Raw genomic sequence first — 72,089 nt, 5'->3', positions numbered from 1 at the left:
TTTACGGTCGTTCTGATTACCTAAGCATGGTTAGGTTATATTACGCAAAGTGTGCGTAAAAAGTGAAGATAGATTAAGTATGTCGTGTCACAAGTCTCTCTAACGCGTCGTTTCAATTACCATGCTTATGTCGCGTCACAAGTCTCTCTAACGCGTCGTTCCGATTATCTAAGCAAAGTTAGGTTATATTACGCAAAGTGTGCGTGATAAGTGACGCTAGATTAATTTGTCTCGCGCAAGTCTCTCTAACGCGTCGTTCCGATTACCTAAGCATGGTTAGCTTATATTACGCAGACTGTGCGTGAAAAGTGACGCTTGATTAGTATGTCGCATCACAAGTTTCTCTAACGCTTCGTTCCGATTACCTAAGCATGGTTAGGTTATATTACGCAAAATGTGCCTGAAAAGTGACGCTAGATTAGTATGTCACGTCACAAGTCTCTCTAACGCGTCGTTCCAATTAAACATGCATGGTTAGGTTATATTACACAAAGTGTGCATGAAAAGTGACGCTAAATTAGTATGTCGCGTCTCAAGTCTCTTTAATGTGTCGTTTCAATTTCCATACTTATGTTCCATCGCAAGTCTCTCTAGCACGTCACGCCGATTACCTGAGCATGGTTAGGTTTTAATATGCAAAGTGTGCATCAAAAGTGAAAATAGATTAGTATGTCGCATCCCAAGTCTCTTTAACGCGTCGTTCCGATTACCTAAGCGTGGTTAATTTCTATTATGCAAAGAGTGCTTGAATAGTGACGCTAGATTAGTATGTCGCATCTCAAGTTTCTTTAACGCGTCGTTCCGATTGCCAAAGCATGGTTAGGTTATATTACGCCAAGTGCGCGTTAAAAATATCGCAAGATTAGTATGCCGCATCACAAATCTCTTTAACGCGTCGTTTCGATTACCTAAGCATGGTTCGGTTATATTACACAAAGTGTGGATAAAAAGTGACGCTTGATTAGTATGGCGCGTCTCAAGTCTCTTTAACGAGTTGTTTTGATTACCATGCTTATGTCACGTTATAAGTCTCTCTAATGCGTCGTTCTAATTACCTAAGCATGGTTAGGTTATATTACGCAAAGTGTGCGTGAAAAGTGACTTTAGATTAGTATGTCGTGTCTCGAGTCCTTTTAACGCGTCGTTCTGATTACGTAAGCATGGTTAGCTTATATTACACAAAATGTGCGTGAAAAGTTGCGTTAAATTTGTATGTCGCGTCTTAAGTCTCTTTAACACGTCATTTTGATTACCTAAGCATGGTTATGTTATCTTACGGAAAGTGTGCATGAATAGTAACGCTAGATTAGTGTGTTGCGTCTTAAGTAAGATCAACGCGTCGTTCTGATCACCTAAGCTTAGGTTATATTACGGAAAGTGTGCGTGAAAAGTGACGCTAGATTTTTATGTCGTGTCACAAGTCTCTTCAACGCGCCGTTCCGATAACCTAAGCATGATTAGGTTATATTACCCAAAGTATGCGTGAAAAGTGACCCTAGATTTGTAATGATATTAATATGTCGTTGGAAATCATATAAAGGCAATTCCTATTTAATATAGCTATTTGTGCCCCTTGTTGTGTTGCATTTCGTGATCCTCCGCTTCAGTCTACGTTTTTCGGAAAGCCGGGATCCGACGTTGATTTCCGATTTAAATGTTAGCTCCAGGGTTTGGTCGGCCCATCTGGTTAGTCTGGTTAGTTCAGCTATCACTGCTGGAAGCCCCTGCGGTTGTAAGGCGCTAGACGGACTATAAGGGCAAGCGAGAACAGTCCCTTCTCGACCAGACGGAGGAGATATAAATTCCATTCAGGCTTGACTTGACCGGCACAAAGTTCATCATTCAGTGTGGTGGGGGCCTTGCCTGGCAGATTTTGATGACTTGGATGCTGGGGAGATCTGGATAGAGTCTTGCTCATAGATAGAAGAAGAGTATTCGAACAGGAAAAATCCATTAGATAATGAACTATTGGTTCTAAGCCATCTTTGGCGATGAATCAACAATTCGAAGTGCTTTTCTTGCGCAGGTCAGATCCTCAAATCGAGAAATTCTACGTTTATCACACTTATTCCGAAGCGGGAAGTTAGCGATTCCTTCGATCTTTATCGGCCTCGCTATGCAATTATTTGTACAAGAAAAATGAAAAAATTCTTGCGAATAGGCTATGCAACCGAAAGTCATAAGTTTTATTGAACCAGATGGCGTTCGTTAAAAGAGGAGGGAGCTGTGGCTAATACCAGAGTCATAAAAGAAGCATTTTCTACGGGATCCCGAAACCACCAGCCACCCCGACCTAATTCATGATGAGCCCACTATTGGATCGTTCTTCATTCCAATTAGATGGATCAATCTAGGAACGATGGACTTTATATTCTGTTTACAGAATCACATAAAATTTTATCTAACTCCATAGATATGAAATCTATGAAATACGTATGAACGGAGGAATAGAATAAAGAGACTTTTATACTCAAATTCGAATTTGCAACAGATAAAACCGGAAAGAAATTGAGAAATTCCATCAACAACCCCCCTAACAGCCTATGAATGTGCAGTCGAATCCCGTTCGTCTTCTTCCTTAAATATCTTACTTTTCCTTTATCTGATTGCATGCTATTGATCAGATTTACTGTGCGCGGATATCTTTACTAATGATTCAACCTCCCCCCGGAACACATTCTTTAAGAGTGAAGGCCCTAAAGTCGGAAATCACTCTCTGTCCAAAGATAGGAGCTTTTTTTACCTCTAAAGGTGCAAAGCGCCCTCCTTCTTAGAACCCCGAGAGGGGGGGGGGCGTCGGCCCATAGGAAAACGTTTGCAGATGCGACCATGAATCGAACCAGATCGAAAGATCCACCTGTCGACGGACAAACTTTGCCGAAACATCGACCGAAAATGAAGGATGTCCAAGCCCTGGTTCCCAGGGTTAGAGTATTCCCTATTATGAGCCTAGCAGCTTGCTTCTATGGCTCATGTATGAACAGCAAAACTCACGCAAATTGACCTGGATGATCCCTGGGGGAATCAAACTCATGATAGAAGGACACCTTACCTTTCGCTGAACGGAATCAATAGAGTTTTTTGGTTCGAGCTCCATTCCGTCGACCCTTTCGTTCGAGCAACTACATACCTTTTAGTCGAGCATTTTCGAACCTCAAAATTTCTATGAGATAGCAAAATATATAAATTATCCCTCCTCTTTTACCGAACGCCATCTGGTTCAATAAAACATATGACTTTCGGTTGCATAACCTATTCGCAAGAAGTTTTTCATTTTTCTTGTACACATAATTGCATAGCAAGGCCGTCGCGTCACAAGTCTCTTTAATGCGCTCTTCCGATAACATAAGCATGGTTAGGTTATATTACGCAAAGTGTGTGTGAAAAGTGATGCTAGATTAGTATGCCGCGTCACAAGTCTATATAACACGTCGTTCCGATTAACTAAGCATGGTTAGATTATATTAAGCAAAGTGTGCGTTAAAATTGACTCTAGATGTCGCGTCTTAAGTCTCTTTAACGCGTAGTTCCGATTACCTAAGCATGGTTAGCTTATACTATGCTAAGTGTTCGTGAAAAGTGACGCTAGATTAGTATATCGCTTCTAAAGTCTCTTTAATGTGTCGTTCTGATTAGCTAACCATGGTTAGGTTATATTACGCAAAGTGTGCTTGAAAAGTGACAATATATTTGTATGTCGCATCTCAAGTCTCTTTAACGCGCCGTTTCTATTACAATGCTTATGTCGCATCACAAGTCTCTCTAAAGCGTCGTTCTGATTACCTAAGCATGGTTAGGTTATATTACGTAAAGTGTGCGTGAAAAGTGACAATAGATTTGCACGTCACGTCTCAAGTCTCTTTAACGCGTCATTCTGATTACCTAAGCATGGTTAGGTTATATTACGCCAAGTGCGCGTTAAAAGTGTTGCTAGATTAGTATATCGTATCACAAGTCTCTTTAACGCGTCGTTCCAAATACCTAAGCATGGTTAAGTTATTTTACGAAATGTGTGCGTAAGAAGTGATGCTAGATTAGTATGTCACGTCTCAAGTCTCTTTAATGCGCTATTTCAATTACCATGCTTATGTCACGTTACAAGTCTCTCTAACGCGACGTTTCGATAACCAAAGCATGGTTAGGTTATATTACGGAAAGTGTGCGTGAGAAGTGACAATGGATTATTATGTCGTATCTCAAGTCACTTTAACGCGTCGATCCGATTACCTAAGCATGGTTAGGTTATATTACAAAAAGTGTGCGTGAAAAGTGACGCTAGATTAGTATGTCGCGTCTCAAGTCTCTTTAACGCGTCGTTCGGATTACGTAAGCATGGTAAGGCTATATTACGCAATATGTGCGTGAAAAGTGACGCTAGATTAGTGTGGCACGTCTCAAGTCTCTTTATCGCGTCATTCCGATTACATAAGCGTGGTTAGGTTATACTACATAAAGTGTGCATAAAAAGTTACGCTAGATTAGTATGTCGCATCTCAAATCTCTTTAACGCGTCTTTCCGATTACCTAAGCATGGTTAGGTTATCTCACGCAATATGTGCGTGAAAAGTGAGGCTAGATTAGTATGTCGCGTCTCAAGTCTATTTAACGCGTCGTTCTAATCATCTAAGCATGGTTAGGTTATATTACGCCAAGTGTGCGTATAAAGTGACGCTAGATTAGTATGGCGCGTCTCAAGTCTTTATAACGCGTCGTTTCGATTACCATGTTTATGTCACGTCACAAGTCTCTCTAATGTGTCGTTCCGATTAACTAAGCATGGTTAGGTTATATTACGCAAAGTGTGCGTGAAAAGTGACGCTAGATATGTATGTCGCGTCAGAAATCTCTGTAACGCATCGTTTCGATTACCTAAGTATGGTTAGGTTATATCACGCAACGTGTGTGTAAAAAGTGACGCTAGATTAGTATGTCGCGTCACAAGTCTCTCGAACATGTTATACCTATTACCTAAGCATAGTTAGGTTATATTACGCAAAGTGTGCGTGAAAAGTGATGCTAGATTAGTATGTCGCGTCACAAGTCCCTCTAACGCGTCGTTCCGATTACCTAATTATAATTATGTTATATTGCGCAAAGTGTGCGTGAAAAGTGACTCTAGATTAGTATGTCGCATCTCAAGTCTCTTTAACTCATCGTTCCGATTACCTAAGCATGGTTACGTTATATTACGCCAAGTGCGCGTTAAAAGTGTCGCTAGATTAGTATGTCGCGTCACTAGTCTCTTTAACGCGTCCTTCCGGTTTCCTAAGCATGGTGGTTATATTAAGAATAGTGTGCGTAAGAAGTGACGCTAGATTAAGATGGCGCGTCTCAAGTCTCTTTAATGCGTCGTTTCGATTACCATGCTTAGGTCACGTTACAAGTCTCTCAAACGCGTAGTTCCGATTACCTAAGCATGGTTAGGTAATATTACGCGAAGTGTGCGTGAAAATTGACAATTGATTAGTATGACGTGTCTCAAGTCAATTTAACGCGTTGTTCCGATTACCTAAGCATAATTAGGTTAATTTACACAATTGTGCGTGAAAAGTGATGCTAGATTAGTATGTCGCGTATCAAGTCTGTTTAACGCGTCTTTCCTATTACCTAAGCATGGTTAGGTTATACTGCGTAAAGTGTGTGTGAAAAGTGACGCTTGATTTGTATGTCGCGTCACAAGTCTCTTTAACGCGTCGTTCCGATTACCTAAGCATGGTTAGGTTATATTACGCAAAGTGTGTGTGAAAAATGACGCTAAATTAATATGTCGCATCTCAAGTCTCTTTAACGCGTCGTTTTGATTACCATGCTTATCTTACGTCAGAAGTCTCTCTAACTCGTCGTTCCGATTACCTATCCATGGTTAGGGTATATCACGAAAAGTGTGGGTGAAAAGTGACGCTAGAATAGTAAGTTTCGTCAGAAGTCTCTCTAACGCGTCGTTTTGATTACATAAGCATGGTTAGGTTATATTTCACAAAATGTGCGTGAAAAGGGACACCAGATTAGTATCTCGCGTCTCAGGTCTTTTTAACTCGTCATTTCTATTACCATGCTTATTTCGCGTCACAAGTCTCTCTGCCGCGTAGTTCCCAGGCAAAGTGTGCGTCAAAAGTGACACTAGATTAGTATGTCACGTCACAAGTCTCTCTAACGTGTCGTTTTGATTACCTAAGCATGGTTAGGTTATATTATCCAAAGTGTGCCTGGAAAGTGACAATAGATTAGTATGTCGCATCTCAAGTCTCCTTAACGCGTCGTTCCGATTACCTAAGCATGGTTAGGTTATGTTACGCCAAGTGCGCTTTAAAAGTGCTGCTAGATTAGTATGTCGCGTCAAAAGTCTCTTTAACTCTTCGTTTTGATTACCTAGGCATGGTTAGGTTATATTACGCAAAGTATGCGTGAAAACCGACGCTAGATTAGTATGTCGCACCTCAAGTGTCTTTAATGCATCGTTCTGATTAACTAAGCATGGTTAGGTTATATTACACAAAGTGTGCGTGAAAAGTGACGATAGATTAGTATGTCGCGTCTCAAGTCACTTTAAAGCATCATTCCGACTACCTAAGCATGGTTAGGTTATATTACGCAAAGAATGCGTCAATAGTGACACTAGATTAGTATGTCCCGTCTTACGTGTCTTTAACGCGTCGTTTCGATTACTTAAGCACAATTCGGTTATATTATGCCAAGTGCGTATTAATAGTGCCGCTAGATTAGTATGTCGTGTCACAAGTCTTTTTAACGCGTCGTTCCAATTATCTAAGCATGGTTACATTATATTACGCAAAGTGTTCATGAAGACTAACGCTAGATTAGTATGTCGTGTCTCAAGTGTCTTTAACGCGTCGTTCAGATTACCTAAGCATGGTTAGGTTATATTACGCAAAGTGTGCGTGAAAAGTGACGCTAGATTAGTATGGCGCGTCTTAAGTCTCTTAAAGGCGTCATTTTGATTACCATGCTTATGTCGCGTCACAATTCTCTCTTACGCGTCGTTACAATTACCTGTGCATGGTTTGGTTATATTACGCTAAGTGTGCATAAAATGTTTTCCTAGATTAGTATGTCGTGTCAGAAGTCTCTCTAACGCGTCGTTCCGATTACCTTAGCATGGTTAGGTTATATCCCGCAAAGTGTTCGTGAAAAGTCACAATAGATTAGAAAGTGGTGTCTCAAGTCTCTTTTACGCGTCGTTCCAACTACCTAGCTTGTTAGGTTATATTACGCAAAGAGTGCGTGAATAGTGACGCTAGAATAGTATGACGAGTCTCAAGTCTCTTTAACGCGTCGTTATGATTACCTAATCATGGTTCGGTTATATTACGCCAAGTGCGCGTTAAAAGTGCCACTAGATTAGTATGTCGCGTCACAAGTCTCTTTAACGAGTCGTTTTGATTACCTAAGCACGGTTAGGTTATATTACGCAAAGTGTGCAAGAAAGGTGACGCTAGAATAGTATGTTTAACGTGTCTCTTTAACGAGTCGTTTTGATTACCTCACAAGTCTCTTTAACGCGTTGTTCCAATTACCTAAGCACGGTTAGGTTATATTACGCCAAGTGCGCCTTAAAAGTGCCGCTAGATTAGTATGTCGCATCACAAGTCTCTATAACGCGTCGTTCCGATTACCTAAGCATGGTTAGGTAATATTACGCAAAGTGTGCGTGAAAAGTGACATTATATTAGTATGTCGTATCACATGTCTCTCTAACGCGTCGTTTCGATTACCTAAGCATTGTTAGGTTGTATTATGCAAAGTGTGCATTAAAAGTGATGCTAGATTAGTATGTCGCATCACAAGTCTCTCTCTAATGCGTCGTTCCGATTACCTAAGCATGGTTAGGTTAAAGTGCGCCTTAAAAGTTCCGCCAGTGTTGGCGCAGCGGAACGCGAGGGTCCGGATCGTATATTTCAATTCAAAATTGAAATTCCTATAATCCAGATCCAGAAATTGATCATATCAATAACAAATTGTTCCTCGTATCATTTAGTAATGCAAGCACGCATTTAGTAATCGTAAGAAGACTACCTATGTCGATTCTTCAACGATTCATGTAGTATCGATAGTATACAAAGTCTGCGAGAAAAAGGGCGCTAGACAAGTATGTCGCGTCTCTAGTCTCCTTATCGCGTCTTTTAAATTACCATGCTTATGTCGCGTCACAAGTCTTTAACGCGTCGTTCCGATTTGTTTAAGCATGGTTAGGTTATATTACGCAAAGTGTGCGTAATAAGTGACGCTAGATTAGTATGTTGCGCACAAGTCTCTCTAACGCGTCGTTCCGATTACGTAAGCATGGTTAGCTTATATTACGCAGAGTGTGCGTGAAAAGTGACGCTAGATTAGTATGTCGCATCACAAGTTTCTCTAACACTTCGTTCCGATTAACTAAGCATGGTTAGGTTATATTACACAAAGTGTGCGTGAAAAGGGACAATAGATTAGTATGTCGCATCTCAAGTCTCTTGAATGCGTCGTTCCGATTACCCAAGCATGGTTAGATTATATTACGTCAATTGCGCGTTAAAAGTGCCACTAGATTTAGTATGTCGCTTCTCAAGACTCTTAAACTCGTTGTTCTAATTACCTAAGCATGATTAAGTTATATTACACAAAGTGTGTGTGAAAAGTGCGACGCTAGATTAGTATGTCGCGTCACAAGTCTCTCTAACGCGTCGTTCTGATTACCTAAGCATGGTTAGGTTATATTACGTAAAGTGTGCGTGAAAAGTCACAATGGATTAGTATGTCGCGTTACAAGTCTCTTTAACGCATCGTTCCGATTACCTAAGCATGGTTAGGTCATATTACGCAAAGTGTGCGTGAAAAGTGACGCAAGATTAGTATGTCCCGTCACAAGTCTCTCTAACGCGTCGTTCCGATTACCTAAGCTTGGTTAGGTTATATTACACAGAGTGTGCGTGAAAAGTGGCAGTAGATTAGTATGCCACGTCTTAAGTCCCTTTAACGTGTCGTTCCAATTACCTAAGCATGGTTAGGTTATGTTACACCAAGTGCGCATTAACAGTGCCGCTAGATTAGTATGTCGCGGCACAAGTCTCTTTAACTCGTCGTTCCGATTACCTAAGCATGGTTTGGTTATTATTACGCCATGTGCGCGTTAAAATGCCGCTAGATTAGCATGTCGCGTCACAAGTCTCTTTAACGTGTCGTTTCGATTACCTAAGCATGGTTATGTTATATTACGCAAATTATGCGTGAAGAGTGATGCAAGATTAGTATGTTGCGGCACAAGTCTCTCTAACGCGTCGTTCCGATTACCTAAGCATGGTTAGGTTATATTACTCAAAGTGTGCATGAAAAGTGACAATAGATTTGTATGTCACATCTCAAGTCTCTTTAACCCGTCGTTCCAATTTTACGTGTAATGACGACGCTAGATTAGTATGCCGTGTCTTAAGTCTCTTTAACGTGTCGTTTCGATTACCTAAGCTTGGTTAGGTTATAATACGCCTAGTGCACGTTAAAAGTGCCGCTAGATTAGTATGTCGCATCACAAGTCTCTTTATAGCGTCGTTCCGATTACCTAAGCATGCATAGGTTACATTACGCAAAGTGTGCTTAAAAACTGACGCTAAATTAGTATGCCGTGTCTCATGTCTCTTTAACGCGTCTTTTTCGATTACCATGCTTATGTCGCGTCAAAAGTCTCTATAACGCATCGTTCCGAATACCAAAGCATGGTTAGGAAATATACCGCAAATAGTGCGTGAAAAGTGACGCTAAATTAAAATGTTGCGTCTCAAGTCTCTTTAATGCGTCGTTCCGATTATACAAATATGGTTAGATTATATTAATCTATGTGTGCGTGAAAAGTGACGCTAGATTAGTATGTCGCATCTCAAGTCTCTTTAACGCGTCGTTCCGATTACTTAGGCATTATATTATGCAACGTGTGCATGAAAAGTGATGCTAGATTAGTATGTCACGTCTCAAGTCTCTTTAACGCGTCGTTTCGATAACCATGTTTGTAAACGTTTGGCTTAAATTGCTAATAAGGGGAAATGTTTAGTTTTGTTTCGTAACGTTTGTAAACGTTCGGCTTAAATCGCTAAAACGGGGAAACGTCTGGATTTGTTTGGTAACGTTTGGCATAAATTGCTAAAAATGGGAAACGTTTGGATTTGTTGCGTAACGTTTGTAAACGTTTGGCTTAAATCGCTAAAAATGTGAAACATTTGAATTTGTTTTGTAAAGTTTGTAAACGTTTGCCTTAAATTGCTAAAAAGATGAAACGTTTGGATTTGTTCCCTAGCGTTTGTAAAACGTTCGTCATAAATTGCTAAAAATGTGAAACGTTTGGTTTTGTTCCGTAACGTTTGTAAACGTTTGGCATAAATCGCAAAAAAGTGGAAACGTTTGGATTTGTTTCGTTACCTAAAAGGGAAACGTTTGGTTTTATATCGTAATGTTTGTAAACGTTTGGCTTAAATCGCTAAAATGGGGAAACTTTTGGATTTGTTTCGTAACGTTAGGAAACGTTTGGCTTAAATTGCTAAAAATGGGTAATGTTTTGATTTGTTTCGTAATGTTTGTAATCGCTTGTCTTAAATTGCAAAAAAGGTGAAACGCTTGGATTTGTTTTGTAACGTTTATAAACGTTTGGCTTAAATTGCTAAAAAGGTAAAATGTTTGGATTCGTTTCATAACATTTATAAACATTTGGCTTATATCGCTAAAAAGGTGAAACGTTTGGATTTGTTTCGTAACGTTTGTAAACGTTTGGCTTAAATCGCTAAAAAGGGGAAACGTTTGGATTTGTTTCGTAAAGTTTGTAAACGTTTGGCTTATATCACTGAAAAGGTGAAACGTTTGGATTTGTTTCATAACGTTTGTAAACCTTTGGCTTAAATCGCTAAAATGGGGAAAAGTATGGATTGGAATTGTTTCGTATTTGGCTTAAATCGCTAAAAATGTGAAACGGTTGGATTTGTTTCGTAACGTTTGTAAACGTTCTGCTTAAATCGCTAAAAATGTGAAACGTTTGGTTTTGTTCCGTATTGTTTGTAAACGTTTGGCTTAAATTGCTAAAAAGGTGAAACGTTTGGATTTTTTTTCGTAACGTTTGTAAACGTTTGGCTTAAATCGCAAAAAAGGTGAGACGTTTGGATTTGTTTCTTAACGTTTGTAAACGTTTGGCTTTGTTTCATAACGCTGGTAAACGTTTGGCTTAAATCGCTAAAATGGGGAAACATATGGTTTTACGTAACCATGCTTAGGTAATCGGAACGACGCGTTAGAGAGACTTGTGACGCGACATACTAATCTAGCGTCACTTCTTACGCAAACTTTGTGTAATATTACCTAACCATGCTTAGGTAATCGGAATGACGCGTTAGAGAGACTTGTGACGCGACATAAGAATGGTAATCGAACAACGTTAAAGAGACTTGAGACGCGCCATACTAATCTAGCGTCACTTTTTACGCACACTTTGCGTAATATAACCTAACAATTCTTAGGTAATCGGAACGACGCGTTTAAGAGACTTAAGACGCGACATTCTAATCTAGCGTCACTTTTCACGCAAACTTTGCGTAATATAACCTAAGCATGCTTAAGTAATCGAAACAACGTGTGAAAGATAATTGAGACGCGACATACTAATCTAGCATCATGTTTTACGCACACTTTGCGTAAAATAACCTAACCATGCTTAGGTAATCGGAACGACGCGTTAAATAGACTTCATATGCGACATACTAATCTATTGTCACTTTTCACGCACACTTTTTGTAATATACCCGAAACATGCTTAGGTAATCGAAAAGAGGCGTTAAAGAGACTTGAGACGCGACATACTAATCAATTGTTACTTTTCACGCACATTTTGCGTACTATAACTTAACCATGCTTAGGTAATTGGAACGACGCGTTAGAGAGACTTGTGACGCGACATAAGCATGGTAATCAAAACAACGCGTTTAAGAGACTTTAGACGCGACATACTAATCTAGCATCACTTTTCACGCAAACTTTTCATAATATAACGTAACATCGCTTAGGTAATCGGAACGACGCATTAAAGAGCCTTGAGATGCAACATGCTAATCTAGCGTCACTTTTGACCCACACCTTGCATAATATAAGACTTGAGACGCGACATACCAATCTATTATCATTTTTCACGCACACTTTGCGTAATATAACATAACCATGCTTAGGTAATTGGAACAACGCGTTAAAAAGACTTGTGACTTGACATAAACATGGTAATCGAAATGACGCATTAAAGAGACTTGAGACACGCAATTTTAATCTAGCGTTACTATTTTTACGCACATTTCGCGTAATATAACATAATCATTCTTAGGAAATCAGAACGACGCGTTAGAGAGACTTAAGACGCGACATAATAATCTAGTGTCAGTTTTTATGCACACTTTGCGTAATACAACCTAACCATGCTTAGGAAATCGGAACGACGCATTAGAGGGACTTGTGTCGCGACATACTAATCTAACGTCACTTTTCACGCACACTTTGCGTAATATAACCTAACCAAGCTAAGGTAATCGGAACGACGCGTTAAGGGAATTATGACGCGAGATAAGCATGGTAATCGAAACGACGCGTTAAAGAGACTTAAGACGAAACATATTATTCTAGCGTCACTTTTTACGCACACTTTGCGTAATATAACCTAACCATACTTAGGTAATCGGAACGACGCATTAAAGAGACTTGAGATGCGACATACTAATCTAGCGTCACCTGTTACACACACTTTGCATAATATAACCTAATAATGCTTAGGTAATCGGAAAGACGTATTAAAGAGACTTGAGACGCGACATAATAATCTAGCGTCACTTTTCACGCCAACTTTGCATAATGTAACCTAACCATGCTTAGGTAATTGGAACGACGCATTAAAGAGCCTTGAGACGCGACATACTAGCGTGACTTTTTACGCACACTTTGCGTAATATAACCTAACCATGCTTAGGTAATCGGAACGACACGTTAAAGAGACTTGAAACTGGACATACTAATCTAGCGTCACTTTTCACGCACACTTTGCGTAATATAACCTAACCATGCTTAGGCAATCGGAACGACGCGTTAAAGAGACTTGAGACGCGACATACTAATCTATTGATCCTTTTCACGCACACTTTGCGTATTATAACCTAACAATTCTTAGGTAATCGCAACGACGCGTTAGACAGACTTTTGATGCGAAATAAACATGGTAATCAAAACGACGCGTTACAGAGACTTGAGACGCGACATACTAGTCTAGCGTCACTTTTCACGCAGACTATGCGTATTTTGAGATACGACGATAAACCTTAACATATACATGTATGACTAGCCAAGATCACAACCTCACCATGGGCATTTTATCAACCGGCATGTCCTCTTAGTATTTGTTAAGATTTATTCCGTTATCATTTTTATGACACAAGGTTTTGATTCACAGGATCCTCAGGAGATGCAAGTGAAGAGCATACCCTTATGCCTTTTTTGGCTGAATATGAAGAGAAACAAACATATATAACTATCCTTTACTTATAGAAAATTGGAGAAGAGAGATGTTTAGAAACAAGGCATTTTTATGGAAGCGTAAAATATTACAAAGTATGTCGCGTCTCAAGTCTCTTTAACACGTCGTTCCGATTACCTAAGCATGGTTAGGTTATATTACGCAAAGTTTGCGTGAAAAGTGACGCTAGATTATTATGTCGCCTCTCAAGTCTCTTTAACACGTTGTTCCGATTACCTAAGCATGGTTAGGTTATATTACGCAAATTGTGCGTTAAAAGTGACGCTAGATTAGTATGGCGAGTCTCGAGTCTATTTAGCACGTCGTTTCGATTACCATGCTTATGTCGTGTCACAATTCTCTTTATTGCTTTGTTCTGATTACCTAAGCATGGTTAGATTATAATACGCAAAGCCTGCGTGAAAAGGATCGCTAGATTAGTATGTCGCATCTCAAGTCTCTTTAACGCGTCGTTCCGATTGTCTAAGCATGGTTAGGTTATATTATGCAAAGTGTGCGTGAAAAGTGACACTAGATTAGTATGTCACGTCTAACGTCTCTTAAGGCATCGTTCTGATTACCTAATCGTGGTTAGGTTATATCACAAAAAGTGTGCATAAAAGGTGACGCTATATTAGTATGGCGTGTCTCGAGTCACTTTAACGCGTCGTTTCGATTACCATGCTTATGTCGAGTCAGAATTCTTCTAACGTGTCGTTCCGATTACCTAAAGCATTGTTAAGTTATATTACGCAAAGTTTGCGTGAAAAATGACTATAGATTAGTATGTCATGTCTCAAGTCTATTTAACGCGTCGTTCTGATGACCTAAGCATGATTATGTTATATTATGCAAAGTGTGCGTAAAAAGTGACGCTAGATTAATAGGTAGCATCTCGAGTCTCTTTAAGGTGTCGTTCCGATTATCTAAGCATGGATAGGTTATATTACGCAAAGTGTGCGTAAAAAGTGACTCTAGATTAGTATGTTTTGTCTCAAGTCTCTTTAACACGTCGTTCTGATTACCTAAGCATTGTATGGTTATATTACGTAAATTCTGCGTGAAAAGTGACGGTAGATTAGTACGGCGCGTCTCAAGTATCTTTAACTCGCCGTTCTGATTTCCTAAGCATGGTTAGGTTATATTACGCAAAGTGTGCGTGAAAAAGTGACACTAGATTAGTATATTGCGTCTCAAGTCTCTTTAACGCGTCGTTCTGATTTCCTAAGCATGGTTATGTTATATTACGCAAAGTGTGCGTAAAAAGTGACCTTAGATTAAAATTGCGCGTCTCAAGTATCTTTAACGCGTCTTTTCGATTACCTTGCTTATGTCGCGTCACATGTCTCTCTAACGCATCGTTCCGATTACCTAAGCGTGGTTAGGTTATGTTATGAAAAGTGTCATTGAAAAGTGACGCTAGATTAGTATGTCGCGTCTCAAGACTCTTTAAGCATGGTTAGGTTATGTTACGCAAAGTGTGTGTGAAAAATCACAATAGATTAGTTAGTCGCGTCTTAAGTGACGCTCGATTAGTATGTCGCGTATGATTAGTATGTCGCGTCTCAAGTCTCTTTAACGCGTCGTTTCGATTACCAAAGTATGGTTAGGTTATAGTACACAAAGAGTGCGTGAAAAGGATCAATAGATTAGTACGTCGCGTGTCAAGCCTCTTTCATGCGTCATTCCGATTACCTAAGAATGGTTTGGTTATAATATGCAAAGTGTGCGTGAAAAGTGATGCTATATTGGTATGTTAAGTCTTAAATTTCTTTAACTGCGTCGTTTCGATTACCTAAGCATGGTTAGGTTATATTACTCAGAGTGTGCGTAAAAAGTGACGCTAGATTAGGCTGTTTCGTCTCAAATCTCTTTAACGCGTCGTTTTAATTACCATGCTTATCTCGCAGCACAAGTCTCTAACTCGTCGTTCAAATTACCAAAGCATGGTTAGGTTATATTACGCAAAGTGTGCGTGAAAGTGACGTTAGATTTGTATGTCGCACGTCTCAAGACTCTCTAACGCGACGTTCCGATTTCTTAAGCAGGGATTACTTATATTACGCGAAGTGTGCGTGAAAACTTACGCTAGATTAGTATGTCACCTCTCAAGTCTCTCTAACGCGTCATTCCAATTTCCTAAGCATGGTTAGGTTATATTACGTAAAGTGTGCGTAAAAAGTGACGACGCATTGTTTCGATTACCTTGCTTATATCGCGTCACAATTCTATCTAACGCGTCATTCTGGTTACCTAAGCATGGTTAGGTTGTATTATGCAAAGTGTGCATGAAAAATGACAATCGATTAGAATGTCGCGTCTTAAGTCTATCTAACGCGTTGTTCCGATTACTTAAGCATGGTTAGGTTTTATTAGGCAAAGTGTGTATGAAAAGTGATGCTAGATTTGTATGTCGCGTCTCAGGTGTCTTTAACGCGTCGTTTCGATTACGTAAGAATGGTTAGATTATATTATGCGAGGTGAGCGTGAAAAGTGACTCTAGACTATGTCGCGTCTTAAGGCTCTTTAACGCCTAGTCCCGATTACATAAGCATGGTTTGGTTAGATTTTGCAAAGTTTGCGTGAAATGTGACGCTAGATTTGTATGTCGCATCTCAAGTCTCTTTAACGCGTCGTTTCGATTACCATGCCGCGTCACAAGTCTCTCTAATGCGTGTTCCGATTACCTAAGCATGGTTAGGTTATATTACGCAATGTGTGCGTGAAAAGTTACGCTAGATTAGTATGTCGCATCTCAAGTCTCTTTAATGCGTCGTTCCGATTGCCTAAGCATGATTAGGTTATATTACTCATAGTCTGTGTGAAAAGTGACAGTAGATTAGTATCGCCCGTCTCAACCCTCTTTAACGTGTCGTTCTGATTACGTAAGCATGGTTAGGTTATATTACGCAAAGTGTGCGTGAAAAGTAACAATTGATTAGTATTTCGCGTCTCAAGTCTCTTTAACGCTTTGTTCCGATTACCTAAGCATGTTTTGGGTATATTACGCAAAGTGTGCGTGAAAAGCGACGCTAAATTAGTATATCACGTCTCAAGTCTCTTTAACGCGTGTTCTGAATACCTAATCCTGGTTAGGTTATATTACGCATAGTGTGAGTGAATAGTGTGATACTAGATTAGTATATTCATCTCAAGTCTCTTTAACGTGTCGTTCCGATTACCTAAGAATGGTTTGGGTATATTACGCAAAGTGTGCGTGAAAAGTGACGCTAGATTAGCAAAGCCGCGTACGTACGAGCAAGTTTATAGCTCTGTTATCAACCCCATGAATGGGGCTGATATGTGGGAAACAGACCCAAACCCCTTCAATATCATACTTCCACCCTCACCAGTGCAACAAAAGAAGAGAGGGAGAAAGGCAAAGGTAAGGCGACTAGAGGCTGAGGAGCTTGAAAAGCAGGCTGCCGAGAAAGCAAGCAAAGCACAAGCACAAGCACAAGCACAAGCGAAGAGGGCCAAGTTATCACGCAAGGGCCGTTAGCAAGTTAAGTGTAGCAAATATGGACAATTTGGCCAGAATAACAAGCTTCGGGTGGAGGTGAACAGCAACCATTTGTAAATGAAGGTTAAGGACCAATGGCAGAAAGTGAAGTACAGATTGTTGGCGCAGCGGGAGGCGCGGGTCCGAATCGCATATTTCAATTCAAAATCGAAATTCCAACAATCCGGATCCTAAAGTTGATAATATCAACAACAAATGGATCGTCGTATCATTTATTAATTAAAGCACGCATCTAAGAATCGTAAGAAGAATACCTATGTCGATTCTCCAACGATTCTTGTAGTCCCGAAAGTACGGCGACCTCAAGCTCGTCCACACGAGTATGCGTCCGATTGAATCCTCGCCTTGAAGTAATCCTGCAAGAGTTCCTCTTGCCGAGCAGCCCTAAGCTCAAACTCTCGCCGCGATCACTACCTTGCTCGGATGTATGAAAAACGTCGCCAAGTTTTTCCCGTGATTGATGACTACTTGAACTCCTTCAACTGCTTTCTCTCTCTACAACTTTGTAGTGAGATGTGTGTTGTGTGGTGGTTTGAAATGAGCAAGGACATGCTCTATTTATAGGCTAGAGCATACCTTAAGAATGCAACACCTTGCATGCTAGGTGTCACACACCAAGCAAAGGTGTTGCCACCACATGACACCTTTCATGTGGTAACATCACATAGGTGACATCATATAGGTGATATCATCATATGACATCACATATAAGCTTATTTCCTTATCTCATTACTTCACCATGACATCATCATTCCTTTAGCTTATGATTAATGGTTAAAATATAATTAGGTTCCTACTAATTTATAACTCTTATAAATTAATCCCTAATTAACTTGGACATAGTACAATTAGGTTCCTACTAATTTATAACTCTTACAAATTAGTCCCTAATTTGTACTTGTTTTTCATCTTAGATTAATTTCCGAGATATGCTAGTATCTATATGAAATCGATCTTTTGTAAACTCAATCGGTTGCACACTCTATTGTGTGTGACTAACTAGGTTCACATCTATATGGCAACAAGAGACATAAGAAACGCCTTTCTTATATTAAATAATTAAATCCCATTTAATTATTAATTCTCGTAGATCGAGAGTGACGTCTAGCAACATATCACGACCCCCAAATAGAGATGAATGTTTCGATGCATTCTTTTTGAACCAATGTTCATAATTACCGTACACTCAAAATTCCCTTCATCTTAGATTCCAATCTCGACTAGTGTCACGGTTAAGTCAAACACTGTATGTCTTGATTATATGACCTCATCTCCCAGTTCTAATTCTTGATAAATATGACTTCCACTAGAAACAACTTTCTATGTAAGTCATATACACCTGCGCAGGTTTTATCATCCATCAAGAACAATTTGAGATAGCATAGAATCTTGTCTCCGTTCATCCAGAGTGATGAATCCTTTCTAGGTTAAACCCCTATCTCCATATACAACTAACTAGAGCCAACACATCCCGCGGCCCTAGCTCATGAAAGATCTAGGGTTAAGGAGTATCAAACTCTAATCACCTATATACAAGATAGTGTCACCGCAAGTCAAAGGACATATGTACAATTATGAACTAGATGATATTAAATTGACTTTAATGAATTACCATGTATAAGTCATCTAGCGTCACTTGTTCGACTCACTCAACACCTTGAGTGTCCACATGTTTATTCTGATCCCCATCAAGTAGTATGAGACTCACTACTTCCTATAATTTAGTAACTCTTTACTAATCAGGAGAATAAACAGAGGTGACGATCTTTCTGGGATAATGCAATGCCCTTATTCGCAGGACCCCATCGATCGCGAACGGTTATTTATATCACTTGTATAATAGAATCTGTCACTCATATTCTTAACACCTTAAGAATAGATTCTACCACAATGTGATAAGGACAATACGTAATACATGAACACTTAGTTGATGAGACACTTAGTTCAAATAGAACATATATATCTTTGCCATTGGGATTAGTTCTACAAATATACACGATCAAATGGCCCTAGGGCACATACTACTAACAATCTCCCACTTGCACTAGTGCCATTGACAACTATATCTAAGCCCCATCTTCACAAGATGTAAATATTAATGACTCTAAGTCATGTAAACCTTAATGACTCTAAGTCATGTAAACCTTATTGACTCCAAGTCATGGGCTTTGTTAGTGGGTTAGCCATGTTATTGGCTAATGCTATCTTTTAGAGAAACAATTTTCTCTTTCCAACAATTTCTTTAGATAATATGATAATGCCTTTCCTTATGTTCGGATAAATTGTGAGACCCGGTTTCTTTTGCTAGGGCAGTAGCACCATTGTGGTCGCAGAAAAGAGGAACTTTCGACTTGATGGAAGAAAACCGTACTTAGTTCAGTTATAAACTAATTTATCTAAACACCTTCTATTACGACATCTCATGTCATAATATACTCGACTTCTATAATGGAGTATGGAGTTGATTCTTGCTTAGAACACTGCTAGCTCACTACTCCTTCATTATAGATAAATAAGAATCTGGAGATAGACTCTCTATTATCCATATCTGATTATTAATCAGAATCTGTAAAACGGTCTACTTAAAAATCTCGTTCTCCATTTGTTAATACCATATCTTTAGTTCTATAAAAGTACTTAAAGATACCTTTAACAACCATCCAATGTTCTCAACATAGATTGGATTAAAACCGATTAGTCCCACTAACCGCATAGACAAATTCTAGCTTTGTATGTGGCAACACATACCTCAGACTACCAATTGCCGAAGCTTATGGTATCTTTGCTTGATTCTTTCTTTCTTCAGAAGTTTCGGAAGACACTCCTTTTGAAAGAAGAATTTTATGCCTAACTAGTATCAATCCTCTCTTAGAACTTCCATATTGAACTACTTCAATATCTTTTCTAAGAAGAGCCTTTTGGAGAAACCATTTATTCTCTTAGATCTATCTCTATAGATTCTAATACTGAGAATTTAGGCTACCTCTCCAAGGTCTTTGATGGAGTACGTATTAGATAAACCAAAGTTTTACAAAAGTAATCATTCCGATATTATTATTTAGTAGTAATAAGTTATCTACATGCAAGATCATGAAAGTGAGTCTGCTCCCACTAACCTTCTTGTAAACATTGGGTTTATCATCGTTTTTAATAAATTCGTAACTTCTTACGGATTTATCAAGACGATGAAACTCGAAGCTTTCTTTTCATCCACTAGGGATCATTTTAGCTTACACGTCTTGGAACCTTCTTCGAATTCAAAATCCTCGACCTATTCCATATAGATATACTCCTTAATTTAACCATTAAGGAATGTGGTTCTTACATTCATATGTCTAACCACAAAATCTAAATGTGTAGCCTTGGTAAGAAAAATCTTGATGAACTTAAGCATGGCTACCCGCAATAAAGTGTAATCACAATACAACTTCTTGCCTCTAGCAAAACTCTTTTGCAAGAAGCTTAGCTTTAAAGGTCTCCACCTTTCCATTAGTACCAATTTTATACTTGAAGATCCATTTAAACCTTATTGGTATAATACCTTTGGATGGATCGACTAGCTCCTAAAATTTGGTTTCTTTATATGGAATCCATTTCAGATTTTATTCCTTCAAACCAATTTTGAAGAATACATATCACATATAGTTTCCTCATAAGTAGAGGGATCAACATTTGATCTTTTACTCCATGACTAAACAACTCTTGTTTATCATGTGGGAAAACCATATCTCTCCAGTGGACGAGATACTCTACTTAATCTTCGAGTTGTTAATGTAGATACATCTTTTACTAACTCCGGCTTTTAGTGGGTTTGATCAATCTTCATTGATTCATTATTTTGTTGGTAACTAGATGACTCCTCATCTAATTCTATATTCCTTTCTTAGTGTCCCTCTTGAATAAACGCTTTATTAAGAAAGACTACCACCGATAAACAACGATTGTTTGTTCGGTTCGAATATAGAAACAATATCCTAAACTGTCTTTAGGATATCCAACATAACCTTTCCATGATTGATTTTGATTCCAAATTTATCGGATATCAGTTACATGATATGTTCCGAACACCCTCAAATCTTAACATCCTTAAGACTTTATTCCATACCATATCTCATAAGGTATGTATGGAGCGGATTTAGTTGGAATTTAATTTAGAATTTTATTTGCGGTAAGAAGTGCTTGACCCTATAACGAGATGGATAAGTCAGTATATAGCTCATTCTTGATTGTATCATTTCCCACAATGTACGATACGTCCTTCTTGACAGACGCACCATTCAACCATGGTGTTCTCAAGGAGTAAGTTGAAAAATAATACCACATTCCTTTTAGGAACATACCAAATTCTGTACTCAAGTATTTTTCCCTTTTCGATCACATCGTAAAGTATTAATACCTTTTCCAATTTGGTTTTCTACTTCATTCTTGAAGTCATTTGAACATTTCAAAATCTTCATGTTTGTTCTTCATAAGACAAACTTAACTATATCGTGATAAATAATCGATGTAGAAAATGAAGTATAAGTATCTACCTTGGTCCGTTTTTTTTAAACGTACCATATACATCACTATGTATGATCTCTTAAACGGCTTTAGCTCTACCTCTTTGTCCCACAAAGAATAATCGGGCCATGTTGCCTTTAAGATACGACTCACAAATCAGAAGAGATGAAAAATCTTGATTGCTCAAGATTCCCATCCTATTTAACTTGTTATGTCTATCTTTTGCAATATGTCCTAATTATAAATGCCAAAGTTGTTTAGAAGTTTGATTACTTATGGTATTAATTTACAAAACATCTTTTGCATTAAACATCTTTATTCAAGTCATAAAGAACATTTTGTACATATCCATACCCAACTCCGTATTATCAAACATAATACTACAAACATCCTTTGTAAATAGAAAATCAACTACCAAATTTGTCATATAAATTCGGATATAATATTTCTATATATATTGGGTAAGTACAAAAAAACTTGTTTAAGTACAACTTATGTTTATTTAAGAAAATTGAAGTTGATCCTATAGCTCTTGTCGCAACGCTTGCGTCATTCCCGAGATTTAAGATTACTTCATCTTTTTCCTTTATTTCTCACTTTTACTAAATCCATAAAAGATAAACAAATGTGAGAATTAGCATCGGTATCCAATACTTAAGCTTTTAAATGAGCAATTGACATTGGAACATGAGATAGACACATTCTTGATGGAATTGTCGTTCCTCTCGTCATTGCCCTTTAAGTATTCACAATACTTAATACAATTTCCATTTCAATGTCTTTTGTTTTGACAAAAGAAACAATTTCTTTTATTGACCAAACCGCCTTTTAAATATTCCAAATATTTCCGGCTATGACTTATACTGTCCTACATCTTAACAAACGAAAACACTTTTCTTTGTTAACCAATGTGCATTTCTTTTTCGCAATAGCCTTGGAGGCATCTAAATATCTTAATCAATCAAAAAAAAAATTGTTTTAAACCACTAGCCGATTACTATCGTGAATGTCACTTAAAAGGATTCTATTTAATCTTATTATCCCTTAGATAGCAAAGATCTCTAATTAGTATTCGTGTTATTTTGTATATTTAACCATAATGATTTGGTCTTTATCAAAATGGCCTCCCACTATCTTTTTCGAATCCTACACTTCCAAAATAGGAAACGTGAATCTTTGTTGGAAAAGATTTCATGTGGGTGATTGAATTCTTATAGTCATTGATCTTTCCCTCAGGTACGCCTAATTGCCGTTATTGGGATCACAATGTACTACAAGTGAACAACACTTGTTCATCATTTCTCATATGAGGTTCAATCATTTCCGGCTCCTAATGCTTTCACCCTCAAGTACTTAATGCTATTCTTAGGTTTCCACATTAGTTAAGTTTAACCCATTGAATCAACTAAGATGTATCGATTTGAATAATATACGACTCAGGTACGCCTAATTGCCTTTCTCGCCGTATATTATATCGACTACACCCGTAACATCTCATGCTTAACAATAAACTCAACAACATCTCTTGACGATATCATCTCACCCCTATGTATCCATAGCCGACAAGATGATAACTCAAAGCGTGTTAGTTTATTGCTCCAATGGAGAGCCATTGATAAATCAATTTAATGATTAATCAATATAAACTTAATCTTTAAACTTTTAGGAAGATTTCTTAGGGTTTTAAGTTATTCAGGTCTCACTAAACACACAATACATTTTAGCATGCATCTCATACATATTAAATCTAAAATTAATCATGCAATCACACATGTATGATCATGGACTTCCTAGGTCTCATTCTTTAGCCACAAAAGAATGAGCAAACTATTACATATCTCGGAAATGATTCTCTAATCATTCACTATGTAATATCTGCTTTCTTTAGGTATAGAGGAATCGTCCTAGAACCTCCGAAAGCCTCAACCGATCGCTGATCCTCGAAAAAAAAATTTATTTTTATTTTACGTTTTTTTTTTTTTTTTTTTTTTTTTCGAGTCGGAAACTTTTTCCCAGGTGTAAAACCCCTTTTTCAGCATTTTTGGTTTTTATGAAAAAAAATATTATTTTTTTTTTCGGGTTTTTTTTTTTCCGGGTTTCGCTTTTTCCGCATATTCCGTTGATGACAACATAATGCACAAGCGAATCACGTATTGTGTTAAATGATCACATTAGAAAAATTCTCAGGATAGATTGGAGGGTCACGAGCGGACCACTTAAGTACCAATCTCCTAGACAGAATTTAATCAAATGTAATTAATATCACAATAGCGTTTGTTCGTTTTTGGAAAAACAAAATCCCTCGGAATTATAAATTACATGCCCAACAATAATTCCTAAGTCCATGATTATTTATACATTTATTCAATCGTAAAGCGTTAATACTCGATGATACGGTGGCTCTGATACCACTGTTGGCGCAGCGGGAGGCGCGGGTCCGAATCGTATATTTCAATTCAAAATCGAAATTCCAACAATCCGGATCCTAAATTTGATAATATCAACAACAAATGGATCGTCGTATCATTTATTAATTAAAGCACGCATCTAAGAATCGTAAGAAGAATACCTATGTCGATTTTCCAACGATTCTTGTAGTCCCGAAAGTACGGCGACCTCAAGCTCGTCCACACGAGTATGCGTCCGATTGAATCCTCGCCTTGAAGTAATCCTGCAAGAGTTCCTCTTGCCGAGAAGCCCTAAGCTCAAACTCTCGCCGCGATCACTACCTTGCTCGGATGTATGAAAAACGTCGCCAAGTTTTTCCCGTGATTGATGACTACTTGAACTCCTTCAAGTGCTTTCTCTCTCTACAACTTTGTAGTGAGATGTGTGTTGTGTGGTGGTTTGAAATGAGCAAGGACATGCTCTATTTATAGGCTAGAGCATACCTTAAGAATGCAACACCTTGCATGCTAGGTGTCACACACCAAGCAAAGGTGTTGCCACCACATGACACCTTTCATGTGGTGACATCACATAGGTGACATCATATAAGTGATGTCATCATATGACATCACATATAAGCTTATTTCCTTATCTCATTACTTCACCATGACATCATCATTCCTTTAGCTTATGATTAATGATTTAAGTATCATTAATTACACTAATTAATTACTTAAGCCATTTAATCATAAAACTTGGTTAAAATATAATTAGGTTCCTACTAATTTATAACTCTTATAAATTAGTCCCTAATTAACTTGGACATAGTACAATTAGGTTCCTACTAATTTATAACTCTTACAAATTAGTCCCTAATTTGTACTTGTTTTTCATCTTAGATTAATTTCCGAGATATGCTAGTATCTATATGAAATCGATCTTTTATAAACTCAATCGGTTGCACACTCTATTGTGTGTGACTAACTAGGTTCACATCTATATGGCAACAAGAGACATAAGAAACGCCTTTCTTATATTAAATAATTAAATCCCATTTAATTATTAATTCTCGTAGATCGAGAGTGACGTCTAGCAACATATCACGACCCCCAAATAGAGATGAATGTTTCGATGCATTCTTTTTGAACCAATGTTCATAATTACCGTACACTCAAAATTCCCTTCATCTTAGATTCCAATCTCGACTAGTGTCACGGTTAAGTCAAACACTGTATGTCTTGATTATATGACCTCATCTCCCAGTTCTAATTCTTGATAAATATGACTTCCACTAGAAACAACTTTCTATGTAAGTCATATACACCTGCGCAGGTTTTATCATCCATCAAGAACAATTTGAGATAGCATAGAATCTTGTCTCCGTTCATCCAGAGTGATGAATCCTTTCTAGGTTAAACCCCTATCTCCATATACAACTAACTAGAGCCAACACATCCCGCGGCCCTAGCTCATGAAAGATCTAGGGTTAAGGAGTATCAAACTCTAATCACCTATATACAAGATAGTGTCACCGCAAGTCAAAGGACATATGTACAATTATGAACTAGATGATATTAAATTGACTTTAATGAATTACCATGTATAAGTCATCTAGCGTCACTTGTTCGACTCACTCAACACCTTGAGTGTCCACATGTTTATTCTGATCCCCATCATGTAGTATGAGACTCACTACTTCCTATAATTTAGTAACTCTTTACTAATCAGGAGAATAAACAGAGGTGACGATCTTTCTGGGATAATGCAATGCCCTTATTCGCAGGACCCCATCGATCGCGAACGGTTATTTATATCACTTGTATAATAGAATCTGTCACTCATATTCTTAACACCTTAAGAATAGATTCTACCACAATGTGATAAGGACAATACGTAATACATGAACACTTAGTTGATGAGACACTTAGTTCAAATAGAACATATATATCTTTGCCATTGGGATTAGTTCTACAAATATACACGATCAAATGGCCCTAGGGCACATACTACTAACACAGATTCCCGACGTAAGTAACTTTCTCAAATTTTGGTTGCTTGTGTAAGTACAATCTCCCTTCTAAATGTATTTTTGTTGTAGGCTACTAGTCAAGTGCCGCATGCGTTGGTGTCTGGCCGAGGAATTGGGTGCCACGTCGACATAAAATGAAAAAAACGGCGATTTTTGGTCTTATGGGATTTTGTGAGCGTCGCCACAAAGATCAGGGGGTTTAGCGCCCGTTTTTAGACATCAGGGGGTTTAGTGCCCGTAAACCTAAAGTTGAGGGGCCATGGGTGATTATTAGCCAGATTAGTATGTTGCGTCTCAAGTCCCTTTAACGCGTGTTCAAATTAACTAAGCATAGTTAGGTTATATTACGCAAAGTGTGCATGACAAGTGACGCTAGATAAGTATGTCGTGTCTCAAGTCTATTAACGCGTCGTTCCGATTACCTAAGCTTGGTTAGGTTACATTACACAAAGTGTGCGTAAAAAGTGACGTTAAATTAGTATGACTCTTTAACGTGTCGTACCGATTACCTAAGCGTGGTTAGAATATATTACGCAAAGAGTGCGTGATTAGTGACGTTAGATTAGTATATCACATCTCAAGTCTCTTTAACGCGTCGTTCCGATTATCTAAGCATGGTTAGGGTATTTTACGCAAAGTGTGCGTGAAAAGTGATGCTAGATTAGTATGTCGTCTCTTAAGTCTCTTTAATGCGTCGTTCCAATTACCTAAGCATGGTTAGGTTATGTTACGCAAAGTGTGCGTGAAAAGTGAAAATAGATTAGTATGTCGCGTCTCAAGTCTCTTAATAGTGCATTAATATGTCGTTCCGATTACCCAAGCATGGTTAGGCATTAATAGTGACACTAGATTTTTGTATGTCGCGTCTCAAGTGTCTGCAACGCGTCGTTCCAATTCCACAAAATGTTCGTAAAAGTGATGATAAATTAGTACGGCGCCTCTCAAGTCAGTTTAACGCGTCGTTCCGATTACCGAAGCATGGTTATGTTATATTACGCAAAGTGTGCATAAAAAGTGACGGTAGATAAGTATGGCGTGATTCAAGCCTCTTTAACGCGTCGTCTTGGTTACCATGCTTATTTATCGTAACAAGCGTCTCTAACTCCTCGTTCTGATTACATAAACATGGTTAGGTTATATTTTACATAAATTGTGCGTGAAAAGTGACGCTAGATTAGTATGTCGTGTCTCAAGTCTCTTTAACGCGTCGTTATGATTACCTATAGTTAGGTTATTTTACGAAAAGTGTGGGTGAAAAGTGACAATGGATTAGTATGTCGCGTCTCAAGTCTCTTTGACGTGTGTTCCGATTACCTAAGCATGGCTATGTTATTTTACGCAAGATGTGCGTGAAAAGTGACCCTAGATTAGTATGTCGCGTCGTTCCGATTGCCTAAGCATAGTTAGGTTATATTACACAAAGTGTGTGTGAAAAGTGACACTAGATTAGTCTCAGGTATCTTTAACATATCGTTCCGATTACCTATGCATGGTTAGATTATATTACGAAAACTGTGCGTGAAAAGTGACGCTAGATTTGTATGTCATGTCACAAGTCTCACTAGCGCGTCGTTCCGATTACCCAAGCATGGTTAGGTTATATTACGCAAAGTGTGTGTGAAAAGTGACACTAGATTAAGTATGTCTCACAAGTCTGTCTAACGCGTCGTTCCGACTACCTAAACATGGTTAGGTTATATTACGCAAAGTGTGCGTGAAAAATTACGCTAGATTAGTATGTCGCGTCACAGGTCTCTCTAACGCGTCCTTCCGATTACCTGATCATGGTTTGGTTATATTATGCAAAAGAATGCGTAATGAATGAAAATAGATTAGCATGTCGCGTCTCAAATCTATTTAACGCGTCGTTCTAATTACTTAAGAATGGTTAGGTTATATTACGCAAAGTGTGCGTGAAAAATCACAATAGATTAGTTAGTCGCGTCTTAAATCTATCTAACGCGTCGTTCCGATTACATAAGCATGGTAAGGTTATATTATGCAAAGTCTGCGTGAAAAGTGACGCTCGATTAGTATGTCGCGTCTCAAGTCTCTTTAACGCGTCGTTTTGATTACCAAAGCATGACTATGTTATAGTACACAAAGAGTGCTTGAAAAGGATCAATAGATTAGTATGTCGCGTGCCAAGTCTCTTTCACGCGTCATTCCGATTACCTAAGCATAATTAGGTTCTATTATGCAAAGTGTGCGTGAAAAGTGATGTTATATTGGTATGTCCAGTCTTAAGTTTCTTTAACTGCGTCGTTTCGATTACCTAAGCATGGTTAGGTTATATTACGCAAAGTGTGCATAAAAAGTGAAGCTAGATTAAGCATGTCGCGTCACAAGTCTCTCTAACGCGTCGTTTCAATTACCATGCTTATGTCGCGTCACAAGTCTCTCTAACGCGTCGTTCCAATTATCTAAGCAGGGTTATGTTATATTACACAAAGTGTGCGTGATAAGTGACGCTAGATTAATATGTCTCGCACAAGCCTCTCTAACGCGTCGTTCCGATTACCTAAGCATGGTTAGCTTATATTACGCATACTGTGCCTGAAAAGTGACACTAGATTAATATGTCATGTCACAAGTCTCTCTAACGCGTCGTTCCATTTAAATAAGCATGGTTATGTTATATTACACAAAGTGTGCATGAAAAGTGACGCTAGATTAGTATGTTGCGTCTCAAGTCTCTTTAATGCGTCGTTTCGATTTCCATATTTATGTTGCATCGCAAGTCTCTCTAGCACGTCACGCCGATTACCTGACATGGTTAGGTTTTAATACGCAAAATGTGCGTTAAAAGTGAAAATAGATTCGTATGTCGCGTCCCAAGTCTCTTTAACGCGTCGTTCCGATTACCTAAGCGTGGTTAAATTCTATTACGCAAAGAGTGCGTGAATAGTGACGCTGGATTAGTATGTCGCATCTCAAGTCTCTTTAACGCGTCGTTCCGATTGCCGAAGCATGGTTAGGTTATATTACACCAAGTGCGCGTTAAAAGTGTCGCAAGATTAGTATGTCGCATCACAAATCTCTTTAACGTGTCGTTTCGATTACCTAAGCATGGTTCGGTTATATTACGCAAAGTGTGGATAAAAAGTGATGCTTGATTAGTATGGCGCATCTCAAGTCTCTTTAACGAGTTGTTTTGATTACCATGCTTATGTCACGTTATAAGTCTCTCTAATGCGTCGTTCTAATTACCTATGCATGGTTAGGTTATATTACGCAAAGTGTGCGTGAAAAGTGACTTTAGATTAGTATGTCGTGTCTCGAGTCCTTTAAACGCGTCGTTCTGATTACGTAAGCATGGTTAGCTTATATTACACAAAATGTGCGTGAAAAGTTACGTTGAATTTGTATGTCGCGTCTTAAGTCTCTTTAACGCGTCGTTTTGATTACCTAAGCATGGTTAGGTTATTTTACGGAAAGTGTGCATGAATAGTAACACTAGTTTAGTATGTTGCATCTTAAGTAAGATCAACGCGTCGTTCTGATCACCTATGCTTAGGTTATATTACGGAAAGTGTGCGTGAAAAGTGACGCTAGATTTGTATGTGGCGTCACAAATCTCTTCAACGCGCCATTCCGATAACCTAAGCATGATTAGGTTATATTACCCAAAGTATGCGTGAAAAGTGACCCTAGATTTGTATGTCGCGTCACAAGTCTCTTTAATGCGCTCGTCCGATAACCTAAGCATGGTTAGGTTATATTACGCAAAGTGTGTGTGTGAAAAGTGACGCTAGATTAGTATGCCGCGTCAAAAGTCTATATAACGTGTTGTTCCGATTAACTAAGCATGGTTAGATTATATTAAGCAAAGTGTGCGTGAAAATTGACTCTAGATGTCGCGTCTTAAGTCTCTTTAACGCGTAGTTTCGATTACCTAAGCATGGTTAGCTTATATTATGCTAAGTGTGCGTGAAAAGTGACGCCAGATTAGTATATCGCTTCTCAAGTCTCTTTAATGCGTTGTTTTGATTACCAAAGCATGGTTAGGTTATAGTACACAAAGAGTGCCTGAAAAGGATCAATAGATTAGTATGTCGTGTGTCAAGTCTCTTTCACGCGTCATTCCGATTACCTAAGCATGGTTAGGTTATATTATGCAAAGTGTGCGTGAAAAGTGATGCTATATTGGTATGTCCAGTCTTAAGTTTCTTTAACTGCGTCGTTTCGATTACCTAAGCATGGTTAGGTTATATTATGCAATGTGTGCGTAAAAAGTGACGCTAGATTAATATGTTTCGTCTCAAATCTCTTTAACGCGTCGTTTTGAACGCGTCGTTCCGATTACCAAAGCATGGTTAGATTATATTACGCAAAGTGTGCGTGAAAGTGACGTTAGATTAGTATGTCGCGCGTCTCAAGACTCTCTAACGCGACGTTCCGATTTCCTAAGCAGGGATTACTTATATTACGCAAAGTGTGCGTGAAAACTGACGCTAGATTAGTATGTCGCCTCTCAAGTCTCTCTGACGCGTCGTTCCAATTTCCTAAGCATGGTTAGGTTATGTTACGTAAATTGTGCGTAAAAAGTGACGTGAGATTAATATGGCTCATCTGAAGTCTCATTAACGCATCGTTTCGATTACCATCGCGTCACAATTCCATCGAACGCGTCGTTCTGATTGCCAAAGCATGGTTAGGTTGTATTACGCAAAGTGTGCATGAAAAATGACAATAGATTAGAATGTCGCGTCTTAAGTCTATCTAACGCGTTGTTCCAGTTAGTTAAGCATGGTTAGGTTTCATTAGGCAAAGTGTGCATGAAATGTGATGCTAGATTAGTATGGCGCGTCTCAGGTGTCTTTAACGCGTCGTTCCGATTACATATGCATGGTTAGGTTATATTACGCGAGGTGAGTGTGAAAAGTGACGCTAGACTATGTCGCGTCTTAAGACTCTTTAATGCGTCGTTTCGATTACCATGCCGCGTCACAAGTCTCTCTAACGCGTCGATCCAATTACCTAAGCAAGGTATGGTAATAGTACGCAAAGTGTGCGTGATAAGTAACAATAGATTAGTATGTCGCGTCTCTAGTCTCTTTAACGTGTGTTTCCGATTGCCTAAGCATGGTTAGGTTATTTCGCAAAGTGTGCGTGAAAATTGACGCTAGATTTGTATGTCACGACTCTAATATCATTAACGCATCGTTCCCATTACCTAAGCATGGTTAGGTTATATTACGCAAAGTGTGAGTAAAAAGTGACGCTAGATTAGTATGTCGTGTCTCAAGTCTCTTTAACGTGCGGCCCGATTACCTAAGCATGGTTAGGTTATATTACGCAAAGTGTGTGTAAACAATGACGCTAGATTAGTATGGTGCGTTTCAAGTCTCTTTAACGTATCGTGTTGATTACCATGCTTATGTCGTGTCAATAGTCTCTCACGCGTCGTTCCTATTACCTAAGCATGGATAGGTTATATTACGCAAAGTGTGCGTGAAAAGTGACGCTAGATTAGTATGTCACATAACAAGTCTCTCTAATGCGTCGTTCCTGCAACCTAAGCATGGTTATGTTACGCAAAGTGTGCGTGAAAAGTGACGCTAGAATAGTATGTCGCGTCTCAAGTCTCTTTAATGCGTCGTTTCGATTACCAGTCTTATGTCACGTAACAAGCGTCTCTAACGCATCGTTATAATTACCTAAGCATGGTTCAGTTATATTATGCAAAGTATGCATGGAAAGTTGTGTTTGATTAGTATGTCGCATGTCAAGTGTCTTTAACGCGTCGTTCCGATTACCTAAGCTTGGCTAGGTTGTATTACGCAAAGTGTGCGTCAAAAGTGACGTTAAATTAGTATGGCGTGTCTCAAGTCATTTTAACGCGTCGTTCTGATTACCTAATTACGGTTAGGTTATATTAAGCAAAGTGTGCGTAAAACATGATGCTAGATAAGTGGCGCGTTATAAGTCTCTTTAACGCGCTGTTTCGATTGCCATGCTTATGTCGCGTAACAAGCGTCTTTAACATGTCGTTCTAATTACCTAAGCATGGCTAGGTTATATACGCAAAGTGTGCGTGAAAAGTCACAATAGATTTTTATGTCGCGTCTCAAGTCTATTTACCGCGTTCTTCCGATTACCTAAGCATGGTTAGGGTATTTTACGCAAATTGTGCGTGAAAAGTGACTCTAAATTAGTATGTCACGACTCAAGTCTCTTTAACGCATGTTCCGATTACCTAAGCATGGTTAGGTTATATTACGCAAAGTGTGCGTGAAAAGTGACGCTAGATTAGTATGTCGCATCTCAAGTCTATGTAACGCGTCGTTCCGATTACCTAAGCATGATTAGGTTATATTACGCATAGTCTACGTGAAAAGTGACGATAGATTAGTATCGCCCGTCTCAAGTCTCTTTAACGCGTCGTTCTGATTACCTAAGCATGGTTAGGTTATATTGCGCAAAGTGTGCGTGAAAAGTAACAATATATTAGTATTTCACGTCTGAAGTCTCTTTAACGCTTTGTTCCGATTACCTAAGCATGATTTGGGTATATTACGCAAAGTGTGCGTGAAAAGTGACGCTAAATTAATATATCACGTCTCAAGTCTCTTCAACGCGTGTTCTGAATACCTAAGCCTGGCTAGGTTATATTACGCATAGTGTGAGTGAAAAGTGATACTAGATTAGTATATTCATCTCAAGTATCTTTAACTTGTCGTTCCGATTACCTAAGCATGGTTTGGGTATATTACGCAAAGTGTGCGTGATAAGTGACGCTAAATTAGCAAAGCCACGTACGAGCGAGTTTATAGCTCTGTTATCAACCCAATGAATGGGGCTGATATGTGGGAAACAGACCCAAACCCCTTCAATATCATACTCCCACCCTCACCAGTGCAACAAATAAAGAGAGGGAGAAAGGCAAAGGTATGGCAAAGCACAAGCACAAGCGAAGAGGGCCAAGTTATCACGCAAGGGGCGTCAACAAGTTAAGTGTAGCGAATGTGGACAGTTTGGCCACAATATATGGAAACATTTAAAGGAAAGAGGTCAAGCTTCGGGTGGAGGTGAACAGCAACCATCTGTAAATGAAGGTGAAGGACCAATGGCAGAAAGTGAAGTACAGATTCCCGACGTAAGTAACATTCTCAAATTTCGGTTCCTTGTGTAAGTACAATCTCCCTTCTAAATGTGTTTTTGTTGTAGGCTACTAGTCAAGTGCCGCATGCGTTGGTGTCTGGCCGAGGAATTGGGTGCCACGTCGACAAAAAACGAAAAGAACGGTGATTTTTGGTCTAATGGGGTTTTGTGAGCGCCGCCACAAAGATCAGGGGGTTTAGCGCCCGTTTTTAAACATCAGGGGGTTTAGCGCCCCTATGGGTGATTATTAGCCAGATTAGTATGTTGCGTGTCAAGTCCCTTTAACGCGTGTTCCAATTAACTAAGCATGGTTAGGTTATATTATGCAAAGTGTGCATGAAAAGTGACGCTAGATTAGTATGTCGCGTCTCAAGTCTCCTTAACGTGTCGTTCTGATTATAAGCATGTTTAGGTTATATTACGCAAAGTGTGCTTGGAAAGTGGCGTTAGATTAGTATGTCGTGTTTCAAGTCTCTTAACGCGTCGTTCCATTACCTAAGCTTGGTTAGGTTACATTACGCAAAGTGTGCGTAAAAAGTGATGTTTAATTAGTATGACTCTTTAACATGTCGTACCGATTACCTAAGCGTGGTTAGAATATATTATGCAAAGAGTGCGTGATTAGTGACGTTAGATTAGTATGTCACATCTCAAGTCTCTTTAACGCGTCGTTCCGATTATCTAAGCATGGTTAGGGTATTTTACGCAAACTGTGCGTGAAAAGTGATGCTAGATTAGTATGTTGCCTCTTAAGTCTCTTTAATGCGTCGTTCCGATTACCTAAGCATGGTTAGGTTATATTACGCAAAGTGTGCGTGAAAAGTGAAAATAGATTAGTATGTCGCGTCTGAAGTCTCTTAGCGTGTCGTTCCGTTTACCTAAGAATGGTTAGGTTAAATTGCACAAAGAGTGCGTGAATAGTGACACTAGATTTTTGTATGTCGCGTCTCAAGTCTCTGTAACGCGTCGTTCCGATTCCATAAACTTGGTTAGGTTATATTATGCAAAGTGTGCGTAAAGAGTGATGCTAAATTAGTACGGCGCATCTCAAATCAGTTTAACGCGTCGTTCCGATTACCTAAGCATGGTTAGGTTATATTACACAAAGTGTGCATAAAAAGTGACGGTAGATAAGTATGACGTGCTTCAAGTATCTTTAACGCGTCGTCTTGATTACCATGCTTATGTCGCGTATCAAGCGTCTCTAACTCCTCGTTCTGATTACACAAGCATGGTTAGGTTATTTTACGCAAAGTGTGTGTGAAAAGTCACAATAGATTAGTTTGTTGCATCTCACGTCTCTTTAACACGTCGTTCTGATTACCTAAGCATGGTTAGGGAATTTTACGCAAAGTGTGAGTGAAAAGTGACACTAAATTAGTATGTAACGTATCAAGTCTTTTTAACGCGTGTTCTGATTACCAAAGCACAGTTAGGTTATATTACGCAAAGTGTGCGTGAAAAGTGACGCTAGATTATGTCACGTCCAAAGGCTCTTTAACGCGTCGTATCGATTACCTAAGCATGGTTAGGTTATATATTTCAAAGTTTGCGTGAAATGTGACGCTAGATTAGTATGTCGCATTTAAAGTCCCTTATACGCGTCGTTTCGATTACCATGTTTAGGTCCCGTCACAAGTGTCTCTAACACGTCATTCTGATTACCTAAGCATGGTTAGGTTAATATTACGCAAAGTGTGCGTGAAAAGTCTCAATAGATTAGTATGTCACGCCTCAATTCTCTTTAACGCGTCGTTCCGATTACCTAAGAATGGGTAGGTTATTTTACGCAATGTGTGCGTGAAAACTGACGCTGGATTAGTATGTCGCGTCTCAAGTCTCTTCAACGAGTGTTTTGATTACCTAATCATGGTTTGGTAATTTTACGCAAAGTATGCATGAAAACTGATACTAGTAATGTATGTCGCATCTCAAGTCTCTTTAATGCGTCATTCCAATTATCTAAGCATGGTTAGGTTATATTACGCAAAGTGTGCGTGAAAAGTGACGCTAGATTAGTATGTCCCGTCTCAAGTCTCTCTAACGCGACGTTCCGATTACCTAAGCATGGTCAAATTATATTACGCTAAGTGTGCTTGAAAAGTGATGCTAGATTAGTATGTCGCATCTCAAGTCTCTATAACACGTTGTTCCGCGTACCTTAGCATGGTTGGGATATATTACGTGAAGTGTGCGTAAAAAGTGACGCTAAATTTATATGGCGCATCTCAAGTCACTTTAACGCGTCGTTCCAATTACCTAAGTATTGTTAGGTTGTGTTACCCAAAGTGTTTATAAAAAGTGACGCTAGATAAATATGGTCCGTTTCAAGTCTCTTTAACGCGTCGTTTCGATTACCATGATTATGTTGCGTAACAAGCGTCTCTAACGCGTCGTTATGATTACCTTAGCATGGTTAGGTTATATTAACGCAAAGTGTGCGTGAAAAGTCACAATAGATTATTATGTCGCGTCTCAAGTCTCTTTAACGCGTCGTTCCGATTTCCTAAGCATGGTTAGGGTATTTTAAGCAAAGTATCAGTGAAAAGTAACGCTAAATTAGTATGTCACGTCTTAAGTCTTTTTAACGCGTGTTCTGATTACCTGAGCATAGTTAGGTAATGTCACGCAAAGTGTGCGTGAAATGTGACGCTAGATTAGTTTCTCGTGTCTCAAGTCTCTTTAACGCGTCGTTCCTATTACCTAAGCATGGTTAGGTTATATTATGCAAAGTATGCATGAAAAGTAACGCTAAATTAATATTGCGCGTCTCAAGTCTCGTTCATGCGTCGTTTCAGTTACCATGCTTATGTGACATTACCAGTCGCTCAAAGTGTTTCCGATTACCTAAGCATGGTTTGGATATATTTCGCAAAGTGCGCATGAAAAGTGGCAATAGATTAGTATATCGCGTCTCAAGTCTATTAAACGCGTCATTCCGATTACTTAAGCATGGGTAGTTTATTTCACGCAAAGTGTTCGTGAAAAGTGACGCTAGGTTATGTTACGCAAAGCCTACGTGAAAAGTGACGCAAGATTAGCATGTCGCGTCTCTTGTTCTTTAACGCGTCGTTCCGATTACCGAAGCATGGTTAGGTTACATTACACAAAGTGTGCGTGAAGAGTGATGCTAGATTAGTATGTCGCGTCACAAGTCTGTTTAACACGTTGTTTTGATAATCTAAGCATGATTAGGACGCTAGATTAGTATTGCGCGTATGAAGTCCCTTTAGCGTCTTTTAAATTACCATGTTTAGGTCGCGTCACAAGTGTCTCTGATGCGTCATTCTGATTACGTAAGCATCGTTTGTTATATTACGCAAAGTGTGCATAAAAAGTTTCAATTGATTAGTATGTCGCGTCTAAAGTCTCTTTAACGCGTTGTTCCGATTACCTAAGTATGCTTTGGTTATTTTACGCAAAGTGTGCGTGAAAAATGACGCTGGATTAGTATGTCGCGTCTCAAGTCTCTTTAACGCGTGTGTCCCATTACCTAAGCATGGTTAGTATTACACAAAGTGTGCATGAAAAGTCACGCTAGATTACTATGTCGCGTCTCAAGTCTCTTTAATGCGTCGTTCCAATTACCTCGGCATGGTTAGGTTATATTATGCAAAGTCTGCGTGAAAAGTGACGCTAGATTAGTATGTCGCTTCTCAAGTCTCTTTAGCGCGTGTTCCGATTACCTAAGCATGGTTAGGTTATATTACGCAAAGTGTGCGTGAAAAGTGACGCTTGAGTAGTATGTTGCGTCTCAAGCCTCGTTTTCGTTCCAAATAACTAAGCATTGTTAGGTTATATTACGCAAAGTGTGCGTGAAAAGTGACGCAAGATTAGTATGTCATGTCTCAAGTCACTTTAACGCGTCATTCCGATAACTTAAGCACGGTTAGGTTATATTATGCAAAGTGTGCGTAAATAGTGATGCTAGATTAGTATGGCGCTTCTCAAGTCTCTTTAATGCGTCGTTTCGATTAGCGTACTTATGTCGCGTCACAAGTCTCTCTAACTTGTCGTTCCGATTACCTAATCATGGTTAGGTTATAATACGCAAAGTATGCATGAAAAGTGATGCTGGATTTTTATATCGAGTCACATGTCTCATTAACGCGCCGTTCCGACTACCTATGCATGGTTAGGTTATATTACGCAAAGTGTGTGTGAAAAGTTACGTTAGATTAGAATATCGCATCACAAGTCTCTCTAACACGTCGTTCCGATTACCTAAGCATGGTTAGGTTATAATACGCAAAGTGTGTTTTAAAAGTGACGCTAGATTAGCATGTCGCGCCACAAGTCTCTCTAACGCGTCGTTTAAATTACCTAATCATGGTTAGGTTATATTACACGAAGTGTGCGTGGAAAGTGAAGCTAGATTAGTTGTCGTGTCTCAAGTCTCTTTAATGCGTCGTTCAGATTACCAAAGCATGGTTACGCAAAGTGTGCATGAAAATTGACAATAGAGTAGTATGTCGTGTCTCAAGTCTCTTTAACGCGTCGTTTCGATTACCATGCTTATGTCGAATCACATGCCTCTCTAACGCGTCTTTCTAATTACCTAAGAATGGTTAGGTTATTTACCAAAGCGTGCGTGAAAAGTGGGAATAGATTAGTATGTTGCGTCTCAAGTCTCTTTAACGCGTCGTTTCAATTGCCATGCTTATGTAGCGTCGCAAGTCTCTCTAACTCATCAATATGATTACCTAAGCATGGTTATGTTATATTACACAAAGAGTGCGTGAAAAGTGATGCTAGATTTGTATGTCGAGTCACAAGTCTCTTTAACCCGTCGTTCCGATTACCTAAGCATTGTTAGGTTATATTACGCAAAGTTTGTGTGAAAAGAGACGCTAGATTAATATGTCGCGTCACAAGTCTCTCTAACGCGTCGTTCCGATCACCTAAGCATTGTTACGTTATATTACGTAAAGTGTGCGTGAAAAGCAACACTAGATTAGTATGTCGCGTCAAAAGTCTCGCTAACGCGTCGTTCAAATTACCTAACATGTTAGGTTATATTACGCAAAGTGTTTATGAAAACTGACGCTAGATTAATATGTCGCGCCTCAAGTCTCTTTAATGCGTCGTTCCGATTACCAAAGCATGCTTAGGTTATATTATGCAAAGTGTGCGTGAAAAGTGATAATAGATTAGTATGTCGCGTCTCAAGTCTCTTTGACGCGTCGTTTCAATTACCATGCTTATGTCGCGTTACAAGCGTCTCTAACGCGTCGTTTTGATTACCTAAGCATGTTTAGGTTATATCTTATGAAGTTTGCGTGAAAAGTGACAACTGATTATTATGTCGCCTCTCAAGTCTCTTTAATGCGTCGTTTCAATTTCTATGCATATGTTGCGTCACAAATCTCTCTAACTCGTCATTCCGATTACCTAAGCATGGTTTGGTTATATTACGCAAAGTGTCTGTGAAATGTGATGCTAGATTTGTATGTCGAGTTACAAGTCTCTTTAACGCGTCGTTCCAGTTACCTATGCATGGTTAGGTTATATTACGCAATGTGTGGGTGAAAAGTGACGCTAGATTAGTATGTCGCGTCACAAGTCTCTCTAATGCGTCGTCCCGACTACCTAAGCATGGTTAGGTTATATTACGCAAAGTGTGCGTGATAAGTGACACTAGATTAGTATGTCGCGTCTCAATTCTCTTTAATGCGTCGTTCCTATTATCAAAGTATGGTTAGGGTATATTACGCAAAGTGTGAAAAGCGACAATTGATTATTATGTCGCGTTTCAAGTCTATTTAACGCATCGTTACGATTACCATGCTTATGTCGCGTCACAAGTCTCTCTAGCGCGTCGTTTTGATTACCTAAATATGGTTTGCTTATATAAACGCAAAGTGGGCGTGAAAAGTGACGCTAGATTAGTATGTCGCTTCTCAAGTCTCTTTTGCGCGTGTTCCGATTACCTAAGCATGGTTAGGTTATATTACGCAAAGTGTGCGTGAAAAGTGACGCTTGAGTAGTATGTCGCGTCTCAAACCTCTTTAACGCGTGTTCCGATTACCTTAACATAGTTATGTTATATTACGAAACGTGTGCGTGATAAGTGACGCTAGATTAGTATGTCGCGTCCCAAATCTCTTTAATGCCGCGTTCCGATTACCTAAGCATGGTTGGGTTATATACGCAAAGTGTGCGTAAAAAGTGACGCTAGATTAGTATGTCGCATCTTAAGTCTGTTGACGCGTCGTTCCTATTACCTATGCATGGTTAGGTTATATTACGCAAAGTCTGCGTGAAAAGTGACGGTAGATTAGTATAACTCGTTTCATGTCTCTTGAACGCATCGTTCCGATTACATAAGCATGGTTATATTATATTACGCAAAGTGTGCGAGAAACGTGACGCTAGAGTAGTATGTCGCATCTCAAATCTCTTTAACGCGTCGTTACGATTACCTAATCATGGTTAGGTTTATATTACCCAAAGTGTGCATAAAAAGTGACTCTAGATTAACATGTCGCATCTCAAGTCTCTTTAACGCGTCGTTCCGATTACCTAGGCATGGTTAGCTTATATTACACTAAGTGTGCGTGAAAAGTGACGCAAAATTAGTATTGCGCCTCTCAAATCTCTTTAATGTGTCGTTTGGATTACCATGCTTATGTCGCGTCATAGGTCTCTCTAATTCGTCGTTTCGATTACCTAAGAATGGTTAGGTTATATTACGCATAGTGTGCGTGAAAAGTGATGCTAGATTTGTATGTCGAGTCACAAGTCTCTTTAACGCGTCGTTCTTATTACCTAAGCATAGTTAGGTTATATTACACAAAGTGTGCGTGAAAATTGATGCTAGATTTGTTTGTCGAGTCACAAGCCTGTTTTACCCATCGTTCCGATTACCTGAGCATGGTTAGGTTATATTACGCAAAGTGTGTGTTAAAAAGTGACGCTAGATCAGTATGTCGCGTCTCAAGTCTCTTTAGTGCATCGTTCCGATTTCCTAAGCATGGTTAGGTTATATTACGCATAAAGTGAATGAACAGTAATGGTGGATTAGTATGTCGCGTCTCAAGTCACTTTAACGCGTCGTTTCGATTACCATGCTTATGTCGCTTAAGAAGCGTCTCTAACACGTCGTTGTGATTACCGAAGCATGGTTAGGTTATATTATGCAAAGTGTGCGTGAAAACTCACAATTGATTAGTATGTCGCGTCTCAAGTCTCTGTAACGTGTTGTCCCGATACCTAAGCATGGTTAAGGTATTTTACGCAAAGTGTGCGTGAAAAGTAACGCTAAATTAGTATATCACATATCAAGTCTCTTTTACGCGTGTTCTGATTACCTAAGCATGGTTAGGATATATTTCACAAAGTGTGCATGAAAAGTGACGCTAGATTAGTATGTCGCCTCTCAAGTCTCTATAACGCGTCGTTCCGATTACCAAAGCATGGTTAGGTTATATTACGCAATGTGTGCGTGAAAAGTGAAGCTAGATTAGTATGTCGCGTTTGAAGTCTCTTTAACGCGTCGTTCCAATTACCTAAGCATGGTTTGGTTATACTATGCAAAGTTTGCGTGAAAAGTGACGCTAGATTAGTATGTCGTGTCTCAAGTCTCTTCAACACGTGTTCTGATTACCTAAGCATGGTTAGGTTATAATACACAAAGTGTGCGTGAAAAGTGACGCTAGATTACTATGTCCTGTCTCAAGCCTCTTTAACGCGTAGTTTTGATTACCTAAGCATGGTTAGGTTATAATACACAAAGTGTGTTTGAAAAGTGATGCTAGATTGTGTCTCAAGTCAATTTAACGCGTTGTTCCGATTAGCTAAGCATAATTAGGTTATTTTACGCAATTGTGCGTGAAAAGTGATGCTAGATTAGTATGTCGCGTCTCAAGTCTCTTTAACACGTCTTTCCTATTACCTAAGCATGGTTAGGTTATACTACGTAGAGTGTGTGTGTGTGTGAAAAGTGACGCTTGATTTGTATGTCGCGTCACAAGTCTCTTTAACGCGTCGTTCCAATTACCTAAGCATGGTTAGGTTATATTACGCAAAGTGTGTGTGAAAAGTGATGCTCGATTAGCATATTGCGTAAAACATCTCCCAAACGTGTCGTTCCGATTACCTAAGCATGGTTAGGTTATATCACAAAAAGTGTGCGTGAAAAGTGACGCTAGATTAGTAAGTCGCGTCAGAAGTCTCTCTAACGCGTCGTTCTGATTACCTAAGCATGGTTATGTTATATTGCGCAAAGTGTGCATGAAAAATGACGCTAGATTAATATGTCGCATCTCAAGTATCTTTAACGCGTCATTTCAATTACCATGCTTATCTTACGTCAGAAGTCTCTCTAACTCGTCGTTCCGATTACCTATCCATGGTTAGGGTATATCACGAAAAGTGTGGGTGAAAAGTGACTCTAGAATAGTAAGTTGCGCAGAAGTCTCTCTAACGCGTCGTTTTGATACATAAGCATGGTTAGGTTATATTTCGCAAAATGTGCGTGAAAAGGGACACCAGATTAGTATCTCGTGTCTCAAGTCTCTTTAACGCGTCATTTCTATTACCATGCTTATTTCGCGTCACAAGTCTCTCTGTCGCGTAGTTCCGAGGCAAAGTGTGCGTCAAAAGTGAAACTAGATTAGTATGTCACGTCACAAGTCTCTCTAACGCATCGTTCCGATTACCTATGCATGGTTAGGTTTTATTATGCAAAGTGTGCGTGGAAAGTGATAGTAGATTAGTATGTCGCATCTCAAGTCTCTTTAACGCGTCGTTCCGATTACCTAAGCATGGTTACGTTATGTTACGCCAAGTGCGCTTTAAAAGTGCTGCTAGATTAGTATGTCGCGTCACAAGTCTCTTTAACTCGTCGTTCCGATTACCTAGGCATGGTTAGGTTATAATATGCAAAGTATGCGTGAAAACCGACGCTAGATTAGTATGTCGCGTCTCCAGTGTCTTTAATGCATTGTTCTGATTAACTAAGCATGGTTAGGTTATATTACGCAAAGTGTGCGTGAAAAGTGACGATAGATTAGTATGTCGCGTCTCAAGTCACATTAAAGCATCATTCCGACTACATAAGCATGGTTAGCTTATATTACGCAAAGAGTGCTTCAATAGTGACGCTAGATTAGTATGTCCCATATTACGTCTCTTTAACGCGTCGTTCCGATTACTTAAGCACAATTCGGTTATATTATGCCAAGTGCGCATTAAAAGTGCCGCTAGATTAGTATGTCATGTCACAAGTCTTTTTAACGCGTCGTTCCAATTATCTAAGCATGGTTACGTTATATTATGCAAAGTGTTCATGAATACTAACGCTAGATTAGTATGTCGCGTCACAAGTATCTAATGCGTCGTTCCGATTATCTAAGCATGGTTAGGTTATATTACGCAAAGTGTGCGTAGTAAGTGACGCTAGATTAGTATGTTGCGCACAAGTCTCTCTAACGCGTCGTTCTGATTACGTAACCATGGTTAGCTTATATTACACAGAGTGTGCGTGAAAAGTGACGCTAGATTAGTATGTCGCATCACAAGTTTCTCTAACGCTTCGTTTCGATTACCTAAGCATTGTTAGGTTATATTACGCAAAGTGTGCGTGAAAAGTGACAATAGATTAGTAATTCAGGTCTCAAGTCTCTTGAATGCGTCGTTCCGATTACCCAAGCATGGTTAGGTTATATTACGTCAAGTGCGCGTTAAAAGTGCCACTAGATTTAGTATGTCGCTTCTCAAGACTCTTATACTCGTTTTACCAATTACCTAAGCATGATTAGGTTATATTACGCAAAGTGTGTGTGAAAAGCGACGCTAGATTAGTATGTCGCGTCACAAGTCTCGCTAACGCGTCGTTCCGATTACCTAAGCATGGTTAGGTTATATTACGTAAAATTTGCGTGAAAAGTCACAATGGATTTATTTAACGTGTCGTTCCGATTACACTTATAGTTAAGTTATATTACGCAAAGAGTGCGTGAAAAGGGACGCTAGATTAGTATTTCGCGTCTCAAGTTTCTTTATCGCGTCGTTCCGATTACCACTGAATGGTTTGGTTATATTACACAAAGTGTGCGAGAAAAGTAACGGTAGATTAGTATTCTCAAGGCTCTTTAATGGGTCGTTGCGATTACGTAAGCATGGATAGGTTATATTATGCAAATTTTGCGTGAAAAGTGATGCTACATTAGTATGTCGTGTCTCAAGTCTCTTTAATGCGCCGTTGCGATTACTTAAGTATGGTTAGGTTATATTATGCAAAGTTTTCATGAAAAGTGACGCTAGATTAGTATGTCGCATCTCAAGTCTCTTTAATGCGTCGTTCCGATTAACTAAGCATGGTTAGGTTATATTATGCAAAGTTTGCGTGAAAACTGACGCTAGATTAGTATGTCGTGTCTCTAGGCTCTTTAATGCGTCGTTTCGATTATCATGCTTATGTCGCATCACAAGTATTTAACGCGTCGTTCTTGTTACCTAAACATAGTTAGGTTATAGTACGTACGCAAAGTGTGTGTGAATTATAACAATAGGATGGTTTGACGCGTCTCAAGTCTTTTTAACGCGTCGTTCTGATTACCTAAGAATCGTTAGGTTATATTACGCAAAGTGTGCGTGAACAATGACAATAGATTAGTATGTCGCGTATCTAGTCTATATCTAACTAGTCGTGTTGATTACCTAAGCATGGTTAGGTTATATTACGCAAGGTGTGCGTGAAAAGTGACGCTAGATTAGTATGTAGCGTCTTAATCCTCTTTAACGCGTCGTTCCGATTACCTAAGCATGGTTAGGTTATATTATGCAAAGTTTGCGTGAAAAGTTACACTAGATTAGTATGTTGAGTCATAAGTCTCTTTGACGCATCACTTCGATTACCATGCTTATGTCGCGTCACAAGTCTCTCTAGCGCGTTGTTCCGATTACCTAAGCATGTTTAGGTTATATTACGCAAAATGTGCTTGAAAAATAACAATAGATTAGTATGTCGCTTCTCAAGTCTCTTTAATGCGTCGTTCCGATTACCTAAAAATGGTTTGGTTATATTACACAAAGAGTGCGTGAAAAGTGACGCTAGATTAGTATACCGTGTCTCAAGTCTCTTTAATGCATCGTTCCGATTACCTAAGAATGGTTAGGTTATATTCAGCAAAGTGTGCTTGTAAACTGAAACTAGAATAGTATGTCGCATCTCAAGTCTCTTTAAGGCGTCGTTCTGATTACCTAAGCATGGTTAGGTTATATTACGCAAGGTGTAAGTGAAAAGTGACGCTAGATTAGTATGTCGCTTCTGAAGGCTTTTAATGTGTCGTTCCAATTACATAAGCATGGTTACGTTATATTACGCAAAGTGTGCGTGAAAAAGTGACGTTAGATTAGTATGTCGAGTATCAAGTTTCTTTAACGTGTCGTTTCGATTACCATGCTTATGTCGCGTCATTAGTCTCACTAACGCGTCGTTCCGATTACCATAAGCATGGTTAGGTGATAATACACAAAGTGTGCGTGAAAAGTAATGATAGAGTAGTATGTCGTGTCTCAAGTCTATTTAACGCGTCCTTCCGATTACCTAAGCATGGTTAGGCTATAGTACGCAAAGTGTGCGTGAAAAGGATAAATAGATTCGTATGTCGCGTCTCAGGTCTCTTAACGCGTTGTTCCTATTACCTAAGTATAGTTAGGTTATATTGTGCAAAGTGTGCGTGAAAAGTGACGCTAGATTAGTATGTCTAGTCTCAACTCTCTTTGACGCGTCGTTCCAATTACCTAAACATGGTTAGGTTATATTACGCAAAGTGTGCGTAACAAGTGACGCTAGATTAGTATGTTTCGTCTCAAGTCTCTTTAACTCGTCGTTTCGATTACTACACTTATCTCGCGTCACAAGTCTCTTTAACGCGTCGTTCCGATTACCTAAGCATGGTTAGGTTATATTACGAAGAGTGTGCGAAAAAAGTGACGTTAGATTAGTATGTTGCATGTCAATTCTCTCTAATGCGTCATTCCTATTACCTAAGCATGGTTTGGTTATATTACGCAAGGTGTGCGTGAAAAGTAATGCTAGATTAGTATGTTGCGCCTCAAGGCTCTTTAATGCGTCGTTCCGATTACCTAAGCATGGTAAGATTATAATACGCAAAGTTTGCGTGAAAAGTGACGCTAGATTAGTATGTCGCTTCTCCAATCTCTTTAATGCGTGGTTTTGATTACCATGCTTATGTCACGTCACAAGTCTGTCTAACGCATCGTTACGATTACCTAAGCATGGTTAGGTTATAGTACGCAAAGTGTGCATAAAAAGAATCAATAGATTAGTATGTCGCGTCTCAAGTCTCTTTAACACGTCGTTCCTATTACATAAGCATGGTTAGGTCATATAAGCATAGTGTGCGTGAAAAGATAATCGAACGACGCGTTAAAGAGACTTGAGAGGCGACATACTAATCCAGCGTAACTTTTCACGCGCAATTTGCGTAAAATAACTTAACCATGCTTAGGTAATCGGAACGACGTGTTAAAGAGACTTAAGAAGTGACATACTAGTCCAGTGTCACTTTTCATGCACACTTTGCGTAATATTACCTAACCAATCTTAGGTAATCGGAACGACACATTAAAGAGACTTGAGATGCGCCATACTAATCTAACGTCAATTTTCGAGCACACTTTGCGTAATACAGCCTAACCATGCATTAAAGAGACTTGAGATGCGCCATACTAATCTAACGTCACTTTTTACTCACACTTTGTGTAATATAACCATACCATGCTTAAGTAATCGGAATGACGCGTTAAAGAGACTTGAGACACGACATACTAATCTACCACTATTCAGTAACTCTTTGTGTAATATAACCTAACCATACTTCGGTAATCGAAATGATGCGTTAAAGAGACTTGATACGCGACATACAAATCTATTTTCACTTTTACCGCACACTTTTTGTAATATAACCTATCCATTCTTAGGTAATTGGAACGACACGTTAGATAGACTTGTGACGCGACATAAGCATGGTAATCGAAACGATGCAATAAAGAGACTTGAGACGGGAATTACTAGTCTATTGTCACTTTTCACGCACACTTTGCGTAAGATAACCTAACCATGCTTAGATAGTAAGAACGACGCATTAAAGAGACTTGAGACGCGACATACTAATCTTGCATCCCTTTTCACGCACACTTTGCGTAATATAACCTAACCATTCTTAGGAAATAGGAGCGACGCGTTAGAGAGACTTGAGACGCGACATACTAATCTAGCGTCAGTTCTCATGAAACTTTGCGTAATTTAACCTAACCATACTTAGGTATTCAGAACGACGCGTGAAAGTGACTTGTGACGTGAGATAAGCATGGTAATCGAAACGACGCGTTAAAGAGACTTAAGACGCGACATACTAATCTAGTGTCACTTTTCAAAAATACTTTTCGTAATATAACCTAACCATAATTAGTTAATAGGAACAACGTGTTAAAGAGAACTGAGACGCGACATACTAAACTAGCGTCACTTTTCATGGTCACTTTGCGTAATATAACCTAACCATGGTTAGGTAATTGCAACGACGCGTTAAATCTACTTGAGACACGACTTACTAATTTATTGTTACTTTTCACGCACACTTTGTGTAATATAACCTAACCATGCTTAGGTAATCGGAACGACACGTTAGAGAGAATTGTGACGCGACATAAGCATGGTAATCAAAATGACACATTAAAGATACTTGAGACGCAACATACTAATCTAGCGTCATTTTTAAACCACACATTGCGTAATATAACCAAACCATGCTTAGGTACTCAGAACAATGCGTTAAAGAGCCTTGGGACACGACATACTAATCTAGAGTCACTTTCACGCACACCTTGCGTAATATAACCTAACCATGCTTAGGTAATCAGAACGACGCGTTAAAGAGACTTGAGATGCGACATACTAATCTAGCTTCACTCTTCACGCACACTTTGCGTAATATAACCTAATCATGCTTAGTTAATCTGAACGACGCGTTAAAGATCCTTGAGACGCAACACGCTAATCAAGCGTCACTTTGACGCACACCTTGCGTAATATAAGCTAACCATGCTTAGGTAATCCGAACGACGCGATAAAAAGACTTGAGACGCGGCACACTAATTTTGCGTCACTTTTCACGCAAACTTTCCGTAATATAACCATTATTAGGTAATCAAAACGACGTGTTAAAGAGACTTGAGATGCGACATAGTCGTCTAGCGTTATTTTTCACGCACTCTTTGCGTGATACAACCTAACCAAGATTAGGTAATCGAAAGGACTCGTTAAAGAGACTTTAGATGCGGCATACTAATCTATTATTACTTTTCAGACACACTTTGAGTAATATAACCTAACCATGCTTGGGTATTCGGAACGACGCGTTAGAGAGACTTGTGACGCGACTTAAGCATGGTAATCGAAACGACGCGTTAAAGAGACTTGAAACGCGACATACTAATCTAGCGTCACGTTTAACGCACACTTTGCGTAATATGACCTAAGCATGCATAGGTAATCGGAACAACGCGTTAGAGAGACTTTTGACGCGACATAGGCATGGTAATCGAAACGACGCGTTACATAGACTTGAAACGCGCAATACTAATTTAGTGTCAACCTAACCATGATTAGGAAATAGGAACAAATGCGTTATAGAGACATTAGACGCGACATGCTAGTAGTATATGCCCTAGGGCCATTTGATCGTGTATATTTGTAGAATTAATCCCAATGGCAAAGATATATATGTTCTATTTGAACTAAGTGTCTCATCAACTAAGTGTTCATTTATTACGTATTGTCCTTATCACATTGTGATAGAATCTGTTCTTAAGGTGTTAAGAATATGAGTGATAGATTCTATTATACAAGTGATCTAAATAACCGTTCGCGATCGATGGGGTCCTGCAGATAAGGGCATTGCATTATCCCAGAAAGATCGTCACCTCTGTTTATTCTCCTGATTAGTAAAGAGTTACTAAATTATAGGAAGTAGTGAGTCTCATACTACTTGATGGGGATCAGAATAAACACGTGGACACTCAAGGTGTTGAGTGAGTCGAACAAGTGACGCTAGATGACTTATACATGGTAATTCATTAAAGTCAATTTAATATCATCTAGTTCATAATTGTACATATGTCCTTTGACTTGCGGTGACACTATCTTGTATATAGGTGATTAGAGTTTGATACTCCTTAACCCTAGATCTTTCATGAGCTAGGGCCGCGGGATGTGTTGGCTCTAGTTAGTTGTATATGGAGATAGGGGTTTAACCTAGAAAGGATTCATCACTCTGGATGAACGGAGACAAGATTCTATGCTATCTCAAATTGTTCTTGATGGATGATAAAACCTGCGCAGGTGTATATGACTTATATAGAAAGTTGTTTCTAGTGAAAGTCATATTTATCAAGAATGAGAACTGGGAGATGAGGTCATATAATCAAGACATACAGTGTTTGACTTAACCGTGACACTAGTCGAGATTGGAATCTTAGATGAAGGGAATTTTGAGTGTACGGTAATTATGAACATTGGTTCAAAAAGAATGCATCGAAACATTCATCTTTATTTGGGGGTCGTGATATGTTGCTAGACGTCACTCTCGATCTACGAGAGTTAATAATTAAATGGGATTTAATTATTTAATATAAGAAAGGCATTTCTTATGTCTCTCGTTGCCATATAGATGTGAACCTAGTTAGTCACACACAATAGAGTGTGCAACCGATTGAGTTTACGAAAGATGGATTTCATATAGATACTAGCATATCTCGGAAATTAATCTAAGATGAAAAACAAGTACAAATTAGGGACTAATTTGTAAGAGTTATAAATTAGTAGGAACCTAATTGTATTATGTCCATATTAATTAGGGACTAATGTATAAGAGTTATAAATTAGTAGGAACCTAATTATATTTTAACCAAGTTTTATGATTAAAAGGTTTAAGTAATTAATTAGTGTAATTAATGATACTTAAATGACTAATCATTAGCTAATGGAATGATGATGTCATGGTGATGATGTAATGAGATAAGCCTATGTCATATATGTGATGTCATATGTTGACATCACCTATATGATGTCACCTATGTGATGTCACCACATGAAAGGTGTCATATGGTGGCAACACCTTTGCTTGGTGTGTGACACCTAGCATGCAAGGTGTTGCATTCTTAAGGCATGCTCTAGCCTATAAATAGAGCATGTCCTTGCTCATTTCACAAGACCACACAACACACATCTCACTACAAAGTTGTAGAGAGAGAAAGCACTTGAAGGAGTTTAAGTATTCATCAATCACGGGAAAAACTTGGCGACGTTTTTCATACATCCGAGCAAGGTAGTGATTGCGGCGAGAGTTTGAGCTTAGGGCTGCTCGGCAAGAGGAACTCTTGCAGGATTACTTCAAGGAGAGGATTCAATCGGACGCATACTCGTGTGGACGAGCTTGAGGTCGCCGTACTTTCGGGACTACAAGAATCGTTGGAGAATCGACATAGGTATTCTTCTTACGATTCCTAGATGCGTGCTTTAATTAATAAATGATACGACGATCCATTTGTTGTTGATATGATCAACTTTAGGATCCGGATTGTTGGAATTTCGATTTTGAATTGAAATATACGATTCGGACCCGCGCCTCCCGCTGCGCCAACAGTGGTATCAGAGCCACCATATCATCGAGTATTAACGCTTTACGATTGAATATATGTATAAATAATCATGGACTTAGGAATTATTATTGGGCATGTAATTTATAATTCCGAGGGCTTATTTTTTCCAAAACGAACAATCGCTATTGTGATATTAATTACATTTGATTAAATTCTGTCTAGGAGATTGGTACTTAAGTGTTGCTCGTGACCCTCCAATCTATCCTGGGAATTTTTCTAATGTGATCATTTAACACAATACGTGATTCGCTTGTGCATTATGTTGTCATCAACGGGATGTGCGGAAAAAGGCGAAACCCGAAAAAAAAACCCGAAAAAAAAATAATAATTTTTTTTTCATAAAAACCAAAAATGCTGAAAAACGGGTTTTACACCCGGGAAAAAGTTTTCGGCCAGAAAAAAAAAATATTTTTTTTTTCCGTAAAAAACCGAAATGCTGAAAAAGGGGTTTTACACCCGGAGAAAAGTTTCCGACTCGAAAAAAAAACCGTAAAAAAAAAACGTAAAAAAAAAATATTTTTTTTTTCGAGCATCAGCAATCGGTTGAGGCTTTCGGAGGTTCGAGGATGAATCCTCGATACCTAAAGAAAGTAGATATTACATAGTAAATGATTAGAGAATCATTTCCGAGACATGTAATAGTTTGCTCATTCTTTTGTGGCTAAAGAATGAGACCTAGGAAGTCCATGATCATACATGTGTGATTGCATGATTCATTTTAGCTTTAATATGTATGAGATGCATGCTATAATGTGTTGTGTGCTTAGTGAGACCGGAATAACTTTAAAGCCTACGAAATCTTCCTAAAAGTTTAAAGATTAAGTTTATATTGATTAATCATTAAATTGATTTATCAATGGCTCTCCATTGGAGCAATAAACTAACACACTTTGAGTTATCATTTTGTCGGCTATGGATACATAGGGGTGAGATGATATCGTCAAGAGGCTGTTGTTGAGTTTATTGTTAAGCATGAGATGTTACAGGTGTATCAATATAGTACACGGCAATAACGGCAATTAGGCGTACCTGAGTCGTGTATTATTCAAATCGATACATCTTAGTTGATTCAATGGGTTAAACTTAACTAATGTGGAAACCTAAGAATAGCATTAAGTACTTGAGGGTGAAAGCATTAGGAGCCGGAAATGATTGAACCTCATATGAGATATGATGAATAAGTAATTGTTCACTTATATATCATTTTGATCCCAAGAATAGCATTAAGTACTTGAGGGAAAGATAAATGAATATAAGAATTCAATCACCCACTTGAAATCTTTTCCAACAAAGATTCACGTTTCCTATTTTGGAAGTGTAGGATTCGAAAAAGATAGTGGGAAGCCATTTTGATAAAGACCAAATCATTATGGTTAAATATACAAAATAACACGAATACTAATTAGAGATCTTTGCTATCTAAGGGATAATAAGATTAAATAGAATCCTTTTAAGTGACATTCACGATAGTAATCGGCTAGTGGTTTAAAACCATTTTTTTGATTGATTAAGATATTTAGATGCCTCCAAGGCTATTGCGAAAAAGAAATGCACATTGGTTAACAAAGAAAAGTGTTTTTGTTTGTTAAGATGTAGGACAGTATAAGTCATAGCCGGAAATATTTGGAATATTTAAAAGGCGGTTTGGTCAATAAAAGAAATTGTTTCTTTTGTCAAAACAAAAGACATTGAAATGGAAATTGTATTAAGTATTGTGAATACTTAAAGGGCAATGACGAGAGTAACGACAATTCCATCAAGAATGTGTCTATCTCATGTTCCAATGTCAATTGCTCATTTAAAAGCTTAGGTATTGGATACCGATGCTAATTCTCACATTTGTTTATCTTTTACGGATTTAGTAAAAGTGAGAAAGAAAGGAAAAAGATGAAGTAATCTTAAATCTCGGGAATGACGCAAGCGTTGCGACAAGAGCTATAGGATCAACTTCAATTTTCTTAAATAAACATAAGTTGTAATTAAACAAGTTTTTTGCACTTACCCAATATATATAGAAATATCATATCCGAATTTGTATGACAAATTTGGTAGTTGATTTTCTATTTACAAAGGATGTTTGTAGTATTATGTTTGATAATACGGAGTTGGGTATGGATATGTACAAAATGTTCTTTATGACTTGAATAAAGATGTTTAATGCAAAAGATGTTTTGGAAATTAATACCATAAGTTATCAAACTTCTAAACAACTTTGGCATTTATAATTAGGACATATTGCAAAAGATAGACATAACAAGTTAAATAGGATGGGAATCTTGAGCAATCAAGATTTTTCATCTCTTCCGATTTGTGAGTCGTATCTTAAAGGCAACATGACCTGATTATTCTTTATGGGACAAAGAGGTAGAGCTAAAGCCGTTTAAGAGATCATACATAGTAATGTATATGGTACGTTAAAAGAAACGGACCAAGGTAGATACTTATAATTCATTTTCTACATCGATGATTTATCACGATATAGTTAAGTTTGTCTTATGAAGAACAAACATGAAGATTTTGAAATGTTCAAATGACTTCAAGAATGAAGTAGAAAACCAAATTGGAAAAGGTATTAATACTTTACGATGTGATCGAAAAGGGAAGAATACTTGAGTACAAAATTTGGTATGTTCCTAAAAGGAATGTGGTGTTATTTTTCAACTTACTCCTTGGGAACACCATGGTTGAATGGTGCGTCTGTCAAGAAGGAGGTATCGTACATTGTGGGAAATGATACGATCAATAATGAGCTATATACTGACTTATCCATCTCGTTATAGGGTCAAGCACTTCTTACCGCAAATATAATTCTAAATTAAATTCCAACTAATTTGCACCATAGATACCTTATGAGATATGGTATGGAATCAAGTCTTAAGGATGTTAATATTTGAGGGTGTTCGAAACATATCAGGAAACTGATATCCGATAAATTTGGAATCAAAATCAATCATGGAAAGGTTATGTTGGATATCCTAAAGACAGTTTAGGATATTGTTTCTATATTCGAACCGAACAAACAATCGTTGTTTATCGGTGGTAGTCTTTCTTGATAAAGCGTTTATTCAAGAGGGACACTAAGAAAGGAATATAGAATTAGATGAGGAATCATCTAGTTACCAACAAAATAATGAATCAATGAACATTGATCAAATCCACTAAAAGCCGGAGTTAGTAAAAGATGTATCTACATTAACAACTCGAAGATTAAGTAGAGTATCTCGTCCACTGGAGAGAGATGGTTTTCCCACATGATAAACAAGAGTTGTTTAGTCATGGAGTAAAAGATCAAATGTTGATCCCTCTACTTATGAGGAAACTATATGTGATATAGATTCTTCAAAATTGGTTTGAAAAAATAAAATCTGAAATGGATTCCATATAAAGAAACCAAATTTTAGGAGCTAGTCGATCCATCCAAAGGTATTATACCAATAAGGTTTGAATGGATCTTCGAGTGTAAAATTGGTACTAATGGAAAGGTGGAGACCTTTAAAGCTAGGCTTGTTGTATAAGAGTTTTGCTAGAGGCAAGAAGTTGTATTGTGAATACACTTTATCGCCGGTAGCCATGCTTAAGTCCATCAAGATTTTTCTTACCAAGGCTACACATTCAGATTTTGTGGTTGGACATATGGTTGTAAGAACCACATTCCTTAATGGTTAAATTAAGGAGTATATCTATATGGAACAAGTCGAGGATTTTGAATCTGAAGAAGGTTCCAAGGCGTGTAAGCTAAAATGATCCCTAGTGGATGGAAAGAAAGCTTCGAGTTTCATCATCTTGATAAATCCGTAAGGAGTTATGAATTTATTAAAAATGATGATTAACCCAATGTTTACAAGAAGGTTAGTGGGAGCAGACTCACTTTCATGATCTTGCATGTAGATAACTTATTACTAATAAATAATAATATCAGAATGTTAACTTTTATAAAACTTTGGTTTATCTAATACGTACTCCATCAAAGACCTTGGAGAGATAGCCTAAATTCTCAGTATTAGACTCTATAGAGATAGATCTAAGAGAATAAATGGTTTCTCCAAAAGGCTCTTCTTAGAAAAGATATTGAAGTAGTTCAATATGGAAGTTCTAAGAGAGGATTGATACTAGTTAGGCATATAATTCTTCTTTCAAAGGGAGTGTCTTCCGAAACTTCTGAAGAAAGAAAGAATCTAGCAAAGATATCATAAGCTTCGGCAATTGGTAGTCTGAGGTATGTGTTGCCACATAAAAAGCTAGAAATTGTCTATACGGTTAGTGGGACTAATCGGTTTTAATCCAATCTATGTCGAGAACATTGGATGGTTGTTAAAGGTATCTTTAAGTACTTTTATAGAACTAAAGATATGGTATTAACAAATGGAGAACGAGATTTTTAAGTAGACCGTTTTACAGATTCTGATTAATAATCAGATATGGATAATAGAGAGTCTATCTTCAGATTCATATTTATCTATAATGAAGGAGTAGTGAGCTAGCAGTGTTCTAAGCAAGAATCAACTCCATACTCCATTATAGAAGCCGAGTATATTATGACATGAGATGTCGTAATAGAAGGTGTTTGGATAAATTAGTTTATAACTGAACTAAGTACGGTTTTCTTCCATTAAGTCGAAAGTTCCTCTTTTCTGCGACCACAATGGTGCTACTGCCCTAGCAAAAGAAACCGGGTCTCACAAATTATCCGAACATAAAGAAAGGCATTATCATATTATCTAAAGAAATTGTTGGAAAGAGAAAATTATTTCTCTAAAAGATAGCATTAGCCAATAAGACGGCTAACCCACTGACAAAGCCCATGACTTGGAGTCATTAAGGTTTACATGACTTAGAGTCATTAAGGTTTACATGACTTAGAGTCATTAATATTTACATCTTGTGAAGATGGGGCTTAGATATAGTTGTCAATGGCACTAGTGCAAGTGGGAGATTGTTAGTAGTATATGCCCTAGGGCCATTTGATCGTGTATATTTGTAGAATTAATCCCAATGGCAAAGATATATATGTTCTATTTGAACTAAGTGTCTCATCAACTAAGTGTTCATTTATTACGTATTGTCCTTATCACATTGTGATAGAATCTGTTCTTAAGGTGTTAAGAATATGAGTGATAGATTCTATTATACAAGTGATCTAAATAACCGTTCGCGATCGATGGGGTCCTGCAGATAAGGGCATTGCATTATCCCAGAAAGATCGTCACCTCTGTTTATTCTCCTGATTAGTAAAGAGTTACTAAATTATAGGAAGTAGTGAGTCTCATACTACTTGATGGGGATCAGAATAAACACGTGGACACTCAAGGTGTTGAGTGAGTCGAACAAGTGACGCTAGATGACTTATACATGGTAATTCATTAAAGTCAATTTAATATCATCTAGTTCATAATTGTACATATGTCCTTTGACTTGCGGTGACACTATCTTGTATATAGGTGATTAGAGTTTGATACTCCTTAACCCTAGATCTTTCATGAGCTAGGGCCGCGGGATGTGTTGGCTCTAGTTAGTTGTATATGGAGATAGGGGTTTAACCTAGAAAGGATTCATCACTCTGGATGAACGGAGACAAGATTCTATGCTATCTCAAATTGTTCTTGATGGATGATAAAACCTGCGCAGGTGTATATGACTTATATAGAAAGTTGTTTCTAGTGAAAGTCATATTTATCAAGAATGAGAACTGGGAGATGAGGTCATATAATCAAGACATACAGTGTTTGACTTAACCGTGACACTAGTCGAGATTGGAATCTTAGATGAAGGGAATTTTGAGTGTACGGTAATTATGAACATTGGTTCAAAAAGAATGCATCGAAACATTCATCTCTATTTGGGGGTCGTGATATGTTGCTAGACGTCACTCTCGATCTACGAGAGTTAATAATTAAATGGGATTTAATTATTTAATATAAGAAAGGCATTTCTTATGTCTCTCGTTGCCATATAGATGTGAACCTAGTTAGTCACACACAATAGAGTGTGCAACCGATTGAGTTTACGAAAGATGGATTTCATATAGATACTAGCATATCTCGGAAATTAATCTAAGATGAAAAACAAGTACAAATTAGGGACTAATTTGTAAGAGTTATAAATTAGTAGGAACCTAATTGTATTATGTCCATATTAATTAGGGACTAATGTATAAGAGTTATAAATTAGTAGGAACCTAATTATATTTTAACCAAGTTTTATGATTAAGAGGTTTAAGTAATTAATTAGTGTAATTAATGATACTTAAATGACTAATCATTAGCTAATGGAATGATGATGTCATGGTGATGATGTAATGAGATAAGCCTATGTCATATATGTGATGTCATATGATGACATCACCTATATGATGTCACCTATGTGATGTCACCACATGAAAGGTGTCATATGGTGGCAACACCTTTGCTTGGTGTGTGACACCTAGCATGCAAGGTGTTGCATTCTTAAGGCATGCTCTAGCTTATAAATAGAGCATGTCCTTGCTCATTTCACAAGACCACACAACACACATCTCACTACAAAGTTGTAGAGAGAGAAAGCACTTGAAGGAGTTCAAGTATTCATCAATCACGGGAAAAACTTGGCGACGTTTTTCATACATCCGAGCAAGGTAGTGATTGCGGCGAGAGTTTGAGCTTAGGGCTGCTCGGCAAGAGGAACTCTTGCAGGATTACTTCAAGGCGAGGATTCAATCGGACGCATACTCGTGTGGACGAGCTTGAGGTCGCCGTACTTTCGGGACTACAAGAATCGTTGGAGAATCGACATAGGTATTCTTCTTACGATTCCTAGATGCGTGCTTTAATTAATAAATGATACGACGATCCATTTGTTGTTGATATGATCAACTTTAGGATCCGGATTGTTGGAATTTCGATTTTGAATTGAAATATACGATTCGGACCCGCGCCTCCCGCTGCGCCAACACGACATACTAATCTATCATCACTTTTCTTGAACACTTTGCGTAATATAACCTAACCACACCTAGGTAATCGGAACGACGCGTTAAAGAGACTTGTTACGTGAGATAAGCATGGTAATCGAAACGACGCGTTAAAGAGACTTGAAACGCAACATACTAATCTAGCGTCACGTTTAACGCACACTTTGCGTAATATGACCTAAGCATGCATAGGTAATCAGAACAATGCGTTAGAGAGACTTTTGACGCGACATAGGCATGGTAATCGAAACGACGCGTTACATAGACTTGAAACGCGCAATAATAATTTAGTGTCAACCTAACCATGATTAGGAAATAGGAACAAATGCGTTATAGAGACTTTTGACGCGACATACTAATCTAGCGTCACTTTTCTTGAACACTTTGTAACATAACCTAACCACACCTAGGTAATCGGAACGACGCGTTTAAGGGACTTGTTACGTGAGATAAGCATGGTAATCGAAACGACGCGTGAAAGAGACTTGAGACGCGACATACTAATCTAGCGCCACTTTTCAGGCACACTTTTCGTAATATAACCTAACCATGCTTAGGTTAAGAACAACGCGTTAACGAGAATTGAGATGCGACATACTAATCTAGCTTCACTTTTCACGTACACTTTGCGTAATATAACCTAACCATGGTTAGTAATTGCAACGACGCGTTAAATCGACTTGAGACACGACATACTAATTTATTGTTACTCTCCGTGCACACTATTCATAATATAACCTAACCATTCTTGGGTAATCGGAAAGAAGCGTTAAAGAGACAGGAGACGCGACATACTAATCTAGCGTCACTTTTCATGCACGCCTTGCGTAATATACCCTAACCATGCTTAGGTAATCGGAACGACGCGTTAAAGAGACTTGAAAAGCAACATACTAATCTAGCCTTACTTTTCTCTCTTACTTTGCGTAATATAACCTAACCATTCTTTGTTAATCGGAACGACGCGTTAAAGATATTTGAGACGCGACATACTAATCATGCGTCACTTTTCACGCACTCTTTGCGTAATATAACCTAACCATACTTAGGTAATCGGAACGACGCATTAAAGAGCCTTGAGACGCGACATACTAATCTAGCGTGACTTTTCACGCACTTTGCGTAATATAACCTTAACCATGCTTAGCTAATTTGAACGACGCATTAAAGACACTTGAGACGAAACATACTAATCTAGCGTTACTTTTCTCGCACACTTTGCGTAAAATAACCTAACCATTCTTGGGTAATCGGAATGACGCGTTAAAGAGACTTGAGACGCAACATACTAATCTAGCATCACATTTTACGCACACTTTGCATAAATTAACCTTACCATGCTTAGGTAATCGGAAGGACGCGTTAAATAGACTTAATACGCGACATACTAATCTATTGTCACTTTTCACACACATTTTTCGTAACATACCCTAACCATGGGTAATTGGAACGACGCGCTAAAGAGACTTGAGACACGACTAGGGCTAAGCATGGTTAGGTATTAGTACGCAAGGTGTGCGTGAAAAGTGACGCTAGATTCGTATGTCGCGTCTCAAGGATTTTAAATGTATCGTTCCAATTACTTAAGCATGGTTATGTTATATTACGTAAAGTGTGCGTGAAAAAGTGACGCTAGATTAGTATGTCGAGTCTCAAGTTTCTTTAACGCGTCATTTCGATTACCATGCTTATGTCACGTCATTAGTCTCTCTAACGCGTCGTTCCGATTACCTTATGCATGGTTAGGTCATAATACACAAAGTGTACGGAAAAGTAGCGATTGATTAGTATGTCGTGTCTCAAGTCTATTTAACGCGTCGTTCCGATTACATAAGCATGGTTAGGTTATATTACGCAATGTGTGCGTGAAAAGTGACGCTAAATTAGTATGTTGCGTCTCAATTCTCGTTAACGCGTTGTTCCGATTACCTAATCATAGTTAGGTTATATTACGCAAAATGTGCGTGAAAAGTGCCTTTATATTAGTATGTCGCGTCTCTGGTCTCTTTAACGCATTGTTCCGACTACCTAGGCATGGCTAGCTTAAATTACACAAAGTGTGCGTGTAAAGTGACGCTAGATCAGTATGTCACGTCTCACGTCTCTTTAACGCGTCATTCTGATTACCCAAGCATGGTTAGCTTACGCTAGATTAGTATGTCTCATCTCAAGTGTCTTTAACGCATCGTTCCGATTACCTAAGCATGGTTAGGTTATATTACGCAAGGTTTGCATGAAAAGTGACGCTAGATTAATATGTCACGTCTCAAAGCTCTTTAATGCGTCGTTCCGATTACCTAAGTATGGTTAGGCTATATTATGCAGAGTTTAGGTCAAAAGTGACGCTAGATTAGTATGTCGTGTCTCAAGTCTCTTTAACGCGTCGTTTCGAATACCACAATTTTTCCCAAGAATGGTTAGTTTATATTACGCAAAGTGTGCGAGAAAAGTAACGCTCGATTAGTATGTCACGTCTCAATTCTCTTTAACGCGTAGTTTTAATTACCTAAGCATGGTTAGGTTATATTACGCAAGGTATGCGTTAAGAGTGACGCTAGATTAGCATGTCGCGTGTCAAGGCTCTTTAATGCGTCGTTTTGATTACCTAAGCATGGTTTGATTATATTATGCAAAGTTTGCATGAAAAATGACGTTAGATTAATATGTCGCATCTCAAGTCTTTCTAACACGTCGTTCCGATTTCCTTAGCATGGTTAAGTTATATTACGCAAAGTTTGCGTGAAAACTGATGCTAGATTAGTATGTCGCGTCTCAAGGCTTTTTAATGCGTCGTTCCGATTACCTAAGCATGTTTAGGTTATAACATGCAAAGTTTGCGTGAAAAGTGATGCTAGATTAGTATGTCACTTCTCTAGTCTCCTTAACGCGTTGTTTCGATTACCATGCTTATGTCACGTCACAAGTCTCTCTAACGCGTCGTTCCGATTACCTAAGCATGGTTAGGTTATAGTACGCAAAGTGTGCATAAAAAGGATCAATAGATTAGAATGTCGCGTCTCAAGTCTCTTTAACGGGTCGTTCCTATTACCTAAGCATTGTTAGGTTATATTACAGATAGTGTGTGTAAATATTGACGCTAAATTAATATGTCAAGTCTCCAATCTCTTTAACGCATCGTTCCGATTACCTAGGCATGGTTAGGTTATATTACGCAAAGTGTTCGTAAAAAGTGACGCTAAGTTAGTATGTTTCATCACAAGTCTCTTTAACGCGTCGTTTCGATTACCATACTTATCTCTTGTCACAAGGCTCTTTAACGCGTCGTTCCGATTACCTAAGCATGGTTAGGTTATATTACGCAAAGTGTGCGTGAAACGTGACGTTAGATTAGTATGTCGTGTCTCAAGTCTCTCTAACGCGTCGTTCCGATTTTCTAAGCATGATTAGGTTATACTATGCAAAGTATGCCTGAAAAGTGACACTAGATTAGTATGTCGCGTCTCAAGTCTTTTTATCGCGTTGTTCCGATTATTTAAGCATGGTGAGGTTATATTACACAAAGCGTACGTGAAAAGTGACACTAGATTACTATGTCGTGTCTAATGTCTATTTAACGCACCGTTCCGATTACCTAAGCATGGTTAGGTTATATTACGCAAAATGTGTGTAATAAGTTATGCTAGATTAGTATGTTTCGTCTCATGTATCTTTAACACGTCGTTTCGATTACAATACTTATCTCGAGTCACAAGTCCCTTTAACGCGTCGTTCCGACTACTGGTTATATTACGCAAAGTGTGCGTGAAAAGTGACGTTTGATTAGTATGTCGCGTATGAAGTCTCTCTAATGCGTCGTTCCGATTTCCTTAGCATGGTTAAGTTATATTATGCAAAGTGTACGTGAAAAGTGACACTAGATTAGTATTTCGCGTCTCAAGTCTCTCTAACGCGCCGTTCTGTTTTCCTAAGCATGGTTATGTTATATTACGCAACGTGTGCGTAAAAAGTGACGTTAGATTAATATTGCGCGTCTCAAGTATCTTCAACGCGTCGTTTCGATTTCCATGCTTATCTCGCGTCACAAGTCTCTCGAACGCGTCATTCGATTTCCTAAGCATGATAAGGTTATATTACGCAAAGTGTGCGTGAAAAATGACAATAGATTAGTATGTCGCATCTGAAGTCTATTTAACGCATCGTTCCAATTACATATGCATGGTTAGGTTATATTATGCAGAGTGTACGTAAAAAATGATAATAGATTGGTATGTCGCGTCTTAAGTATATCAAACGTGTTGTTCCGATTACCTAAGCATGGTTAGGTTATATTACACAAAGTTTGCGTGAAAAGTGACGGTAGATTAGTATGTCGCGTCTCAATTCTCTTTATCGCGTTGTTCCGATTACCTAAGAATGGTTAGGTTATATTATACAAAGCGTGCGTGATAAGTGACACTAGATTAGTATGTCGCATCTAAAGTCTATTTAACGCGTCGTTCCTATTACCTAAGCATGGTTAGGTTATATTACGCAAGGTGTTCGTGAAAATTGACGTTAGATTTCGGTATCGCGTCTCAAGGCTCTTTAATGTGTCGTTTCGATTACATATGCGTGGTTAAGTTATAATACTCAAAGTTTGCGTGAAAAGGGACGGTATTACCTGAGCATGGCTTGGTTATAGTACGCAAAGTGTGCATGAAAAGGATCAATAGATTAATATATCGCGTTTCAAGTCCCTTTAACGCGTCGCTCCTATTACTTAAGCATGGTTAGGTTCTATTACGCAAAGTGTGCGTAAAAAGTGACGCTAGATTAGTATGTTTCATCTCAAGTCTCTTTAACTCGTCGTTTCGCTTGCCATACTTATCTCGCGTCATAAGTCTCTTTAACGCGTCGTTCTGATTACCTAAGCATGGTTAGGTTATATTAAGCAAAGTGTGCGGGAAAAGTGACGTTAGATTAGTACGTCGCGTCTACTTCAGGGCAGCGGATGGAAAGATTTTCTATACAGACTGAAAAACGAAGAATCCAATCAAAATCCAGTTCTTCCCTGGTTGTCACATATGGACTCAAGTTCTTGGTTCTTCTCTTCCAAACAAAGACATAGTCCTTGGATTTGACATTTTCTGGGGTATTAGTGGTCTGGAACTTTTATCGAATTGGATCAAATACAAGAAGTATTTTCAACCTTATATACAAAGGTATCATCTTTTTGTTAGTGATATGCACTAGGTCAATCATGTTTGACCATATTTTGACTTTATCATTTTATTATTTATTGATTGGCAGTTTTTATCATTTTATATTAATGATTAAAATACTTGAATGGTTAATTCTTTCTAAGGTCATCAAGTATGTGACTTGATAGTAGAACCCTTAGGTTTAATAAAAGAATTATATACCATCTATCCCTAGTCTTAATACAACATTGAGACTAGTATGATATTGACTGATGATTATGTTTTACTAATCATGTATATGAGATATTAAGTCAAATCATAGGTACTATTTGAGAAATAAGGCACTGGATGACCCACTGTGAGAATACTACATAGATCACTGTCATAAGTAATTCTCATTACAGTTCTATTAGTGTAATCCTTTGACCTTGAAATCATCATGGATTTCTACATAGCTATTTCATATTTTGATACAGTCTTACATTATCTTTAACAGGATAATGGAATAGATTGTCATTGAATATGAAAGTAACTGTGTGAGAAATGTGAGTGACTGAGAAGGAATTTGTCCCTCATTTATTTGAGTAAGATATCTATGGGCCCTTTGAAGAAGATAGACTGAAGAAAATGGATGGTCATGCTAATTGATAAGAAGTTATCATTTTCAGTCTACTTAGAGTCAAGAAACTAATGATTGAATGTTATAAGGATGACATAACTATGCCTTATATTCAATCTGGATATCGAGAGACAAAGGGATTAAAATATTATTGTAAATGGTTAAATCGGATTATCGATATTCATATAACTTGGGTAGTCATAATGTCTTGCTAGAGGCCACTTATGACTTGTGGGCTGAAATAGGGATTTCGAGCCTACTGCCAACGTTATATGAACCTACAGGGTCGCACACTAAGAACAGGCCCAAAACAGTTATGGGTTGTACAATCCCAATGTGATTAAGTGATTAATTATATATATATATATAATTCGTAATATATATATATATATATATATATATTAATAAATATATATATTAATTCGAAATTTAAGGATAAGTGTTTTCCTTAATTTATTATTTTTTGGAAGATAATAAATATAGTAATTAATATATATATATGGATAATTATCAAAAAGGAGTTTTTGATAAACGTAAACTTGTAGAATTGCAATGAGATTGAAATTCGAATTTGTCTCAAACCCTAGTGTTATTTATCACTATAAATACTCATTAAGCAATTGGTTTGAGAATCAGGAAATTCATTATTCACTAAATCACTAAAATTCGAAATTGCTTGTGAAGCAATAGTGCTAGCACACAAGCACCAGTTTTGGCTAAGGTCTGTTCGTGTGGATACTCGTAGAGGACGCGTTCTTTTGGAGGCGTTTCTGATCCGAGGCCAGGTATCACCAAAGTGAACCACCTCCTTCCTTCCTACATTGCTGTTGAATTCGACATACAAGTAAGTAATTATTCTGTTAATTCGAATTACATGGATCTTGGTTTGGGTTTTTAGATAAATTTTTGAAATTCCGCTGCGTTATGAACCTATAAAACCCAACAGTGGTATCGGAGCTGCTTGTAATTTGATTAATTAGATTCTGAGTATATATGTGATATATGCTTATTGTATGTTTTGTTTTGAAAAAGGGGTTGTTTTTCGAAATTGTTTTTGAAGGAATTATAATTCGTTGTAATTATAAATAAAACGTTTATGTGATTAATTGTATGAAAAATAGTATGAAGAATTAATTTGATTAATCGTTTAATGTGATTAAAACTTCGAATATACTGTTCTAAATTAATATTACGTTTTAATTTGATTAAAGGTTTCGTAGTATTAATGTTCATACCAATTGATAAGAAAAGGGGAAACAGAATAATAAAACTGTTTTTGAATAAGGATTAGTAAACTGTTTATGAAACTGTTTTAATTCTATTAGGAAAACTGTTTTTGAATAGGATTAGTAAACTGTTTGTGAAACTGGTTTTAATTCTATTAGTAATTCTGTTTTGAATAGGATTAGTAAACTGTTTGTGAAACTGTTTTAATTCTATTAGTAATTCTGTTTTGAATAGGATTAGTAAACTGTTTGTGAAACTGTTTTGATTCCATTAGTAATTCTGTTTTAAATAAGATTAGTAAACTGTTTGTGAAACTGTTTTAATTTTATTGAGAAAACTGTGTTTAATTATGTTATGAACATAATTTATAAAACTGTATTTAATTCTGCTATGAGCCGAATTAATGAAACTGTTGTTATTTAAGTGTTAAATAAATTGTTTCTGAACAGTTTTTAAGATGCAGTAATTAGGGTTTTGGGGTTATTTTAATCTGCTATGAGCCGACTAGCGGGACCACCGCCTGGGGCTCTGCCCCCGAGCCCCGCCAGGGTCGCTGCCTCTTGGACCCCGCTTGGGGCGCTGCCCCCAGACCCCGCCAAGGGGCCGCGCCCCTTGGACCCCGCTGATACACATCATTAAGGACCGTTATCCTTTTATGCCGGCGTGTTTTTGTCATGTATTTTATTTTAATACTTTAATGATATATTTTAAATATGATTTAAATTATCATGAATAACATATTTATATGATTGTTGTTAAATATGATTTAAAATAGTAAAATAATATGTTTTTAATGTTTATCTTATTGGTTATATGCTTTGCATGATTATTTTACATGTGATAAGATAGGATAACAAAATAGGATAAATAACAAACCCTTATTTAATATTAAGTCTTCAATATACCTCCCATTGTAATAACACTTATCAAGACTTAGATTGCTATGTATAGGCTATGCCAAAGCATGATGTATAAAGTCATCTAAGTAAGATAAGTTGGATAAAAGTGATATCCATATGTTTGATTAGGTTAGACTTAACTAGGTTATCAAAATAGTTTTGAACCTAGGGTATAAGATAGAATATCAAGACTACATGTGATGTTAATATTCCATGTTCAAGAATTGCATGAGATGTAATTGATAAAGTGTTACCTACCTAAATAAACCACACTTAAAGTGATAAGCCAAAGCTTACTTGAAGTAGGGTGAAATATGGATCTTGTCCCACTATTATTTTTCAATTGTTGAAATTAACATTAAGGGTTTTTATATGAATTATGGATATATGTTGTGGGAATTTTATTGTGCCTTTTATTAAATGCTACTTGTATATTTATTGTTGTAGAGATGGCTACAAACACTACACCTACTTCATCAGTGCGATCAATCCTTGAGAAGGATAAGCTCAATGGCACTAACTTTCTGGACTGGTACAGAAAACTAAGAATTGTTCTTAGGCAAGAAAGAAAGGAATATATCCTTGATCAACCCCTCCCTGAGGAACCAGCTCCTGCTGCTACTAGAGCTCAAAGGGATGCTTATACGAAGCATCTCAATAACTCTACTGATGTCACTTGCATTATGCTTGGATGCATGGAGAATGAACTCAAAAAGCAAATGATGGAATTGGATGCGAACACCATGATTACTGATCTCATGGAAATATTCCAAGAGAGAGCAAGAATTGAAAGGTTCAATACCATCAAGGATTTGCTTTCTTGCAAGTTGACTACTAGCGGCTCAGTTAGTCCTCATGTTTTGAAGATGAAGGGTCATCTTGAACATTTGGACAGGCTCGGTCTCCCAATTGCCCAAGAGTTGGCTACAGACATTATTCTCCAATCTTTGCCTGAGGCTTATGATGGTTTTATCATGAACTTCAATATGCATAATATGGAGAAGACCACCACAGAGTTGCATGGGATGCTTCAAACTGCTGAAAAGAACATCAAGAATGAGATTAAGGATGTTCTTATGGTCAACAAGGGAAAGGGTATGAAAAGGTCTGGTAAGGGCAAGGGAAAGGCTTTCAAGATGTCTAAACCCAAGTCCAAGCCCAAGACCAAGGATGAACCCAAAGCAAAACCGCCAAAGGAAGGAACTTGCTTTTTCTGCAAGGAACCTGGACATTGGAAAAGGAATTGCAAGAAATATCTGGATGATCTGAAGAAGAACAAGGGTAGTGAGACTACCACTTCAGGTATTCATGTTATAGAAATTAATCTTTCTACTTCTGATTCATGGGTATTAGATACTGGATCTGGATCTCACATTTGTACTAATGTGCAGGGTCTCAAAAGGAGTAGAAGTTTGACAAAAGGCGAAGTGGACCTACGAGTTGGCAATGGAGCAAGAGTTGCTGCTTTAGCTGTAGGGACTTATGAGTTATTTTTGCCTAGTGGACTTATTTTATCTTTGAACAATTGTTATTATGTACCTACAATGTGTAGGAATATTATTTCTGTTTCTTGTTTGGACAAGGATGGTTTTGAATTTATTATTAGGAATAATAAATGCAGTATTTCGCATAATAACATTCTTTATGGATATGCTCCACGCAGTAGTGGTCTTTATATTTTAAATGTTGAAGACACTAATGAAAAATCAATCTATAACATCAATGCTAAGAAGTTTAAGTCAAATGATTTAAACTCTACTTATCTCTGGCATTGTCGTTTAGGCCATATAAATGAGAAACGCATATCAAAACTTCAAAGAGATGGACTTTTGAATTCATTTGATTATGAATCATTTGAAACATGTGAATCTTGTCTAATGGGCAAAATGACAAAAACACCTTTTATTAGACAAGGTGAAAGAGCTAAAAACTTATTGGGCCTTATACATACAGATGTATGTTGTCCATTAAGTACAAATGCTAGAGGTGGATTTCAGTACTTCATTACTTTTACTGATGATCTCAGTAGATATGGTTATGTTTATCTGATGAAACATAAATCTGAATCTTTTGAAAAGTTCAAAATATTTAAGAATGAAGTACAAAATCAACTTGGTAAAAATATTAAAACACTAAGATCTGATCGAGGTGGTGAATATTTAAGCCAAGAATTTGTAGATCATCTAAGAGATTGTGGGATCGTTTCTCAATTGACTCCACCTGGAACACCACAATGCAATGGTGTGTCTGAACGGAGAAATCGAACTCTATTGGATATGGTTCGATCAATGATGAGTCAAACTGATCTTCCAATCTCATTTTGGGGTTATGCTTTAGAAACCGCTGCATTCATTTTGAATAGAGTTCCATCAAAGGCAGTTGAAAAGACACCATATGAGATATGGACTGGAAAAACTCCTAGTTTGTCTTTTCTTAAGATTTGGGGATGTCAAGATTATGTGAAGCGACTAATTTCAGATAAATTAGCACCCAAATTTGACAAATGCCTTTTTGTAGGATATCCTAAAGAAACTAAAGGATATTACTTCTACAATGCTTATGAGAACAAAGTGTTTGTTGCTCAAAATGGTATCTTTTTGGAAAAAGAATTTATTTCCAAAGGAACCAGTGGGAGTACAGTACAACTTGAAGAAATTCAAGAACTACAAAATAGCATTGTACCAAGTTTGGAACCTCAAAAGAATCAACAAGCAATTGCTGAACCAGTACAAGTACCACAAGGCCAAAGGAGGTATGATAGGACACGTCATAATCCTATGAGATATGGATTTCTCATTACTGAGAACAATGATATGATGATTGTGGATCAAGAAGAACCCACATCCTATCAAGAGGCCATGAATAGTCCTGACTCTGAAAAATGGCTCGAAGCCATGAGATCTGAAATGCAATCCATGTATGATAATCAAGTTTGGACCTTGATTGACTCAACGGATGGTGTAAAAATCATTGGGTGCAAATGGGTCTTCAAAATGAAGACTGACATGGATGGCAATGTGCATACCTATAAAGCAAGACTAGTTGCAAAAGGTTTCAGACAAATACATGGTATAGACTATGATGAAACCTTTTCACCAGTTGATATGCTCAAATCCATTTGAATTCTCCTTGCCATAGCTGCATATTATGACTATGAGATATGGCAAATGGATGTCAAAACAGCGTTTCTTAATGGAAACTTACTTGAGGATGTGTACATGACACAACCTGAGGGTTTTGCCAGTCCAGAGAATTCTGGAAAGGTTTGCAAGCTTCAAAAATCCATTTATGGATTAAAGCAAGCTTCTCGGAGTTGGAATCTTCGTTTTGATGAAGCAATCAAAGAGTTTGGATTCATCAAGAATGAAGATGAACCTTGTGTGTACAAGAAGGTTAGTGGGAGCGCGATTGTTTTCTTAGTGCTTTATGTTGATGACATACTACTCATTGGAAATGACATTCCCATACTGCAAAATGTTAAATCATGGTTAGGGAAGTGTTTTTCAATGACAGACTTGGGCGATGCTGCTTATATATTAGGCATCAAGATCTATAGAGATAGATCTAGAAGACTCATTGGCCTAAGTCAAAGCACTTATGTTGATAAGGTATTAAACAGGTTTAGTATGCAAGATTCCAAGAGAGGATTCTTGCCAATGTCACATGGCATCAGTCTCAGCAAGACTCAGTGTCCTAAGACACAGGATGAGCGAGACCGCATGAGTAAGATTCCATATGCTTCTGCTATTGGATCTATCATGTATGTAATGTTGTGCACTCGACCTGATGTCTCGTATGCTTTGAGTACAACGAGCAGATACCAGTCAAATCCAGGTGAAAATCACTGGGCAGCAGTTAAGAACATCCTTAAGTACTTGAGAAGAACCAAGGATGCATTCTTGCTATATGGTGGTCAGGAAGATGAGCTGATTGTAAAGGGTTACACAGAAACTAGCTTCCAAACTGACATTGATGATTATAAATCACAGTCAGGATATGTGTTTTGTTTGAATGGAGGTGCTTTCAGCTGGAAGAGCTCGAAGCAGGACACCGTTGCTGATTCTACAACAGAAGCTGAGTATATAGCTGCTTCAGACGCAGCTAAGGAGGCTGTTTGGATCAAAAAGTTCATAACTGGATTAGGAGTTGTTCCTAGTATATCCGATCCAGTGAACTTGTTATGTGATAACAATGGGGCCATAGCACAAGCAAAGGAGCCCAGATCACATCAGCGATCCAAACACATACTTAGACGTTATCATCTCATTCGAGAAATCATTGAGAGAGGAGATGTGAAGATATGCAGAGTTTCGACAAATGATAATGTTGCTGATCCGCTAACTAAGGCTCTTCCACAGCCTAAGTATGAGAGTCATACTAGGTCCATGGGAATTAGATTTAATGTAGATTGGGCCTAGTGCAAGTGGGAGATTGTTAGTGATATGCACTAAGTCAATCATGTTTGACCATGTTTTGACTTTATCATTTTATTATTTATTGATTGGCAGTTTTTATCATTTTATATTAATGATTAAAATACTTGAATGGTTAATTCTTTCTAAGGTCATCAAGTATGTGACTTGATAGTAGAACCCTTAGGTTTAATAAAAGAATTATATACCATCTATCCCTAGTCTTAATACAACATTGAGACTAGTATGATATTGACTGATGATTATGTTTTACTAATCATGTATATGAGATATTAAGTCAAATCATAGGTGCTATTTGAGAAATAAGGCACTAGATGACCCACTGTGAGAATACTACATAGATCACTGTCATAAGTAATTCTCATTACAGTTCTATTAGTATAATCCTTTGACCTTGAAATCATCATGGATTTCTACATAGCTATTTCATATTTTGATACAGTCTTACATTATCTTTAACAGGATAATGGAATAGATTGTCATTGGATATGAAAGTAACTATATGAGAAATGTGAGTGACTGAGAAGGAATTTGTCCCTCATTTATTTGAGTAAGATATCTATGGGCTCCTTGAAGAAGATAGACTGAAGAAAATGCATGGCCATGCTAATTGATAAGAAGTTATCATTTTCAGTCTACTTAGAGTCAAGAAACTAATGATTGAATGTTATAAGGATGACATAACTATGTCTTATATTCAATATGGATATCGAGAGACAAAGGGATTAAAATATTATTGTAAATGGTTAAATCGGATTAACGATATTCATATAACTTGGGTAGTCATAATGTCTTGCTAGAGGCCACTTATGACTTGTGGGCTGAAATAGGGATTTCGAGCCTACTGGCAACGTTATATGAACCTACAGGGTCGCACACTAAGAACAGGCCCAAAACAGTTATGGGTTGTACAAGCCCAATGTGATTAAGTGATTAATTATATATATATATATATATATATATATATATATATATATATATAATTCGTAATATATATATATTAATAAATATATATATTAATTCGAAATTTAAGGATAAGTGTTTTCCTTAATTTATTATTTTTTGGAAGATAATAAATATAGTAATTAATATATATATATGGATAATTATCAAAAAGGAGTTTTTGATAAACATAAACTTGTAGAATTGCAATGAGATTGACATTCGAATTTGTCTCAAACCCTCGTGTTATTTATCACTATAAATACTCATTAAGCAATTGGTTTGAGAATCGGGAAATTCATTATTCACTAAATCACTAAAATTCGAAATTGCTTGTGAAACAATAGTGCTAGCACACAAGCACCAGTTTTGGCTAAGGTCTGTTCGTGTGGATACTCGTAGAGGACGCGTTCTTTTGGAGGCGTTTCTGATCCGAGGCCAGGTATCACCAAAGTGAACCACCTCCTTCCTTCCTACATTGCTGTTGAATTCGACATACAAGTAAGTAATTATTCTGTTAATTCGAATTACATGGATCTTGGTTTGGGTTTTTAGATAAATTTTTGAAATTCCGCTGCGTTATGAACCTATAAAACCCAACAGTGGTATCGGAGCTGCTTGTAATTTGATTAATTAGATTCTGAGTATATATGTGATATATGCTTATTGTATGTTTTGTTTTGAAAAAGGGGTTGTTTTTCGAAATTGTTTTTGAAGGAATTATAATTCGTTGTAATTATAAATAAAACGTTTATGTGATTAATTGTATGAAAAATAGTATGAAGAATTAATTTGATTAATCGTTTAATGTGATTAAAACTTCGAATATACTGTTCTAAATTAATATTACGTTTTAATTTGATTAAAGGTTTCGTAGTATTAATGTTCATACGAATTGATAAGAAAAGGGGAAACAGAATAATAAAACTGTTTTTGAATAAGGACTAGTAAACTGTTTTAATTCTATTAGGAAAACTGTTTTTGAATAGGATTAGTAAACTGTTTGTGAAACTGGTTTTAATTCTATTAGTAATTCTGTTTTGAATTGGATTAGTAAACTATTTGTGAAACTGTTTTAATTCTATTAGTAATTCTGTTTTGAATAGGATTAGTAAACTGTTTGTGAAACTGTTTTGATTCTATTAGTAATTCTGTTTTAAATAAGATTAGTAAACTGTTTGTGAAACTGTTTTAATTCTATTGAGGAAACTGTGTTTAATTATGTTATGAACATAATTTATAAAACTGTATTTAATTCTGCTATGAGCCGAATTAATGAAACTGTTGTTATTTAAGTGTTAAATAAATTGTTTCTGAACAGTTTTTAAGATGCAGTAATTAGGGTTTTGGGGTTATTTTAATTTGCTATGAGCCGACTAGCGGGACCACCGCCTGGGGCTCTGCCCCCGAGCCCCGCCAGGGGCGCTGCCCCTTGGACCCCGCTTGGGGCGCTGCTCCCAGACCCCGCCAAGGGGCCGCGCCCCTTGGACCCCGCTGATACACCCCATTAAGGACCGTTATCCTTTTAAGCCGGCGTGTTTTTGTCATGTATTTTTTTTTAATACTTTAATGATAAATTTTAAATATGATTTAAATTATCATGAATAACATATTTATATCATTGTTGTTAAATATGATTTAAAATAGTAAAATAATATGTTTTTAATGTTTATCTTATTGGTTATATGCTTTGCATGATTATTTTACATGTGATAAGATAGGATAACTAAATAGGATAAATAACAAACCCTTATTTAATATTAAGTCTTCAATATACCTCCCATTGTAATAACACTTATCAAGACTTAGATTGCTATGTATAGGCTATGCCAAAGCATGATGTATAAAGTCATCTAAGTAAGATAAGTTGGATAAAAGTGATATCCATATGTTTGATTTGGTTAGACATAACTAGGTTATCAAAATAGTTTTGAACCTAGGGTATAAGATAGAATATCAAGACTACATGTGATGTTAATATTCTATGTTCAAGAATTGCATGAGATGTAATTGGTAAAGTGTTACCTACCTAAATAAACCACACTTAAAGTGATAAGCCAAAGCTTACTTGAAGTAGGGTGAAATATGGATCTTGTCCCACTATTATTTTTCAATTGTTGAAATTAA

This window comes from Mercurialis annua, linkage group LG8, assembly GCF_937616625.2.
Source record: "Mercurialis annua linkage group LG8, ddMerAnnu1.2, whole genome shotgun sequence".
Taxonomy (NCBI): domain Eukaryota; kingdom Viridiplantae; phylum Streptophyta; class Magnoliopsida; order Malpighiales; family Euphorbiaceae; genus Mercurialis; species Mercurialis annua.
Note: the sequence above shows the minus strand (reverse complement) of the source record.